Source organism: Echeneis naucrates, chromosome 9 (assembly GCF_900963305.1).
Source record: "Echeneis naucrates chromosome 9, fEcheNa1.1, whole genome shotgun sequence".
NCBI classification, from domain to species: Eukaryota; Metazoa; Chordata; class Actinopteri; order Carangiformes; family Echeneidae; genus Echeneis; species Echeneis naucrates.
Window position 1 is genome coordinate 18444499 of NC_042519.1, and position 60948 is coordinate 18505446.

The 60948-nt window shown below is 40.8% G+C and overlaps 4 protein-coding genes across 10 annotated transcripts in view; 1 reads left to right on the forward strand and 3 right to left on the reverse strand.

The window, feature by feature from the left end:
• Positions 1-6285, reverse strand: part of kcnip3b (Kv channel interacting protein 3b, calsenilin) — a 12451-nt gene extending 6166 nt beyond the window's left edge. For both annotated transcript variants that reach the window (XM_029510244.1, XM_029510240.1), the window contains exon 1: positions 4744-6285. In XM_029510244.1, coding sequence (XP_029366104.1) covers positions 4744-4849 — 106 coding nt within the window. In that variant the 5' untranslated portion in view covers positions 4850-6285. The remainder of the gene's footprint in view (positions 1-4743) is intronic.
• Positions 6286-42191: 35906 nt separating this feature from the next.
• pcna (proliferating cell nuclear antigen) lies at positions 42192-45288 on the reverse strand. The gene is made up of 6 exons (XM_029510400.1): positions 44870-45288; positions 43701-43798; positions 43556-43623; positions 43260-43454; positions 42830-42953; positions 42192-42746 (listed from the first exon to the last, which is right to left on the reverse strand). Exons 1-6 carry the CDS (start codon positions 45088-45090, stop codon positions 42670-42672), a joined length of 783 nt encoding a protein of 260 aa, XP_029366260.1. The 5' UTR covers positions 45091-45288; the 3' UTR covers positions 42192-42669.
• A 1157-nt stretch (positions 45289-46445) lies between these two features.
• LOC115049057 (putative aminopeptidase W07G4.4) lies at positions 46446-52569 on the reverse strand. Its single transcript, XM_029511002.1, has 16 exons — positions 52456-52569; positions 51275-51316; positions 51082-51172; positions 50775-50923; positions 50335-50443; positions 50056-50183; positions 49863-49962; positions 49649-49724; positions 49468-49553; positions 48919-49023; positions 48584-48659; positions 48362-48480; positions 47600-47683; positions 47408-47465; positions 47068-47249; positions 46446-46954 (listed from the first exon to the last, which is right to left on the reverse strand). Exons 1-16 carry the CDS (start codon positions 52464-52466, stop codon positions 46817-46819), a joined length of 1554 nt encoding a protein of 517 aa, XP_029366862.1. The 5' UTR covers positions 52467-52569; the 3' UTR covers positions 46446-46816.
• Positions 52570-53020: 451 nt separating this feature from the next.
• fahd2a (fumarylacetoacetate hydrolase domain containing 2A) lies at positions 53021-60180 on the forward strand. Of its 6 annotated transcripts, none has more exons than XM_029510682.1 (8): positions 53021-53264; positions 54953-55215; positions 55520-55736; positions 56485-56541; positions 56624-56786; positions 57753-57861; positions 58520-58607; positions 58744-60180. In XM_029510682.1, exons 2-8 carry the CDS (start codon positions 54953-54955, stop codon positions 58804-58806), a joined length of 960 nt encoding a protein of 319 aa, XP_029366542.1. In that variant the 5' UTR covers positions 53021-53264; the 3' UTR covers positions 58807-60180. The 6 variants fall into 6 exon arrangements, with proteins under 6 accessions (XP_029366542.1, XP_029366540.1, XP_029366541.1 ...); XM_029510680.1 differs by having other exon boundaries at positions 56482-56541; positions 58744-60179; XM_029510681.1 differs by having other exon boundaries at positions 53021-53202; positions 56482-56541; positions 58744-60179.
• The last annotated feature ends 768 nt before the right edge of the window (positions 60181-60948 follow it).

Below are 60948 nucleotides of genomic sequence, written 5' to 3' on the forward strand. Positions count from 1 at the left end.
ACATATGTAGGGGCTTTCTTCTGCGTAAAAGCAGCAGATTTGGGATTCCTCCAGTGTAAATTATTCCTCTGATGGATGACAAAACTCTCATCAACGACCCAATCGACATCTTGGATTTATCCACTGAGCACTGGCAAAGTGACTGAACTACTCTATATTCTGCATCCATCTCACATCCTAGTTTCTGATAATTAACCAGTGAACTCCTGAGGATCCAGAGTGGAGCTACAGTTTTCCTGTCTTCATCAAAATTACCACATAAGAGACATTAAATGCATCAAGTAACTGAGTGTTGCAACTTTCAGTGGATTTGACTGCAAAGAATTTTTCATGCTTTTTGCTAAATGTGACATACAGAAAACATTTTGCCTTTAAGAAATCACAGGTCACAGAGGTCAACAGGTGTCCTGAATCACATTTCCCCAGTCAGCTCTGTGATCCACTTTCTAATTGTTCCCCTGACTCTCCTGGGGTACGTAACACAGATTCAATGCTGCATTAATTCAGTGGATTCCTGTCACACGCTCATTCTCATGTAATAATGGGAGACAGCAGGCAGGATGCTCCCTCGGGTCCCGTGACACTTGTTCAAAACTCATTTCATTGTCTCTCTTTGGAAATTTTGAATTTTGTTTAGTGGGGGCTAAGGAAACAAGGGGAGAGGTAGTTGTGTTCAAGAAAACCCATTAAAATAAGATGTACAATGTGAGCATGTAGCCTAACTTCATTCCTGATGTAACATTTCCTTCTCGCTCAATTCTATGCAACATTTTGCACCACCAATGTTTTCTCTTTCTCATCTTTGATTTGTTAAATGCCAGTATGTCTTAGAACTATATATTTACATATTTATATTAAGACATGCAAAGGAGGTGAAGTCACTTTGTTTTCGGCCATGTTTTCTCAGCTAACTCCACCAATAAGGTGAGGTGGACAGTATGAACCTGAAACCAATGGCTGCTGGTTTTAAAAAATATTGTTCTAAGTGTTCATTAAGGGCAAGACAGAATTTGTTTAGATTCCACTGGTATCTAATAAATTAAATACTTTGTGGCATCAGATTAATAATGCAAAATCAATTACAGCAAATAAATGATGATGTACTATCACATTTAAAGATGGGGCTTTATTGATCATAACTGGTTAGCAAAAGGCTGTATGAAGTAAAAGGTACAGCATGAAAAAATAAGATCTTGAACAGTGAAGTTGGTTGCGTTGTGTTTCTGGCTTAGAGTTTGGAGTTTTTTTAATCATGGATAAGGAATCACTGCTGAGAGCATTTCAAAGTGCTGCTCCAGATATAGTAGGATGGCTGTTTCTATAATCCTGATAGCAATGAATTACCAAACCATTATCAGTACACCAGTGTGAAAACATGGAAATAACAGAAAAGATGTGAAAGAGCTATAGTTTTGCTCCAATCTCTCTACACTGATGTTTCATTCAAAAATATTATGTATGACAGTCAAATGTGGATTAAAAATATCGGATTTTGGTCTCAAAATATGGCTCATACATCTCTAACGACAAGGCTACTTCATGACATCGATACCTTCCCAAAATAGGACCAAGCTGGCCACAAACCAAAATCGACATCAGAAAGGAGAGTACCTGACCAAACAACAATCAAAGGCCAGTTTCTTGAGATCGGATCAATTAACTTATTTAAAAACCCAGACGTGTCACGGTGAGTGTTTCTGTGTCACAGTGAGTGAGCATTTCTTTTCTATAGGAAAATCTGTAGGATCCTTTGCTCACTGCTGATCATATAAATAATGCAACAAATAAACTCTTAGATCTTATTTGTTCGCTGACTGATAAAGGCCCTCTAATGTGCAGCAGCTACATATTCAATATCTACAAGCACACTATCAAAATGGGTTTTCAGGAAGTATTTTGAGAGTTAAAAACTCTGCTTTAATATTGATTTCTCTAATGATTATTTTGTATGACTTAAATTATTGTACTTCATTTTGTCTTCCCCTTTCTTATGAAAAAGAAAAAAAAAATCTGACTATTTGAATATGCAAATATTTAAAAAGTTTAATGGCTGGTTTAAGATGCCATAATGTCCACACTCAGTTTGCAGGCTTAATGTATAGAGATCTTTCTTATCACTGGAATATGATTCTCTTACAAATACTATGCCATGAATTTATATTAATGTGTAGTTTTAAGATGAGATCATAGAAACTTCAGCAGATAAATGCCAAAGTAAGCATCTAATGTCACGCTGCATAAATATCCAACAGATGAAAAAGATGTAAAGCATAAAAGATAAAGAAAGAGCATAACATAAAATAAGGAGGAGGGCCATGGGCATCTCCCAAAACCTGTTAGAGGTTCATCATCTTATCAGAGGTTTGAAAAAAAAAAAAAAAAAAGTAACCAACTGAGAGCTAACTGAGATCTGTTAATCATATACAATAAATAATAAAATACTTAAAAATATATATTGTCATTTTGAAACAGCACAAGCCTATTGTAATGCTCAAAGAATGAAATGAGAAGTTGAACCACAAGAGGTCAGCAAAAACATCATTTTCAAGGGCTGTTCTGTTATTTAACACACAGCAGTACAATTTCACAATAAGGCTTTTGGAGGATTACAAATAATTTTAGACTTGGATTAGCAACAACTGAAAATCTGGTATTTGCACAACTTTAGATAAAGCTGAAGCAATCAGCTGACTAACTACTGAATTTATGAACAGGACATTAAAAGATTTGTTGTTGGTGAAGAAAAATCACTTGAGCTACTTTAGCGTGAAATCCTGCTGATTTTCCTTGGATTTCTGATACTCAAGCAAGACCAGACCAGAACACATGATCTGATGAAACTGCTGTTATGTAGGCCACTACGTAACAGCAGCACTACAATAAGTAAGTCAGTAATGATTGTAATGCTGATATTTAAAGCAGTGCTGCTTAATGAAGTTCAAAAAGCATTCACATCTTTTACTTCATTAAAAGCTACACCTAAGGCAAAGTCCCACATTCATAATCGTACTCGAATACAGCAGAGTTAGCAGTGAAATGTAGCCAAAGAAAAGTAAAAGTCGTAGTTCATAGACTAAAAGCGAAAGGTGATGTTAGCGGAATTTTGTTGAATTTTATTCCTTTTGAGCTTTAATTTGTGCTTTTTATGCACATTTTGTCATGTAGATATCTTCACAGGTGTACAATTGTCTGTGACCTCACTGTAAGTCATATCTGATATGTGTGTTTATTAGTAAGAGCAACAAATATACCTGCATTTTTGTTTTAGTAAAAAAAAAAAAAACTTGAAATAAAATGAATATACTTCTTAAACAGCTCACATTTTGCTAAACACCTGCTGAGGCAAGTAGTTGAATAAAAAACATTTACGAAAGTGTAGAGCAGAAAAATAAGCATAAAAAATATGAAATTAAAATAACAAATTATGATTAAGTACAATACTTAAATGAATGTAAAGTTACTTTTGAACACTGCTTCAGTTTGAAATCTAATTCTGTCTAAAGAGATCCAGCAAAGAATATACATTTACCAACATGAAGACAGCTGGGAAAAAAACCCTTCAGCTCATAAGATGAACAGATGCTGAAGCAGATGCGTTAATGACACTGCAGTTGGTAAATTAGTCTCACAGGGAGATGATGGAGTAATGAAGTGGCAGCAATGACGATGAAGACACATGAGGAGAAATTTGAAGGCTACTGAGGGGATGGCCAGTGTCCTTCAAGGTCCTGGAGGAGTACTCCGGGCTCCATATTTAGGCGGCCTCACGGAAAGCCTGTTCGATACTGCATGTATAATTGATGTGAAGTAATGCTAAACCGAGGAGTAGGCCTTGCTACAGCACGAGGAGGAGGAGGGAGGGGGCGCTATTGGAAAAACTGAAGATTGGAGAGATTGAGAGGAATGATAAATTATGAAAGGGCATTATTGGTGTTTTTGTTGAATTTATTACTTCTGATGCTGAGCCATAAGAGAACCACTAATGTGCCGGCTGGAGCCTTCCTGCTGTAATTGTCTTGGCAAACTGACTACAGGCCACTCTGACTGGCTGGCCTTCAGCCCAAACCTTTAATCAAAGGGAACTGCATCATTCAAAGAGGATCTGATATCTCTTTTACAGTCCCAAATGCACACAGTCTATTGGCCCATCAACGTTTTATGGTATATCCCTTAGTAGGCAAAATAAAACAGCCCATTAACCTTTTTCCCACTCTGATGCCATACATAGACCTGCTGACAGTACGGAATAAAAATTGCATTTGCAAATATGAAAAATAAGCTAAAATTAATATTTTTTTTCTCATATTTATCTGATTAACTTAGAGGAGACATGGCAGTTAATGAGGCACAATAATAGTCAGTGGTTGGACTCAAACCAGGGGACTTGTTTCTACATGGTCAGCCTAGTGAATCATTTTTCCACAACTTATATCATCCCTTTATTTTTGCTGCAACAATATATGCTGATGACAATTCCTCCAACCTGAATGATCCTCAGGCTCTTAGTCCCATCTGTAATACTACCCATTCTCATTGGTCAGGACTTGTGTTTTTGGACCACAGTAGACCAAAAACGAACTGCTTTTCTTAGGACAAGTATTTAATAAACCATTTAAAAACATGTACATATTGCTAAAGTTGGGGTTAAAGCCCCTACCTCAGTAGTGAGTTATCAGAAGCACATGTAGATAGATAACTGCAGGTACTTGTAAGCCAGTAGAGGGGCCTCAAAGGGGCCCTTACCTTCGAACGAGGACATGGGCTCCAGGATGCCAAACTGCTTGAGAACGGCCATGAACAGGATGATGACCACTCCGATGGCAAACAGTTCCATTCCCTGAATCCCCATGACTGCAGGACAAGGGGAGCCCACTCAGGGCCAAGCCTACACCAGAAGGCCTGGCCTTGGGAAGAGATGAAAGGAAGCCCAGGCTGGCCTGAGTAATGACGGGCCAGGCTGGTCAACAACAAGTGTTTTCAATAGAAATTAACCGACATGCGGCAGGAACCAGTCTGGGTGGTGGGTGATTGCATGGGTTTGTTTCCAGGCCCAGGACAACAGCATGAGAACCAGACCAGCAAGTTGGATGAAGGCTGCTCCAATGTCAACACTGATGCTGAAGTGGAAAATATGTGGAAGTCGACATATATGGAAAACCTCCCTCTCTGGACCCATGAGGGAAAATGGGGGTTGTGTCATGAGTCATTTATTACAGTGCATTAAGGGAGACGTTTAGAGTCACTTTTCAGACTTAACTCCGGCACACACTGTGAGGAGCTCGGACTGGCAAAGACTCAAGTTACTGCTCATCCTTTTATGCAAACAGCTATTATCAGTCCTCACGTCATAGTTTACACTTTGAAATCACATCTTGGTTTCAGATGACAATGCTGTTTGTGAAAGGAAAGAATTTGGTGCAATCTTTGAGTTCATTTTCATAATTTTGCTCCCATCGAGTGGGAGTTGGGAAAGAGTCCGGGTGAATGAAACTGACTTATTGAAATACAGAGCGGAGAACAGAACATGACATTCTCAAGTTTTCTCATCCTTCCTGCCGCAAAATGGCCAAACAGCATTAGCAGTTCTAGATAATTTATCCCATTATTTACAAGCAACCACAAAAGCTATTGCTGAAACTTCAGTTCTAGCACGTACTTTAAACACTCAGTATCTACAAGCTGAGGGCAAGCCAACTATCAAGTGTCAGCCATATCTGCAATATTCATAACAACAATATTCAGGATGAGACAGACCTCCTGTCAACAGATCTGTCAGCACCCCCCCTTGAAAAAAAAAGAAAAAAAGAAAGACTTTCATGCAAAGTCAAAACTTGGTAGAATAAGGCAGTTCTTTCCAGAGAGTGAAAGAAAAAAATATAACAAATATTTACTTATGGGACTTGTGACGTTTTAAATCAGCCAAGTAGTTTTTCTGCTTTCTCCTGCTGTACTTCTCTGAGTACTCCTTTGGTCTGCTAAGGACCACTCAGCCACATAGATAATTAAATTCAGGTTGGGATTTGTTGTCCCGCTTGATCCACTTCACTGTTTGTCCAAATCCAGGTCCAGATATGGAAGAGTATGGCTCTGGAGAGAAGGCACTTAGATCTGCAGCAGCAGCAGCAGCAGCAGCAGCAACAACAGCAGCAGCAGCAGCAACAACAGCAGCAGCGTCCAGGGAGGGAAATCCTGAGAAACCGAGAGGAGCTGTGGAGAATGAAACCTCCTCCCCCGGTGCCTACCTCCTCAACACATACTTTTCCATCACTCCCTGGTCTCTGCCTCTTTCTGAATTCTAATGTGTTGCTGCTTCGAATTGCAACTTTTCCTCCCTCGACTCACTGTCAGCACTTGCTCCAGCTGACGTTTGAAACTCAAGTGCCCCGTCCCCCTTAAACCATCCACCCATAATGCCCTTGTGGTCTCTCTTTACTCCACTGCACTCCTCCTTTTCTTTGTCTGTTCAGCTGATTTGCCACCTCCTCCTCTTCCTCCTCCTCCCTCTGTCATTCCATAACTTTGGCCAACCGCAGACTTTCTCTCCTCCTCTGCTTGGTTTCTTCTTTCCTCTAAAAATTGTCCCATCTACCTCGACCACATCCAGCCCATCACCTCTCACTCTTCTTCTTCTACATCCAAGGTGGTTTTAGACATTTTTCTTTGAGTCTGCCCAGACTGAAGAACTAGTTTAAAGTCGTGGGACACATTTTTTCTGATAAATAACAACATGCTACAACTCACAGCTAAAGCCCTGCTTAGTGGCAAAATTTAAGTGCAAAGTAATGAATGCAAAATGAACAAATATGAAATAATAAACAAATAAATGTATGCCTAATATCCAACAGCCAGGGCTATATTATGGCTGATAGAGCACGTAGATGATGGGCCCCTGGACACAGACATGTACATAAAGTCCCTCCACTCATTCATACCCAAATAGTTTTTGTAATCTCCGCTCACTTTCTATTTCTATGTGGTCCTTTTGCAGGCTTTTATATACTTATTACATCCCATTATCTTGTGCTAGTAATTTTTTGTCTCTGCGACCTTGTTTTGTTTGCTGTTCACGTCAATTTTCACCCGAGCTTGCCTCAAAATTGGCTATTCATTTTATTTACTTTCCAACAAGAGAAGTTAGCAGCTCTTTCATAAAGAGGTTCTTGTCTAGGGTCCCTGAATCTGTACTCGAGAATCCATCTATGACATTAACAAGCCAACATCCCATCACCTCCTGATTCTGGTGGGGGGAGAGGGCAGCTAAAGTGATGCCACCCTTTAGACAAGCCTCGAGTGCCGTCTACATACTCGTGAGCTGCTGCAGTTCTCAGATGATGTGTGAAGCCAATTAGCCAACTATGTTCAGTGTGGCCATGCACACTTAGACAACGGGAAGTGTGTGACGATGAGCATGCGTGAGGTGATTGTATATTTAACAGGTCAAAAGAGAATAATTGATGACTCTGGACCTACTAATTCATTAAGATAAGATGTGCATGTTAATGACACAAGAGATGGGAGGCCACAGTTAGAGCGATCAATATTTTTTGTGGTGAGATGGTGGTGGCAGTGGAGCTCACCCGTTTCTGCTTTTCCTACGGTTCACTTGTCAAGCATTCATCATAAAATCATAAATCTATTTTGGTCTCCACTGGTACTAATCTTTAAGAAGTGTAGGTCTGTGGGGACCAACTTCACAGCAGAGAAATCAATCTGAAGGTCAAATTTTTCATTTCAGTCCTTATTTTGTTTAGAAGAGTGGATCATGTGACACTAATCATTCACACAATAAAGCTGCACAAGTCCTGCATTTAAATTTATTGTATGTGCAGTTGTCTTTGTTCTGTTGCATTTCAATGCTCGTGCAGTAAGGCTGTGTGGTCTGTTGTGTGCGTGTGTGTGTGTGTGTGTGTGTGTGTGTGTGTGCGTGTGTGTGTGCGTGTGTTGGTTCCTTCAGCCAGGCCATTAGGATACTAACAGGTTTTTAAATGGTGGGCTTTGTACTGCCTGCTGACACAACAGTCAGTAAATAGGGAGAGAGGATCCAGACTATTTCCCTGCAATCAGACAAGTCAGCAAAGATTATTGGTTTTCACCACAGTCAGAGGGGAAAACACTTATATAGAAGCCTTAGTAAGATCAAGACAAGAGCTCTATTCTTGAGTGTTTAAATGCAACAGCTCATCACAAAAGAATTATGTGCGCACATTTCAAAAAAGTCTGACTGATAGTGTCACTGCTGGATAAAGTTGTAGTAAAACAGCACAGCGTCTTGGATTATTAACATTATTTGTTGAGGTACAATTTATTTTTACAGCTTTACTACTAGATCATTTTAAGCTCCTAAATTAAGTTGTTTAATTCATAACAAGATAGACAACATCTATCCATAATAAGTAATGAAGCATATAAACTACTATACAATATAAAACCGCAGTGTAAAAATTTATTTGGCTAAATTACACCAAATATATTCTATGGTTTAAAAAAAATATTATATATATAATTACAATATAAAAACTATTGATTTGCTTTATGGGTACAGTTCATGGGAAAATGTATTATTATTATTACTGAACAGATGCACATCATCATTTATCAGGAAAATTGTAGCCACAGTCCACAAAAGCAAAACAGATAGATGATACATGATGCGCAACATGACTCATACTAATGACTGCAGAAGAAAATAATCAAAATAATGTGTAGGACAAATAAAAATTCCAAATAAAAATAATTAGCAGCTTTAATTTCAATTAATTACACCAACAATTTGGACTTTATTGCCCAGTCAAGTCAGTTAGTAATTTTGATCATGGAAGAAATGAGTGATAGACAGAGTGATGGAGTGGAAACAGGGAATGATGTGGATGTGAAACCTCATGAGTTCCTACCTGAGCGATGATATCTGGCTGCACTGTGGCCACAATGTGAGAGGCAGCTGGGCCGAGAAAGGCGCCTCCTGGCCTCCACGGAGAGAGCAGCCATCACAGCCCCCATAGTCCAGATGAACCACCACAGCAACAAGGATAATGCAAGAGACTCAAAGAGGTCTAAGAAGTCTAGATCAAAACTTTAAACGATCAAATGTGAAAGCTCGGTCATGGAAATCAATGCTAAGAGAATATTTTAAATTCCTGAGCTGCCAAGTTTGATTCCGAGCATGAAAAATCTCAGCTCAGTGTGAAAGATGGCAAATGAGGAAAGCTGGATAGTTTGAATCCCAAATACTGACAATGCAACAACCGAACACTGTGGGGATGGCATGAAGTGAGAGAGCGTGTGTGTGTGTGTGTGTGTGTGTGTGTGTGTACACACATGAGCTTTTGCCAGAGGCCACATTTGAAAATCTGTTTGAGTTTTGTGACACCACGACATAAAGACAGAGTTAAAAAAGAGGCAGGGATCAAACAGCTCTGCGAAGCTTCTGACCTTTCACATCACACACATCAAACCGCCACACTTTTTTTTCTGTCTGTCTCACACCCTTCCTTTCTTCTGATAGATTTCCACATAGAAACATAACTATATCTTCTACACACCATACCTCTGAGAGAATCTCTTAAAAATCCTATTACATGTGCATCTAGAAACCCAAGCGGCTGTCCATTAAGGTGTGAGCCAAGCAGCTCTATTGTAATTTCAGACATTTTATATTTAGAATTTTCTGAAAAATATGCAGCCTGCAGAGTCACTGTCATCACTTCTCTTTCACTGGAGACCTCTTTTCATTTCCTTTGGAAACATAACTGAAGTAAATCAGACAGTCCTGATCATAATCAAATACTAAAAACAAAAGGTTCCAAATATTCTCAAATTCATACAAACACTATGATTAGGATGTATGACCGAAGTTGTTACGTGATAGGAGGGTTGTTAGTGGCAAGACAGGAAGAAAAACTTTGTGGCAAAGAAGTGCACAGTAATGAACAAGTTAAATTTAATCTGGATCTAAATCAAATTATACTCACACCACCAACAGAGGAAAGCAATCGCAGTCAACAGCCTGCTTAACCTCTAACCTTATTTCTAATGAACAGATTAAATACTGGTATAATGAAAATGGGAATTGCAAGGCATATTTCCTGAAATGTTGGTTTCTTTATTGGCTGACATTTAATTATGAAACATTTTTGGTTGAGATGTTTGAATGCATTGACCAAACAGGAGAAATAAAATGTCGGGTTGTCGATCTAGACCTTACAATGTTTAGGTTGTTTTGGTTTTACATTACTATACATTTGTGGTTCTTTCCACAAATTTCCAAAGGTTTATCCACTGTTTTACTTCTGACAAGATAGTGAACCAGTGTACTCCCCAAAATGCTAAAATATTCCATTAAGAAACCACATCAGCTATTTCTTGCTTACCATGTTAATTGTGTTAATTGGCTTTTTGGCTCTTGGCTTTTACTGTGCTCAGTCTGTGATTTTCTGTTGTTTTTACTACTCATGAGGACTCACTGCTGCAGTTTATGTCAAATGGATGATAATTGAGTGTCTTAATATCTCTCATATGTTGTTGTTGTCTCTCAATTTAATAATTGTAATTACCACAGGTTGATTTGGAGCAATTTGTATTTACAGTAAATCCTTATGGTGTGAATGGATAATTAGGTTGACTTGATGGACTGGATGCAGCAGTTAGTTGGTGTTTTATTTATAGCTGAACGTGGTCTCTTGCTGGGAAAAGGTGGTGACAATCACTTGGCAAGAGCTTTGACCACAGTTGTGTTTACAAGATTAGAGGTTACAATCTGCCCTGTAGGCAGCATGATGTCATCTATGATCTGTTACCTCTAACTGATCAGTCATAAATCACTTAGTCATTTGGCAGAATGTTGGAATACTCAAGCATCTCAGACACTAATATTTCTGTTTTTCACCTTGAGCTATGCTAACTATGTCTCATTCTTTGTTGATGCTTTGACATTTAGAGGCCTTAATCCTGATGTTACGCAGAAATGTAATATCCCCCCTGGTCACTAGAGGACGCTGGACACTACGTTGTGCAGCAGAGCAGACAACAAGCCCAGAGTCATTCGCTAACACAATCAGAGAGATGAAATGAAATTTCAGGGATCAAATTTTATGCCAAGACTAACTATAAGCCTACTCAGCTGCAAACCAATAGGTGGATGCATGTTGTGTCATCATTTTGTGTGTTTCACAGATGAAAGATTGATTAGTAACGATTAATACACCAAAATAAACAATCTGCTAAGAAATATGAACTTGCAGAACCTGTCTTCTCTGTACATTGCACAGGCCATGTTATTTTAAACAGGTGAAAATTGGCATGCTGAATTTCTTAGTGTGTTCGTGCAAAGATAAAGATGGGCTGATTAAGAGAGAGAACTTCTTTTGATAGCTCACATCTTTCCTAACAACCTGCTCTGGGGACTGGAGATGAAAACATTTCTTCATGTACTGCACTTGGTATAGACATGAAATTCCCTTTCTAAAGTCAGTAAACAACACCTCAGATACTTTAATTAGCTGGGAGGCCTCTCCACCAAAACACCCTCTGGAAATCTAACATTGGTCATCGAGGGGGGAACGCAGCCTTTTCAGGTTTTTCCCAATCCTGCTATCTCTGCCTCGCATGTTCAGCTTCAGACTTTGTTCCAATTAAAATCCAACCCACTCTCACTTCCATAAGAGATAATCTCCTTTTTAGAAAACCATCTCAGCCAGGCAGTTTCAAAGCCAGCCTTAGCCGAGTAATTAAAACAGGGATTTCTTAATCAAAGCTCATTTCTTCCCACTCTCTCTGCCCTGGCAGATTTTTTTTTTTTTTTTCCAAATTTTCTCCTTTCTCAAACACCCAAATAGCTCTCTTTTTACGGTCGCTCTTCTGAGGCAGGATTAGGTTTTACTAATGGATCAGTGGAGACTTAAACTCCTACTTGAACAGGAGTCCATTATCGAGATTTGAACTGGGAGGTGTCAGAGTTTGACCCAGAGAGGCTAAACAAAGCAGGATTTTTTCCACTGCAGAGAACGTTTATCATTTAGTCTTGTGTCCTGTCAAAGAGGACAAGCGAACACCACACACAGACTGCACAAACTTTGGAACAATCTGAGGCAAACAGGAGAAAATTAAAAAGAGAAAGAGGAGAGATAAGTGCAGACTAAGAGGAAAACAGCAGCGGGAACAGCATAAGGGGGACGTGCTGTGCTGATTCAGCCAGCAGTGATGAAGCCATGTTGTTGTTGATGTTGATAAGAGGACAGGACACAAGAGGAGGACAGAGGATAGACTTGCATCCAATCAATGATCAACGGAAGGACACACACACTAACTGAAGGACACACTTGGGAAAAGATGAACAGATGAATTATAAAAACATAAATCCTGAATTGGAAAAAGTCAAAATTCACTTCAACAACAAAAAACGACGACTATGTTAAATTTCATCAATATTAGCACAGTATAAAAAAATGTAAATATTCAACATTAATGCATCAGCATGAATGCAGAAATTGATTGTAGTTGTTCAAAATTTTAACAACTTCATACACTTAATTTAGTTCGATGGTTCAATAATTGAACAACACAATTTTTGGTTCTAATATATTTTTGTTAATCTGTGGAACACACTTTTTTTTTTATTTGACTCTTCAGATCACAAAATATTTTAATTAAACCATGTGAGAAGCTTCTGGAGGTTAGCTTCTTGTGGAAATACTAAAATATCAAATCATAGATATCTGAAATGACTATTTTTTGCAAGAGCTTTCTATGTATCTTATATTTGAAATGTACGTAAATATTTAAGCTGTAGCTGACAGGATGAGTTGGTGCCTTGTGTTATCAATCGTAGGTATTAGTATGTATTAAAATATGGGAGCAGTAGTAAAGGTGGTATTTAATTGAGAGGATGTACTTGTTTGCTATCTACTGCATTATGTAATGAATGCACACTATGCTGCACACCATGATAAAATCCTCTTTCAACGTCCAGAAGCAGTAAATGCACATCCACCTCAGCAAAAACCAAAACACACAGTTTCCATTGATTACAACGATCCAACTCATCTGGAAAAACAGAAAAGCAGACAGAACAACCAGCAGCAGAGTGAAAGAGAAAATACCTTGAACTACTGTTCCAGTGATGAAGCCAAAGAAGCAGCGCAGCAGCTTAGTGATTTCCTTTTCACACTCCGCATTGCACTCCGCATTCATCCTCTAAACTTTGACCGCCAGGACTAGCAGCACCAAATGGAGTCAAAAACAGGAAAATGCAATCCAAACAGTCCACAAATGGGAAGAAAGTAGAATCTCTTCGCCGAAAAAGCCGAATAAGGTTAGCTGTTCCTTTTAGATCGAATCCCGGTGTTCCTTTTTAAACTGGTGTCCCAGGTTGGATACAGGTGATGTTCTCTCCTCCTCTTCCTTCTTCTCTACTCTTTCACTGGTTTCTCCCTCCTCTACCCTTGTTGCCTCAGAGGTGAACTGAATCAGTTGATGTTTGGACTGTCGTTTCAAATGACTGACCCTGACAAGCCACAACAGATTACAGTGTTACTTGTTAACAGCGCTCCTGTTTCACCCTTCATTAGGCCGTGGTGCTACATGGTCACCGGGACACGCTTGCCCTCTGAAGTTCATCTCACCTTCTCTGGCTGCCAAAAGATACACAAACACAACCTGGCGTCAGAATATTTCACAGTTCAGTGAAGAAATCTCAACACTCTGCTTCCCTCTGCTTCTTGGTCTCGCTTTCATATCTAATCCGACTCATATTACACTCGTTCATATCCCCCGTTTGTCTCTTATATGGCCTCACTATCTTACTCATCTGCCAGGGTGTTCCACTTCATTCTAAGATTAAACTCTGCTAAATGTAATTTCCTAATGGGGTAAAAAATATAAAAATAAATAAAAATCTTAGCCCTGTCACATGTAGCTCAGAGGACAGTATGTTTAACATCCTCTATATTTCTAATTAGATGGAAATCATCAACTAGTGCTGAAAAAAAAAAACCCAACAAATTTAGTAGTTTCAGTTTCTTAAACATAAAAACCAAAATTTTTACCAGTTGTGTCTCTTTGGGGTTTGGACTGTTGGATGTGACTATGGATTCTGAATAATAGCGATAATTAATAAACCAACTGCGGAGTAGATCCTGACATCACAACTGTTTTCAGCTTAGAGGGGCCACAGAAGCATGCGTGCAGGCACTCTGTAAAAAGCTTTAAAAAGTTAAAATTCAAAAGATTTAATGGAAGAGCTTCGACCCGATCCAAATTCCCACTGATTTGTATGAAAAAATAAGCGTGGCAGAGTTCATGCTTATATAATTCATAATCTAACACAACAGATTCCAGGATAAAACACATCTGTAACCTTACAGGCGGTGCTGATGATGAAGCTGCCACACAAAAATGGTTGAGAATACACCAACCAGATCACAGCAATATACACAATAAGATGTATGAAAATAGTATAAAATGTTCGGATTCTATGATTTACTTTACTTTTTCATTCCACTTAGAATTTATAGTATTTATATGTATGCATATGGTGCAGAAACTTCTTGATTCTAAGAACAGTTTGATGTTTGTTTGTTTTTTTCCGCAGTTGTTTCCTCAGAAACAACAGTACAGAAACGACTCTTCGATTAATTGTAAACATAAATGGCCGCTTTGTCAATAAAAAAAAAAGAACAGCAGGTGGAATAACACCCCTGTTGAGCCCGAAGCGTCTTCCCCATGTTAAGTTTTGCCTGCTGGCTTCACCAGCATCCCATTTCTCTGCTGAGTTTATCGTCCAAAAGCCCTCAGCTGTAATACTTCGTGCCCAACAGTCTATCAAACTAGGCTGTTATCCGGCTCATCCCTGTCTCAGCTACTCCACATCTACATTCAACCTCAGCAATTGCTTCAGCACCACCTCTAATATGCATCTCCATTTCTGTGCTGCTATTTTTAGTTGCTGGCCATTACAGAGGTGAGGGCTTGCCCACCGCTGATGCTGAACCTCTCTTCCCTCTGAGTGAAATAGATCCCATCACAGCCTTACTTTTCTTTCTCTCTTCTTAAATGTTTTTCATTCCCTGTGCTCCTATTCCCCCCCACACACAAAGTGTTCTTTCACCAATTTGGCTACCAAAGAGACAAAAAAAATTGATTATCTGAATCTGTGAAAGAGTAAATGCGTGTGTTAGTGTGCATCAGGGAACCTTAAAACGACACTTGCAGCTGAGAAAAGCCCCTGCAACTCACTAGCACTGGGTAGATGTAGGCAGCAAACAAGCAGAAGAATATACATCTGATGTGCTTCACAAACTTTGCATGCTTCAACATCTCGTGCAGTTCAGCACATTGGCTAAAAAATGAACTGGGGACTTCAAGGGATCCTTCTATGTAAAAGAATAAAGGAGGAGACGATACCAGAGCCTGCAACAACAAAAAAAGGAAAATCATATCATCTCCTCCACACATTCAGCTCAAATAAACTCTATCCAAGCAGTTTGCAGACAACAAAGGCCTTTTAATCTTTTGCAAATGCAAACAGTCGTCTGTTGTTGCTACTCGGGGCTGACAAATGAAAAGTTGTCTGGTTAAGCTGTAAGATAAGAAGATAACACTCTGACACTGCTGGAGCCGAGGGAGGAAGAGAAGGAGCCTACATAATTTACTGTGTGAGTGCGTGTAGGTTTGTGATAAACAGACTGTGTAATAAACTACAAGGGCGAGTCAAATACTCACTATTTCAGTAACCTGCTCCCAAAGGTCCAGAGCAGATGTTAAAAACAGCTCAGAATCACACAAACTGCTTCAAAATGTTTTGGCTTAAATGTAAGCCTCTGCAGGCTCATGAATATTGACTAGGTATCAGTTTGCGTGTTTTTTTTAAAGAGCTGCAGTGGCTAAATCTTAAAAAAATCTTAAAAAGATACATTGGCTTTCCCACCAACATCCAGACATTACTGGTCCTTTTCTGCTAAAAAGCCTTCAAGCAGGTTTCCACAGGGAGTTTTTTCTTTGTGTTATAACTCATCAGTGATACGACAAAATCCGTAAAAATATCAAATGAGGCAGAAATCAAAGTTTGGGTTGTGATAATGGTGACCGCAGCAGATTGAACTGCAACTCTAACTCAGGGGGCAACAATGCGAGCAGACAGCGTCGGTTTCCTTCAGACACACTTTGTGCTCTCTCCCTGCAGACGAAAGCTAAACTGTGCACCATCCCAGCTGGACCACTGGGTGGAGCACTGAGACCAACTCCACATTTACCAGCAGCCAAGGGGAGCTGCAGTTGGAGATATTGCAAGACTATAAAAACAAATGGTGTAACAGTTAAATAATTAAATAATCTACAGCAGTTTGAAGTATTTTGCATAGCTTCTATGAAGGACAGCACTGTTTAATTAGAGCTTAAAAATATTTCACCAATCAAACTTGATCCTACAGCCCATGAACCTTCTTCTTGGTTATTTAAAAACCAAGTTTCACTCAGTATCAATAAATATTGTGTTTAGGCGAAAATAGAATCTAGACGTTCTGTCTTCATGTTCAGCGTAGGTGTTCAAATAAAGAGATTCTGACAAACCAGCCTTCGTTCATCCACCTCTGCTGCAGCTTATAACTGACAAGCTTGAGTAGAAAAACAAACATACCTCTCTTAAAAGCTCAGATACAAAAGATTTTCATTTTCATTTGAGAGCGAAAAGCAAAAATTTTTTTAATACAATCATGTAATAATTTAAAATATAGCTGAAGGTTGATTTAATATAGCTAATCAATGTGCAAGTTGTTGCATAATCAGTGGCTCTTCTCCTGCTTTATACTTCATTTACATAGTAAACCAGGGGTGGACAATAAAGTAAATTTACTTGAGTACTGTACTTAACTACAGTTTTTGAGTATCTGTACTTTACTTGAGTATTATTTTGGGGGGGATACTTTTACTTTCACTTCACTAAACATTTGAAGGACAAATATTGTACTTTTTACTCCACTACATTTCTATTGATGCTCTCGTTACTTCCTACTTTTGCTCTAATCTAACATTGATTGTTCACTGTATTTATTTATTTTTTAACACACACACACACACACACACACACAGTGCGTGTTCAAGGTAAGAACATGGCCATGATGTATAATCCTCATCCTACCTGGATTATTTCTCCATAATGATCGGCTCATTCTACAGAATACATCGTGGCCGTATTATTACCTTGAACACACATTAGCTTGTAGCCAGAGTTTGGATGTCTTCTGTGGACATCACTCTCTTATAGACATTAGAGTTGTCCAGTTAGCTTACTTTACAAGCTAACCTCGCTGTTTCTTACCTCGCTATACGTCCCAGCTTCACCGTCACCACCTTTTTTTAAATATTTGTTTAGAAAATGTCTTAGCCCTTTATTTTTTTATTCTCCTTTCTGATCACCGGACTGATGCTGACCGGACATTTTCCTACCGAACTTCGGACAACAGAGAACAGCCTGTCATAGCAACAGTAGCCAAGGGGGGCGGGGCTTAGCAAAGGATCAGTGGCCAAACCATTTGTTGGGGTGTTTACAATTAGAAAGAAAACAAACAAAAAGCTTGTGTAACTCAAATATCATATAATCTTTTCCACAAATAGGCTTATTTTGAGAAATTTTTAAAACTATTCCATAATTTAATGAGGGCCCAGTTCTGGGTCCCCCTCTACTCTGGGCCCGGGACAGCAGACCCGTTTGTCCCCCCCCTTAGGTGGGGCTGGCCCCGCCCACTGACTTTGATGGGCGAGTTTGACAGATAACAGATAACAGATCTGTATTTTTCATTTACAGCCTGAACTGGGAAACAGAAATATTCTATTTCTTTTATTTATTTTTTATTAGAAATATTTTATATATATATGATAGATATCTACTTTATTTATCCTGAGGGAATTACATGCACGTACATGCATCACAGAGTCTCTCATTCACTTGTCCCATGGCCGCGGTGCAGTGTTTGTGCAGAGCATTCCTCTTTCAGCAGGTGGTCTTGTGGGTAATGTGTGACATAGTCAGCAGGTAACCATGTTGTGTTGTGTGTACGCTTACAGAGAAGTGTGTTTGTCCCTCTCTCCAGTGAATGGTGTTAGAAGTAACGCCAGCTGCAGCCGCTGTACGCTTTGTAGTCAGCGTGATGAAACTCAACTCTGCAGCCATAAAAGTACTGTGCTGTGATGTTGGAAGGAAGAAAAGGTGTGTTCAACTACTCCGCCTCTCCTCTTACCATGGTCACCAGCATCAACGAGCCAAGCTAAGGTGAGACGAGACTTAGCTTTATAGCTAGCTAAACTAGCATAAGCTGACCTAGCAAAAGTGCAGAGCCGCGACTCTAACTCACTAATTCTCGCCTCCATTTTTGCCGTCACCTTGAATCTATGACAAGAAGTAGTACAATAAAAGGAGGCAGAGGAGGAACTGGACATGGAGCACACAGGACAGTCTGTTAATCAGGGTGAAGAGCAGAGACAGCAACACGAGGTAACACACAGCACAACCAGCAGAGACCGGACCCACAGACCTCCCGGAGTTTGTGACTGTGTTCATTGTGTCCATATAAAATATGTTTTGTACACACTGGAGCCCTCCAGAGACTAGAGACTAGGCCAAAGGTCTCCAGATCCGGTCCTGGAAGTTTCCTGATTCAAATGACTCCTGCTCAGACTTCAGCAGAGCTTGATGACGGGCTGATCATTTGAATCAGGAAACATCTAAAACATGCAGGACAGTGGTCCTCCAGGCCCGGAGCTGGAGACCTCTGAACTGGACCGAACCCCTCCAGGACCAGAGCTGGAGACCTTTGAACTGGATCGAACCCCTCCAGGACCAGAGCTGGAGACCTCTGAACTGGACCGAACCCCTCCAGGACCAGAGCTGGAGACCTCTGAACTGGGCCGAACCCCTCCAGGACCAGAGCTGGAGACCTCTGAACTGGACCGAACCCCTCCAGGACCAGAGCTGGAGACCTTTGAACTGGATCGAACCCCTCCAGGACCAGAGCTGGAGACCTCTGAACTGGACCGAACCCCTCCAGGACCAGAGCTGGAGACCTCTGAACTGGGCCGAACCCCTCCAGGACCAGAGCTGGAGACCTCTGAACTGGACCGAACCCCTCCAGGACCGGAACTGGAGATCTCTGAACTGGACCGAACCCCTCCAGGACCAGAGCTGGAGACCTCTGAACTGGACCAAACCCCTCCAGAGACTAGAGACTAGACCGGATCCCTCCACAGACTGGTTCTTGTAGGGCCTCTTTAACTATACACTAAGTGTATTGTATAATGACAATGAAGCTACTTTAATTTATTGTATTTCCTGAGGTAGTTTTTTAAATACTTTTACTTGAGTAATATTTTACTCAATATTTGACAAGGAGTATCTGTACTTTTACTCAAGTAGTGAAGTTGTGTACTCTGTCCACCTCTGAAGTAAACTAAAGTTATTAATGTGTTTCCCCATCTTCAGTATTTTTCCCCGAGCTGAACTCTGCAGATAGCCAGTTTTAATAAAAATGTTAATATGCCCAGTTGACCTCTCCACAGTAAACCCTACCCCTGCCTCAGTGTCAGCTGTGATTGGCTCCAGCCCTCATGTGACCCTGCATGGATAGGCAGTGCAGATTAAGGGTGGATGGGTGAAAGAGAGAAATGGTCAGATGAAGGAAATAGTCTATCGGAGTATTTCAGAGCTTTGTAGGGAATATTGATCGACCAACGGCGTAGACAGATTTGATAAATGAGCACATACAACTAAATGATCTCTGGACACTTGACCCTGAGATCAACTGTTTGGCAAAGTGAGTGAGTCGTGTCCAGAGGGACCTCTGGAGGCCTGGAGGGGTCGAGACAGTGGATTTGACAATCAATTCAAATGCATTTAGCCACACTGGTTGTATGTTCCCCCCGTTGTTAGTCTCACTTACAAATCACTCTCATTCCACATCAGATTCTCCCCCCTCTTTCACCTTTGTCCTGTGGCTTTGTGCTGGCAATGATCCATTTGACCAGGCAGCATTTCATCAGAGCTTTGCGAGAGAACCGCGGCTTCTGCCACTTCCCAGAGTCCTTCACTCTGCCCGGCGCAGGATCCACACCGTTGGCATCTCCGAGCAGGCTGCCATCGATCACCTTGCCATCCACCTTTGAGGGAAGAGGGAACGAGAGACGAGACATTCAGCTTGACATGAAAATTAAATAAAATATTTGAGATTGTTAAATGCAGGGTTCAATTTAGCAGATGTGTGCAATTTTAATCATAGTTTGTAAGGTTTTGAGGACGGTGCCCATGTCATTTATAATGTGTCCTTTCATTATCCATCCATGCAGTTAATCACCACAGTAATAAAGTAGCAGAACAGCTTTTAGACCTGAGAAGTTTTATCAACCAATCATATAGCTGGATCACCCACCATAATGTGGTCTTATAACTTATAACAAATATGCTGGAGCACAGCAATCTTCTGCCACCGAGTGGATGAATAAACCCACTAAGAGTGAGCTACAGACACTAAGATAATTCCCACTTCATCCATAAATGGTCAAATTAGTGCTGGTTGCTTGGACTTTTTCAGGTTAAGGACATAAACCTGAATATATTCTTCATAGAAAGCAGAGGGTGAGATTACTTTAATATTTAGAGTTATGCACTGTTAGATCTTGAAATTTCTTCCCTAAAGGTTGAATCTCCTATTAATTAAAAAGTAGTTTCTGCACATTTTCATATTCAGCTAGAAATTCATCATGGTGAGTCTCACTATGCCAAGCCATTCCCTTCAAGCTCATTCATATTCACAATTTATCCTCTAATCGGTTTAGATGAATTTGACAAGTTTTTTGCTCTAATGTATTTTTTCTTTTCTTTTACAGCAAACATCTGTTGGATCTGATCTAGTCTGATTTAGCAAGAATGTCTTCCTTTAAATTCTCAAGAAGCTCCATTAAGCCGATCCTGCCGGGTGCATGCAAAACAAACACTAATGCATAAAAAAACACACACACACACACACCCAATGAGTGTGGGGAAGAAAGATGAAAGAGGTGAACATAGAACAAACAGAAGCTCTGTTTGCTCTGTAGGGAGGACAGGAGAGCAAAAGGATGACAGAGGGGAAGACGGAGGAGAAATGGAGGAGGGGAGCACAGAGAGAGAGAGAGGATTTTAAACGGCTATTTGATCCCAGGGGAGTCTGACTATGCAAATGCTGCACACTTTAAGATAGCGAGAGAGAGCGAGAAAAGAAAAAAATAGGGAGAGAGAGAGAGAGACAGCAATGTGAAGGGAACAAGGTCTGCTCATGTTCTTGGAAGAACTGAAGTCAATTAGTATAATGAACTATCTGAGAAGAAGGGCAAAGGACGGCCAGAGGAAGGAGCAAGGGAGGATGGGAGGATGAGGAGATGAAGATATGAAAGCACTTTGCTGGGGAATACAACTGCAAGGCTATTTCTGTGCATCTTCCACATGAAGAGACGGATAAAATGTGTGTAAATAAGAAAGGAAAAGGCGGGAAGGAAGGAGGACTATAGCAAGGCTGCTATACACAGAGAGGATCTGCATAGATTACACTCGCACAAACACACAGGCCTGACTATGATGGCAACACATTGAAAAGGAAAGAGATGACGGAAACAATTACACTATGTATTTATCCACAGATCAACAGTGGTGGAGCACAGAGGAGTAATTGGAGGAGAGGTCTGGAAACAGAAGAGTGGTGACTTACTCCTCTGGAGAAGTAAATTAGAAAAGCCGAATTGTTTTCAGTGGAAGTCACAAATTGGAAAAAGAAGGCTGCAAGCCAAACAGATACAGACAGACAGTGTAAACATTGTTACATTCATTTTTTTTTTTCTTTCCACGGACTGCTGGGCACACAGGCATTCACAATCATAACACACACAGACGCACGCAATTTCAAATACTATTTTATCTTCTTTTCCTTCTTAACGCTTCAGCTAGCTTTGTCCTGGGGCAGCACTTCCCTCTTGTAATGTGTGTCTCTGAACCACACATACACCAATACAAACGCACAAACGCACACAAACGTCAGGCAGAGCATATAGCCATAATGCTCAAAGCAAACAAAAGGCAGCGACAAGGCAGCATCGCTATGCTCGGACATGAATTATTAAATATCAGTCGCCATGTTGTTGGTTCAATGAATGTTGGTCTTCATGAGGCGTTCACTTTGGCCTCATTACGTGACATTTTTCTACTTATAATCCACCACCGACAGAAACTGGACCGTCTCAGATGTTGTCAGAGAAAAAAAAAACTATAATAATAAAGAAGAAAATTTACTTATTTTATCATTTCTACTTTAATTGTATTTACAAAAATCTTTAATGTACATGTTAGACTTATTACAAAAGTATGTACAAGAGGACGCAAACTATGAAAGCAGAAACTTCCATTTTGGGGCCACATATTTTTGACAGAGGGCCAGGTTTTGCCCACAAGCCACTACTGCCTCCCACTGGTGTAAAACCTGTGTAAACCTCTTACAGTAGTTTGATCTTTTAAAACTTGTACAGCCTCCATTTGTTTTTCCTATCTGTGGCAATGTCAATAAAGAAACAGAGACAGAATTAGAGCAGCTGAACCATTATGCATGAAATCTGACAACGTGGGATGGAGATGGAATCTGTTGGAAAAGTGCAGTGATGGAGGAAGGAGCGAGAGACATAGTTGTGTAATTTCCTATTAGTGGATTGGAGTGTACATTAATAACTTATGTGATTATCATTCTACCAGGCTGCTGTGGAGCTACAGTCGCTCTCTCATGTTCTATCATGTCCCAGATCACATGTTCACAGACTTTTTAAGTGTGACCCAGACTCACGTCTCTAAGGCTCCTTTGTTCTGCCTGACTGCTGCTTCAAGGTCAAAATGTACTTAAACTTGCCACTTCAGGGAAAACCCTCAAGTCACACAACTTGTTTTTCTGTAGAATAAGAAACCTCTCAGAACCGGTTTTATTAACCATCCACTCTCATGTCCTGTTCTCATCATATATATTGAATTTAAAGATATAAACAACAACTTAACATCCAAAAACTTGTTGTTTCTGCCATCAGTGCGAGATAAATCTGTGACTGATTGTCTTGATATCTGTGTTTGAGGTCGGTGAATACAACATGGTCATCATTTCACACATCACATTCAAAGACTCAATTCATTATTGTTTTAATTAGAGTTTCTGAAATCTACTCAAAAAAACTACAAAACTTTCTCTATTGCTCTTATAATTAATACATACAATGAGATTTATTTCCAATTTAAAGCTAAATACTTACCATACAATATTTTTTGTCAATTCTTAAGAGAAATCGTCAAAACATGCTCTGAAAATAAGGTAGGAAAAAAAAAATCGATTATGGTACAGAAAAAAAAAAATTATGTCCACTTTTTTGCTTTCACTTTTAAAACAGAATATTTATTGTTGTGCTTTGGTAACATCTCAACCCAAAAACTAATCTGATGACTTTACAATCACTATAAAGTCCTGGCAGTCGGTTGTTTTCTATGAATTCAGAAAGCTTGTTACTGTTTTATTACAGTCTATTGCAGCTACAGTCTACGGACTTTATGTTTGCGAGAACAGCTGATGTGCAGACATTCAAAAATAATCCCACAGATTTGTGTAAAACCACACAGATGCATCAGCAGCACATACATAGACAAAGGCAGACTAAACACACGAGGATCCAAATGCACACAGAGGAGCGCTTACATAAACACGCACAAGCTGTAGTTCACTGACACCTTATGCATATATTCAAACAATCTCAAAACTGGCAACCCTTCAAACCTATTCAATCTGTTTTAATCACAGTTTAGCAAATTTAACTAAGCACTGCAGATGTGCCCAGCTAATAAAAGGTAATCAAAATTTAAGTTTTCTCCTGTCTCTTTTTATCCAACAAACCAAAACAAAATGCCTTCATTTCTTTCTGCGCTTTTCTATTTCAACATCTCTTCATTTTTCAGTGCTCCTAAATCTCTGGAGGAGCTCTAATTGATCCATCGAGCTACATCTCACCTAATTTCAGTTGAAATGGAAAAAGTACTCACACAACACTAACACACACACATGCATACAATGGAGGACGTGGACAACAGTCATTTCATTAGCTGTTAATAGGATCTCTCTTCACCCTGGATCTGGGTGCAAATTTGTCACCTCTCCCTCCATCGCCTCCTCTGTTCATTCCCTTCAATTTACTTCACTATCAATCACTGCTCCATCTCTTTCTCCTCTCCACCCACACACACACACACACACCATAGGTTTAGTTTAAATTCCTGCTCCACAGCCTGGTGACAGGTAATATTATGGTAACAGAAGTGCATGTGCGTGCATGCGCCTGCGTGTGTGCAGCATCTGCTTGCATTTGGAGAGAAATGAGACAAGCACGCAAGAGGATGAGCCCAGTGATGAGGCCCAACAGCACAAAGGGAGATAATATGAATACTTGATAAAACCCTAACGTGAATTTGACCACCTGGGATTTTCTTCACAGGAGGCGAGCTCAGTGCAAAATCAGCGTGGACAAATCTTTCTTTCATTTTATGCAGAAACAGAAAACTTGTAAGTAAATTGCATATAATTGAGAAAATAGTACTTTAAGTGAAAACCTACTAAAATAAAATCAAAGTAAATCATATTAAACCTGCAGTGAACGATTTTTCATTCCTTTAAACTGAAATGTCTCACTTTTTAGTTTAGTTTGCACATCCAGCAGTTACAAAGCACTATTATCTATTTGAAATTCACTCTTTCCGCTCTCTTTTTGGTCTCCACCAGGTCCTCAGGGAAAATATATGGTTCTTTATAATTGCACCAGCTGCTAACAGTCCATTCCTTTCTGCTGTTTGGCCTTGATTACCAAACTGGGTGCGGAATTTGAAAGACTGGCTTCAATGGCAAAGGTTTAATAAAGATGCTGCATCATGGGAAATGCAGGATCTGGCACTTTTGGAGCCGAACACATAATATGAATTAGAAGTCAGGATATATTTGCTATCTTTTGTTCATGTTCTTTCTTAATTTTTCTGTGAGAGAGGGAGCTTGCTTTTCCAACCATAAAGATATGTTCATGTTCCACTAATTTGCCTTGAAAAATAATACTGTTAACTTAATTATCTTTTTTTTTTTTAAGATCAACATAATTAAGAAATGTTTTGATGAAGCTACGGTGTTCATCTGCACAAAACGCAAATTGCAAATCAGGGAAAACTCAATTAAATAATGAAATAAGTCATTACTGACTGGAAACACAAAGGAGGGACATGTTTACTTTTCCATTTCTTTACATCAAAATCATGTGCTCTGTTCACTCACAATCCTCTATCACTTCTATATGGTTCAATATAACCACAGTGTCTGGGAGACAAACTGGACTTAAAAGGACATGGAATAACTCTTTTCCTCCTCTTCCTATTAATAGTTAATGCTGGTGTGTTTTAAGTATGACCACAGTCTCCTGACCAAGGATGCAGTTGAATGTGTATGAAATTATTATAGAAAGAACTCGGACAACATAACTTATCAGTTTAAAAGACTTTTCTGATGACGTTCCTTTCACTTCTTGCTGCTTTGAGCCCTGTTTCCTAAACAACCATATAGATTATAGACTGTTTCCTGAATAATGCCCTGACTAGTCCCTCTCCTAATTAACCTTTTTACAATGAGGGTAAGCAGCTCCATTAAGGTTACAGGACAATACTGATGATGGTGACAATAGAAACACACGGTTAAGTTTATAGAACAAGTGTTGTTCAATTATAAAAAATTGTGTTGAAATGAGAAACTCCCTTTGTGGAGTTAATCCCTCTGTTACATCGTGGGCTGAATTCCTCCTTCTTCATGTAAACTTATCATTCTGGGACAAATAGTCCAGCTGTAGAAAGAAAAGAAAGTCTACCTGCTTGTTGACAGAAAAAAGCCTCACAAATACTGAATTCTTATGTTTTCAGTTTGATGCCTGAAATAAGAAACTGAACTGTAATCTTCATAGAAAGTACAGATTAAAGTACAAACACGTCTTTTAGATAAGGTTGTGTTTGCGCAGCTCCATACGTGAAGTCTGCTGCATCCTGATGGTTGAGAGCTGATACTATTTGTGTCCTGACTGCTTGAGCCTCTCAGTATGGCTGTCAGTGCGAATCAGTGTGTCTGTGGGAGGATGGCACCTCCATATGGACTGCATGCTGTCTGTGTGTGTGTGCGTGTGTGTGTGTGTGTGTGAGAGAGAGAAAGAGTATTATATTGATGTGTGAGCGTTCATGTGGAGAAAGAATTAATACTCCAGGGAGGCTGCAAGCAACAGAGGAGCCATGTTTCAATTATCAGCCCTTCTCCTCTCTCCAACACACAAACACACACACTTACAGCCCCTCACCCTAAACACACATAAATGCCTAAATGTCAAAATACCAAACCCACCTGATCCTGATGCTAACCCCAAACCTAAAACCAGGTCTGAACCAACAGGCTCTGAAAGCAAAATGTCCTCGCAATGCAGGATAGACATTTACGCACGCACGCACACACACACACACACACACACACACTTTAAGCATTTTACAGATAGTAAAGATACCATGTATAAACATCACAATATTAATTGATCAGCGACTGATATTTTATGGCAGCTTCTCCTCACTACACTGCATTTTTAGCCTTGTAAGTCGATAAGTGTGCCTCTCTCAGCGCAATCGTGTGCTGAGTGTGTGTGTTCTTTATGCACCTAATCTCACATTATGCTGAAAAAAAAAAGACTCTTCATTTCAACCAATTTAGTGTATCAGAGCTAATTTACGATGATAAATATGCCCCACTTTCAAACCCAGATCCTAAAAGGAAATTAAACTACTGAAAGAGAAAATGAAGATTTCAGCAAAATGGAAAGTTTTGGCTAAATCCACAAAGTCTTCTAAAGCTCTGTGTTCCCGGCGGTACTGTGGAGAGAAGCTCTCCTCTGAGTTCAGTGCTGATGTTGGATCAGAAGAGTGCAGTGCCCAATCCTGTTCCTGCTTTAAAGGATTCAGTTACTACCCCTGTTCAATTATTTAATGTGTCTAAATCTATCAAATCACTCCACCCATTGAACAGGTGGGCCGTGCAGACACTGTATCAGGTGAAGCACAATGCAGTGTGTGTGTGTGTGTGTGTGTGTTTTGCCGTCAGCCTGTCTGGTAAAGCGTCACTGATCTGTGCAGGTCGACCATGTGTGACTGCTTTGATTGACATGCTGCTCTTTGGAAAACTACAGCATCAGGCTGAGTCCCTTAAAGGGAAAGTCAACTCTGAAATATTTTTCAGTCCACATTTTGACCGCAGTGAGAGGCTTTTTATCGTCCGGGGACGATAAAAGGACGGGGTTCGGTTCAAATCCTTCAGAACAAGAGGAGGACTGCTCTGATTTGGAGGCTTTCAGCACCATCAAGGAACCACAAATGAGAAAAAGCTGGAGAGTGATGGTCTTCAGGATGTGCAGCATGGTAATGCCAGATGACACCCTTCAGAGAAAAGTAGTGGCTGGAAAAGATCACATGGCTGTATGAATGAATTCAGGTAGGTGGGAGCAGTCTCAAAAATCACTATCTAGGCATGCAATACTGACTTGAATTTGATTTGTGCATCAATAGGGAGCCGGTGGAGGCAAATGAGCTGCAGGACAACATGACAGAACCACCAGAGAAGCAGATTCATTGACAGAGAGTCAGGTGACGTCCCAGTGGAAACAAAATCCAGTTGAGGTGGAGTGTTGGACATAGTGAAGGGTAACGACGTGTCAGAGTTGGTTTGTTCTACTGTTCCCTGACCTAAACCAGGCCAGTGCTCCAGTAACTCTGAGGGAGAAAAGATCCCTGAACATGACATTTCATTAACCCTTTCTGCCGAAACCAAACCAAATGACGCAGATTCTTGTCTGCAGAAGTTACGGACAAATCAGAGACTTTTTTTTAATAGAAAAAAAAACAACAACAACAACATAAAAGCAGTTTTCACGCACAATTTTGTTGCTCTCTAAGGATTGCTGAACAAAATTCTGAAATCATGAGAGGTCAAAGGAGGAAGAGGGAGCAAACGATGAGATTCTACTTTTTTTTTTAATTATTATTATAGTCAACAAATCCAATCAAATGACCTGAACCGTCAACATAGTAATCCTCTTTATATCGGATGCAAGCAGTTACTGAGAGCAGGTCTCATCAGGTTTCCACCATCTATATTACAACTGCATCATTTAACAGATATATTGTAAATTCATTATTCATATTCATTTCCTCTTATTGTTGATTTGACAGCCACAATGCTCCATATATATTCTACCAGACAAGCAGAAACTAAAAGCTAATTTTCCTCTCTGCTCTCTGGACAGCAGCCACCAGCGACTTACAGAAAGACAAAAAAAAAAAAAGAAAAAGGAAGGGGAGCTAATAGTTTTGAATTCCAATATCACTCTGAAAAACAGATCAAAAAACAACACCAGTTCCCAAACATCAGTATTCACAACGTCTGATATTTCATCAGTAAAAGAAAGATTCAAAATTATTAAAGGCACCACATAGTTCCTGTCCTTAATCACAACTGCTTCACTTCACTTATGTTAGAGCCTCATCAAAAATGTCCTGTCTCTCTTTACCACAATTTAATATTTGTGTCATCAGCATCAGTACTTTGCAGAGTGCACACTTCGCTGCAGCTCACATGAGGCTCTACATTTGTTAGCTTTGCCATACGGCTCAAGCTTTCAGTTCAAAATGATCATTTGTTGACAACGACATTAAAAAAAAGGAGGAAACAAAAGCAGATAAAGGCAGATTGAGGAATGGGATCATTAAATCCAGTCAATTCAGTCAATCTGGAAACATATCTGAATAAATGAAGACTGACAAATGATGATTTACAGTGTTAGAGAATCTGTCAGGACTCTCTCTGGCAGTCAGACTACTTTCGCTGAAAATGACTCAGAATGTATGAACTGCAACCCCCATTGCTCAAACGGTCTTTTTTCAACGAAAAATAAATTCAAGTGAGTCACACAAAAACATCAGACACACCGTTGCCTCACAGCGTGATTCAATTCAAACACCTGCATGTAAAAAGCCAGAAAGACCAAGGGGGGGGGAATTCAACATTCATACATTTGGAGGAGGGGAGGCCAACAGTGGTTGATTAGTTCTTTGTCACAAAAATGACAAAAAACTTTCCGTTTTAGGTTCTCGAATGTAAAACTTTGCTGATTTTTCAGATTTTTAATTGAATATAATTAAAAACTGTAAAATAATGATGTCACCTTGGACCTTGCACTTCATCTCTATATTATACTTGTAACAATTAACTGATCAGTAAAGAAAATAAACTGTAGATTCTAATTAACCTGTGAGTCACTGATGTAAAGTTCAGTTGCAACTCATGCTGATAATTAATGATTTGTGGATTTTTATATCCTTGACTTGCCAACTGCTGGTGAGATGAAACAAGACACTTAAAGGCTCTGGGCCATTTTTTACATTTATATTTGACAGTCTATTGATCTATCAGTCTGTACATTTATTTACTAGTAAAACGTTTTGTTGCAGCCATAATAAAAAACATTACAACCAATCCATGACCAACAAACATATCATGATGAATTGAAAGTGTAACCAAAAAAATAAATAAATAAAAACTAGAGGAAGCAACAGCACATAAAAGCCAACAGACCTGAACTCTTTGTCTCATTATGTTTGTGGGCTTGATTAATCGACTGCTGTCACTCATTGGATGATCGATGAGGACTTATCACTCAGAGAATCTCTGGCTCATCCACCTCCTGCTTCTGGTCCGACCTCCGACCACAAACTCATCACTGCAACCCATTTTTGCTCGTGCAGGTGAGTGCATGTGGGAAGACACTATCTGACTATATGTGCTCTTGTGGAGCAGCACCATAAATATCAATAATTCGCCTGTCAGCCCTTTTGTTTGTTTCTGTGCACAAGAAAAGAGTGAGATGAAATGAAGTACATGCTGCCTTGTGGACCATGTGAATACACGAGCTGCCATTATCTCAGCAGACTGCTTTTGCTTTGGCTCTAACAGGTTCCACTTGTTTCTACAGTTGCATGAGAAACATTCATAGGGAGTGAAGGTGAGACGGATGACTGTGGGGCCTTTAATGGGAAGGTTCTGGGAGTCACTTCAGGGAGGCTGCGCATTCAACTCAACAGTCTATTATCTCCAATTTAGACTCTCAGGCTGCTTGTTGCTGAGGACTGAACTGGCAAATTGATTCATCATCCAGTAGAAGAAGAAGAAGAAAAAAAAAAAAACAAGCACAGGCTGATTTACAAACACAATCTCCCTCTTTCTCAGAGACTGGAGGATTTTAACAGACTACGGATTTTAAACCAGAAGATAAAGTCAGGCGTAAACCGCTCGGAGCCGTACGAGGTGGCGTCTCCGTTGACACGCACACAGACACACACAGACACACACACACACACTAAAAGCTGACGGAGGGAGGAAAAGTCACGGTGGAAGACGTGATGTTAAGTGACACTTGCTGGAAGCCGTCTGCAGGATTTGAGCTGCGCGCTGAGCCGAGCGTCTCCTCCAGCAAGCTGCAATTACATAACTTCACTGGGAAACTCGGGTTTTCGGGCAAAACAAGTGGAAGCAAACGATCTGCTGAGGGTCACGGAGGGATTTCTAAAATGGCCATTTGGCCAACAAGTATCCTGCCGAGCAGATCCAGGTTGGTAGTTTAACTTCAACGCATTTCTTCTTCTTCTTTTTTTGCCCATCCCTGAAGGTAGAGAGGATTGTTTTAAACCTCGTCTCACCTGCATGTTTTCCTGTGTAGTCACGGACACACCGATGGCCGCCTCCTGCCGTCTGTGTCCTCTCTGGACGGACCTTCAGCCTCAGACTGCCGCTCCTGGATGCGAAGGAATTCGTGCGCGCACCTCCAGGCATGGCCCGTGTGCGCGCGCGCAAACGGAGCGGGGTGGAGCCGGTGGGGGGGGGGGGGGGGGGGGGGGGGGGGGGTCAGCCGGAGAGAGGAAACAAGCGTACCTCCACCTACTAATGTGAAAACAGAGTCAGCAGGCGGGGCAGCATTTCATTCAGTACCTGAACGCACCAAACACCTGGACAGGTGGTGAAACATCTGGAACTGATCAGGAGACATTTAGAATGATTGGCCATGATCAGCGATCAATGAGTCACTTCCTGATGTTTTTTAGAGCTCAGTTATGATCCAATATTAAGACCTTAACCCCCCTTCAGCTCGACACCTTGGTCTTTAGTCCGAGTCTGCAGTGATTTGTTTGACCAGGTTCCGTAAAACTGATGGTCATGACATGTCCCATGATCAATGACACTGGCTTTGTGTTTTATAGCTCTTTATTTGCAATAATTTGTTATTAATCAAATTATTGATGGACAAAAATTTGCTGATCTGTTTTAGTGTTGTTGACCAAATGTTTGCTGGATCTTCTCGCTGCTGGGATGTTTCTGACTACTTATTAATAACTTACTTTACGCCCACCTGATGATAAAATTAGTAATTAATATTTACAGATGGACCCTTGATTAAATGTTTTAAGAAGTACTAAAAAGAAAAAAAAACTTAGCATTTACTACTGCTCATTACTTGCTATCTTTTGGTTTAATAGAAAGTGAGAGACCCAATGATATTAAGACCAACCTGGCAACCCAGAATTATTGCTCCATCTGGTCAATAAAACATTTCTAAACTATTTAATTATCATCACTTCTTGATAATCATCAGTATTGACCTGGGCACTAAGCTTTATCTTGTCCTAGATTCCATTCAGACCAAGAGCCCTGAATTAAATTAAAGCCATTTCTACTTCATTGACATTTAGAGCAGCACTCAAGGCAACATCTTAAAAAAGAGACACATTCTTCGATGTTTCAACCTTTTTCCTTTTTCATTCCAATTTCAGAATGTCAAGTAAAGAGGGAGAGGCTCTTCATGCATGTCTATGTATGTGTGCTGCATGAGATTATGCAATGTGATTGTCACATGAGTGATTGGTACCGACATGCAATTAAAGCCCTGCTGGAGAGTCGGTGTGTGCTCGGCGAGGAACTGAATCGATTCAGGCGACCTTGGTTTTCTGAAGCTGCCCAGAGGAGGAAGAGAAGGAGAGAGAGACTAAATGGCAATCAAGCCAGGTCAGAAATCCTCACACCTCTTGATTGCATGATGAACAGCCAAGAAAATGTAAATAGCCGGCAGGATGAATGATGAAAGGCCATCTGTCAGATAAAAACACTTCCAAAAGCCACAAAAGCTTCTGACTAGTTTCCTCAGAGTCCCACACCATACAGAGGTCGTTTTGAGCAAATACACTGTACGCAGAGTTAAATGGTGCATTAACCTACAGTGGAGCGACGATTAGAGGAAGAATTAGAGCTGCTCTTACTTAAAATGAAACTGGAAGAGGAAAACAGAAATGGAGAATCATCAGTGGGGCATACTGACAACACAAACAAATCAATTGCTGCGGCTTAATGTACACAGATTTATGCTTAAAAACAACATCCTCACATCTCTTCAGCTTGCTCACCCAGCTTGAAATTTACATCCTGCCGACTGGGATTCTTCCAAACAAACCCCTTCTGCTATATGTAACGATTCATCAGCAGTGGAGGGAATATGGAAAGCATTCAACACAAAGTCCTTTGTATTTGTTAAAATGGTTTCACACAGGTGAAACAAAATAATAGTCCCACATTGAGGGAGCCAACTAAAAAGAAATATATGCAGATATTATTTTTAGAAAATCTTCTTAAAATTTTTAAAGTAAAAATATGAAAATCAGGAAAATGTCATTGTCACGTGCTTAGTTTGCTGTTTGGCTTCTAAAATGAAAGATTCTGCAAACACATTTGGTGATTTCGCAGATGAAAGCAGTAACGTATAAGTGACGGACAACACAAAGGCCTGACTTCAGTCAGACAGCAGCGTCGTAGCGTCAGTACCACATCTGCTCAATTCGATCGGCCAGGGAACCTGTAGAGATGTTCTGTCTTGTAAACAAAGTAAGAGATACTACCTCATTTAACCAGAGTCCAAAGTTTAGAGTCCATTTCACAGGTCCCAGGAGACCAAACAAACACACAGGCCCAAAACGACAAAGCTGACAATTAAAAAAACCACACCGGACACAAAAGGACAAGGTCATTACCTTTACCTGTCTGTGTTCAGGGGCCCATTTGCATATAATCTGCATGTGCACTTTGGCTTGAGGGCCAGGGCCAATTTTCTACCAAGTAATGCTGCTTTCAGGGGACCAATACGGAGCTTTCAGCAGACCATTGTCTAGTTAAGAATTTATGAAGCCCCACATTACAAAGAATCCATTAACAGACTGCTGAAGGGCTGATAAAGCCCTTTTCATTGACATATCCCAAAACTCCTTTAACCGTTTCCCAGTTTAATTTTGACAGTTTTAAGATGAGCACTGTTGTCTTCCTGACTGACAAAGAGATAGTCCGAATGTATTGATGTGTGTGTACTATGGGACACTTTTGAGGTTGTTTTAACATCATTCAAGTTAAATTAAAGAGTTAATGAATATCGCCATCAGACAGGCAGAGCTCTGAGTACATGTCCACTCAAAGACATCTCAGAGGCAGGCTCATTGTAAATATTTCAAAGAATATGCACACAGTAGCTAAAATGAAAGGAATGCGGTCGGCTGACAAAGTCAGGAGAAAGTTCATTTGTTCTTGGAGTCCTTAACTCTAGAGAGACTTTAAACAAAGTGGACTTTTATAATTTCATATCAGTCATAATCTTCATCCTCGTCTCTTGCTATCTCCATCTCAATCACCACTTCTCCACCAGTGACTTGTTCTCCATTTTATCGCTGTTTGTGTTCCACACCAACACACACTTCAACCATTTGAAACTTCTTTTCCCTGGGGAGGTGCTAATATGCAGCCCCTCACCTTAATGCCTTAATACCAAGCCTGCCTGATCCTGATGCCAACCTCAAAGCTAAAACCAGGTCTGAACCACCAACAGGCTCTGAAAGCAAAATGTCCTCACTATTTCTTTGTTTCACTTATTATAGGTTTGATATCACTTTCTTTTAACCTCTATTTTATCCATGCACAACGCATACGTACATAGACACACAGACACACACACACACGCACACATATATAAATATATTCATCATGCGTTTTATCTCACTCACCATGGAGAAGGACACCTCTTATCAGGAAGAAGGGTTGAGGGGGACAAACAATCAGTGCAGGGGTCAGCTCCACCAGAACCTGCAGCTGAAAGGACAAACACAGTGGAAGCAGCTCTGCTTGGAGATTGACAGTGACTCTCTGATCCCTGGAGGATATCAGATGGTTGAGATGGGCCATTTGAATCAGCCACTGGTCCACATAATCTTTCAAGGACATCCATAGTCTCTGCTGAAGAGGAGAGATGCATTAGGCAAACACAGTTTTGCACAGTGTCATGTGGCGGCATTTGCCAGCATTTCTCTGCAGAAAATACACAGAAGGACAACATATACTGAGGAACACATGAAACAACAGATAATATGATAATTTAATCTGTGACAAATGTGAGGTTCACAGAGGTGGGTGAGAAGTAAAAGGCAATAAAAAGCAACATTTGTTTCTTACCCACCTCTGTGACTGTTTCATTTGTCTTTTGATTTATGTGACTTGTCAAGAAATATTTTCTACTGGAACTAATAAAAAAAACTTTATCATCATCAGTCTAAAGTATACATCTGTGATTTGAATAAAAAGTGCAGTATCAAGGATTGGTCTGTTTGCTTCATTTAATCTTCCAGTTAAATTCATTCCTGGCTGATGGCTGAGCTGGAATCAAAGGCCAAATAAAAATAATGACTGTGCTTAAAAACGAACATCAGACAGGCAAATTAGTGCGTCTGAATTCACCGTTAGGAAGTGCTGCAGTAGGGGATGAAAACAAAGCTTTGGGCCTCACCATACTATAGAGCTGAAGTGCCAAAACGTCCTTTCCTAGCAGCAGAGAAATCCATGAAAACCTTGAAATGACTAAACGAAAGCTTATGACTGCAACTTGGTTTCTCCTCTTTTGACCCCTTACTGTGCAGATGGAGGAAAGTGAGTGATGGAAGTTTAAATGCTCATGCTATCAACTGGACAATATCTTCCCACACCAGATGAGCCACAGATTCACTAACTTCCCCCTTTTGCATCTGGAAACTAAAAGACCCGTCACAGCGAGTGCAGGCAGAGGTACTGGAGGGGGCGGATCATCAAAGCACTGTAAAATCCTGTCTGCTGCAGACTCTGAGGGGGAGTGGAGGTTCCCAGAGAAAGCGCCTCACGGCTGGGATAATACAGTTGGTAATTTGCTTTCACCTTTGGAAGACACACACACACACACACACACACACACACACTCACAAATTCACCCCAGAGAGGGATTTCATGTTTCTATGGAGAAGGCTGTCTATTTTTAGGTGCGATATAAATAGATCTTTCTGTAGCACCAATGCTTGCATTCATGTCTGAACATCGCCAGCAGCCATTGCTGTACGTTATTATTATTTTTTTTTTATCTTCATGCGTCTCTGTAGACCTGTTCTTCAAAAATCACACCGACAAAGATCTATCTGCTCTCTTCTTGAGTGTGTATGTGTGTGTGTGTGTGTGTGTGTATGAAAATAACAGCATCAGAACAGTTTACTGAGAAAGTGTGGACAAAGAAGTGCAATTTGTCTCTGTGGCATTAGTGCTGACGTGCTTGGTCCCAGAGCACAATGACACTCAGCCCACGAGGACAACACTCGGGAAAAGTGGAGGTCCCTGAGTGTAATTGGAGAAAGGTTGTCACATTCATCAATACACTTTCTACAGCCTGCGCGGATCAATAAAAGCAGCGAAAGCACCAGGATAACAGCCGTCTCTGCACACAGAGGAACACTGTAGCTGGATAATGTCCTCTCCTGAGTGCGAGACAAACAGTGCTGAAGCTGCTGTGAAGCCCAGACACTTCAGTTCCCTGATGTTTTAAAGTAGGAGACAACACTCGCTCCATCACCAGGCTGGAGGGAGTGGACACAAAGGAGCAGAGGGGCAGTGGCTACTTAATGTGGAGGCGGGTTACGGGTGAAACGGGGAACAACTTTGTATCCGTGGAAACAGTTGCTAAGTAGCAAACTGAAGCATCCCTGGACAGAAAAGGGGCAGAGATGTGATTGTGACGAGAGGAAAACTGCAGCAAAACAGAAGAGGAAGAAAAAAAAAAGCTGTGTGTCACTTGCTGAACATTGGTGCAGAAATCTGTTGTCTGATTCTGTTTCCTTCGTGATCGATGGGAGGAAAACAGTACTTTCATCCTATATCATTAAATCCAACAAGGGACCTCAGAAAGTCGCACAATGTCACTGCCTCATCACTGTCCAGCACAAGCCATGCATCTCAAACACAGATTTCATCATCATGTTTGTGTCATCCATGAACAGACACCCCTAAAAGTGAAAATGGTTCATTTATAAAGAAATAAGAGTTAGGAAATGTTAAGGTTGTTTTTTCTTTTTTACTGTTTCACCTCTAAACTTTTGACTCGTGGTTAAAGTGTATGGTTCAGAAGGTGCTATGGTAAATGAACTACTGACAACATAGTTTTCCTGTTTAATGAAAACCTATTCACTAATACAGGTACAAAGCCTTGTTAGTCATCTGGGCAAATAAAAGGAGTTATTGAGCATTATAGATTCAGTATGATAATCAAAAACTTGGATTTCATTCATCAAATCAATTCAAAATAAGCTGCATTCTGTCTTTATGTTTAAAATTCACTCCTCAGGCTTGTGAATGGCCACCTGGTTCAGGATCATCTTGAAACGGCCATTTTCTCTGCTGCTCCTTCACAAATCCTTTCATTTGTGAAGTGGCAGCAGAAATGATTGTGAAAAAGAAACAAAACAAGCACAGGTTTGTTAAATTTATACCATTTTACATCCCTCATTTGGAGCGAGGGGTGATGAGGGAGAGTAACCTGACAAACAGGAATCGCAGAGGAGTCAGCTAGCAGGAGCTGGTGCTTTATTTTCAACATCCACTGAACTGTTAAACAAAGTAGTCAAATGTGGGGCAGGAACAGGGCCAAGGTGGTGTGCCAAAGAAATTAAATCAATGTAACAAAATGAGGCCTCAGCTACCTGCCGTTCTGGAAATGAAACACAAAAGAGAAACCTGACAACTTTGTCTAACAAAAGAGCCTCCAAACAGCCACCCATGGTGCTGCAGTGTACAGGGTTCCCCAACTTACCAACAAATTCCTCCACAACAGTGCAAACTAACAAGAACACAGCCTGAGCTGGCCTGTTCAGATCATGGCACTAAAAGAGGAACGCCCCCTTCAGGCTCGGCTGATATGGAGGACTCCATCAGGTGATTGGTCACCTGGTCAGTCAGCAGTCAGTCGGCTCAGGTGGAGCCCAGCCCCCCCCGAGAGAAGACAGGTGCGGGAGAAAGACAACACACTGCCCTGCCTGGAATCTGCCAGCACTTTGTGATGTTTGGGTTTCCGAATAAAAGTCAGTCTTAATTACAAATATGACTCAAGTTAAAGAATGCAGGTGATTTTTTTTCATTTTGTTTTATTTTACATCGCCTTTGTGTTTTTACACTTAGAGGGTTGAAGCAGGAGTTCAAAAAATTCTAAAACTGGTTGGATGCAAAAAACAAATGGCTGCCACTTTGTTTATTCCTCCCACCTGTACCCGGGCTACAGCATGCTCCTCCATCTCTGGACTTTCCTCCCCTCTTCCTCCCTATCTGCACCGCCTCGTCCCCTCCCTCGCTGCTGTGAAACTTGAGTGACAGCAAACAGGGACAAAGAGGACGTACCATTAATATGCTAATCCACGCAGGGATGACTTTGACACATGCAGCGTAGTCAGAAATGCATGTGTGTCAACTGTGAGGCGTACAGTGTAAAATCCAAGCTCAGGGAGAAGGCGGAAGATGGGGGGAGGGCGCTGAGAGAGAGCTGTGGTGGAACACATGAAAAGTTAAGTGATGGTTATTCTGAGAGGGAAGTCCCACGTCCACACACAAACACATCACGCTGCAATAGAAAGAATAAAAATCTCAACCGGGCTGGGCTGCAGCATGTGTGACTGCGTGCCCTCGCCATGTGTGGCTTTGGCTTCGCTCATGCTCCGTTGGCATCAATAATCCATGTGACCAGCAGAGAGCTTATCTAACACAGTGTCAGGTCTGAGAGTATAGTTGGGATCGATCTTCCAGGACCCGACTGATGCGACAAGAGGAGAGGAAACCACAGGAGCACCAACATTTACAGAGGAGAAGCAGAGAAACTTTCATTCACGTCCACTCAGAAGAGAATCTACTGTGTGCTTTGGCATCTTTCATCTCCAGGCTGTTTGTATGGCTGTTGATTGGGCTGATGGCAGTTTGAATAATGTCTCCAACATCTCTTCAGCCTCACTGGCCTGAGGGATGAGCGAATGCAGCCCTCCCTCCGCTCTGTCTCTGTAAATGTACAGTGCTCAGTGGACAGAGATAGACAGCCGGCGAGTGTTTCATCCCATTCCCCTTATCTCCCTGGCCAAAATCCTCTGCCTCCAGAAAGCAATTTAAAGACCAGACCGAGACAGAAGCGAGAGAGAGGGAGAGTCAGAGAGATGTAGGAATCCAGCCTCTTGATAACACTGCAGAGATCAGCTTCACTTGAATACAACAGATACATCCAAGCCAGTGAAATATGGAAGAAATCTCATAATGTTGGGTCTTAAATTGTATGTTGGTTTTTCATAGTTTATCAAATCCTGCCATGCCTGGCAGAATTATTGTCTTCCTGGGTCCAGTTTGGCTGGAAGTCAGGGAAACACATGACATTGTAAAATAAATAAAAAAATAAAAACGTTTTCCAACTTGTCACTTTCTTGATGTATCTGCAGTTTGGGGACGGTGTATTTGTCAACATTGTCTTATGTTGATAAATGACATCCAAGCCAACATGAATAAAATTTGTAGTAGCATAGAAGTAAGAATAACTTTGGTAAATATTATTGGAGCCCTTTTGCATGACACATGCACATTATTTTTATAGATGAAATGATCTGATCATATTTATGTGTGTCAACTGATTTACTGTGAAAGGGAGCTCTGCTTTGCTCTTATTTTTATCTTGTTGTGGTCATGAAAAAGAATGAATGCCACAGATAATATGCAGTTGATGGAAGACTAGAAGGTAGAATTTACAACATTTTGGAATAGTTGTGTGAACCATGTCACCATTCAAAATTTACAGAAAAACAAAGTTAAACTTCATATCAGTAATCCAGATAAATCTAAATGTATGTGATTCAGCCGTGTAAATGTCCAACTGGACAAGTTCCTCTGACAGTAAGACATGAACTGGTTTGTTGAAAATATGATGTAACTCAAAACTGCAGCTCTGATATTCTTCATCTTTATGAAGTATGTCTGCTGTTGCAGTCTGAAATTGCAGTCAATTTGAAAGCTTTGCTCTGTTCCAGGAAGTAATTAATCTTAACCTGGGTGGCAGTGGTTAATTAAATATGGAGGGAGCTTAAACGCCGGCACCATCGCTTTGCTTTATTGGTCATTTCCTAAAATGACAGTCCCATCTTTTTTCTGTGGTCTGTATCTGAAGACGCACACTTGTTCCCTCATTAGCTCGTCAGCTGTGGAACATTGTGTTTTCAGAAAGTAAAATCCTGAAAGTGCAGCTCTCGTTTGATGAACACTTCTATCCAGAGAGGGAAGATGGTGATAGCTGCTGCACACTGAGACATACATCAAAATTATTCTAAAAATGCATTTGTCATAAATAAAATCCCTTTTTCCAGCTGCGTGTGCGGAAGCTGATTAGTTTCACTGCCCTTTCATCAGATGAGTTTTGACATTCCATAAAAATCCAGGATTACACTGTCAGGAGATCTGCCGTGGTTATAATCTGCTCCACTCTCTCTACCTCAGACTTCTTTTATTCCCCAATCAACACGGTCAACACTTCCATTTTACAGGTATCACAGGTATCACAGGTAGGTTTTTTTAATACACAGGTAGGTATCACAGCCAGACATGAAATTACCCCCAAGCAACAACTGTTGTGAAACTGATGTCAATCGTACAGATAAACCTTTGTGTGGTTGAATAACAAACACACAGAAGAATCAAATGAAATGCTTTGACAGTGAACAAGTCACATAGGTATAAAGGGATTATCAATTTGAAGAGTCATTGATGCACATTTTTCTTCCAGCAGCATAAAATATAATGTTCTTATGTTAGAACTGCCCGCAACCCCCCCAAAAAAAAGAAGGACGTCTTAGAAATGAATGGAAAAAAATGATCCAAAACCAAATGTGAATAAAAGTGTTGGATTACATTACATTTGTTTAAGAAGTTAACTTCTGTTCAATAGTGTTACTTTTAATTTCATTTATGGATTCAATGGAGTCCCATAAAAATATGAATGAGCATGAATGGGGAACTAGAAAGTAAAATACATTTAAAAAATAACTAATGTTGAGATATAAAAACAGATAATGAACCGTAGAATTGTTATAAGATTTCAGTTTAATGGGTTTCTGAAGATATTTATTTATCATAGTTCTTTTCCCCAAATGCTTGTGCTTCTCGCTGAGCTGCCAAGCTGTCAGTCAGAGGCTTTGGGCAGGTCTCCCTTCCCAGGCGGAGAGCTCGAACCCTTCACACATGATTGCTGCTCTGCCTGGAGCGGATAGTATAGTCAGGACGTTTAATCTGTACCAAAGCATCATATTTTTAAACTCTTCATGTTGCTACCACAGAAATAGTCTAATACTCTACTAATGTATCGTATAGTAGAGGTGGAGAGCAGCACTAAAAGAAAACATTCAAATGGAGCACAATTGGTGTGAACTGGTACACGAGCAGACACGTGGATCTAGAATACTGTAGCAGTGATCCTGCTCGTGTTACACATCGGTGTACAGTAGACAACTTCAATTCAGATTGGGGACAGATGTGGCTGCCAGACAGATTAAAGCACTGAGGATTAAAGCTGTCTGACTGCTGTCAGCACAATAAACCAAAGTTTAACCATAACTTTCTGAAAACAAAGAAAGAAATGAGTCTTTCATTTACTTTGGTGAGATTGTTTGCTGATTTGTTTAATCGTTCTAAGATAATGTTGGCCATGAAAGCTAAAAGTGAGAGGTGCAATGTGATGTGAATAAGCCTCACGGCATTTTAATTCAGCATATTGTCACGTTAAGTGTTTTTTTTAATACACAAATAGGTATCACAGCCAGACATGAAATTACCCCCAAGCAACAACTGTTGTGAAACTGATGTCAATCGTACAGATAAACCTTTGTGTGGTTGAATAACAAACACACAGAAGAATCAAATGAAATGCTTTGACAGTGAACAAGTCACATAGGTATAAAGGGATTATCAATTTGAAGAGTCATTGATGCACATTTTTCTTCCAGCAGCATAAAATATGTTCTTATGTTAGAACTGCCCGCACCCCCCCCTAAAAAAAAAAAAAAAAAAAAAAAGCAGCTGTGGGTTTCTACCAGATTGGACTTCATTCGGACTATCAGGTGATCTGTGATCATCCTTAGAGCGCCACCTGCTGACTGTGGCTGGTTACTGCTGCTAAAAATATCCTCCGTATACTGAACAAAACATTTTATTCATGTCTCTGTACTTTCACCTAAATGGAAGTTTTATTTTACTTCTGGATTATGAATGTTGGTTGAGCTTGCCATCTTAATAAAAAATTAACATTTGTTTATGACACGCCAAACTGCTGTAAAAAACACTTGTTCCATTACCTTCAGAGTTCACTGGCAGATTTGATCCAACTCAAGACAGCAAGGTCAAATCTAAAACAGCAGCAGAGCAAGAAGGAAAAAAAAACAAACAAACAAACAAAAAAAAAAACACAACCCAAAAACCCAACTTGAATTTGACCTGAAATCTGAACTCTGTGCTAAAAGCTAAGTGAGACCATTGACCAGGCTTCGGGTTTCACTTATCAGGCTATAAAAGTGCAGGATGTTGGCTGAAATTTAAGCCAGCAAGTATGCTTCATGTCTTAAAATAGTGTATGTGCAGTTTTTGTCCGTACACAGAAACACAAACTGAATATTGGAAAGAATTTTTATCATTTATTTTGAAATGAATTTCAGTGAATACAAAAACATTTGAGGTCGACCTGACAGTGCGAAAACTATAGAATGTATTTACACATGAGTTATCTACAAGAAGGAATGGGATATCTGAAACCTGCTGTCCCAAAAATGGGGGGAAAAAAGTAGAGAGTGGGATAAAAGAGGGGTGAACAAGTGCTGAATTTCCACGGGACTGTCTGGAGCACAACCTGCTGCTCAGTCAAAGGCTGAAGCTTCATTACGTCACACAGATGGCATCATGTCTATAGCTGACAGCTGACCGTTTATTATACACCGACTCGTCACCTCCTGCTGTGAATGTCTTGTTAGAAAGAAGACAGGAAACCTCAGTGATGATCCACCAACATGAGGTCACTTCAGCCCTTCAACCACTCAGGACAAGTCCCAGTCACCTGCTTCTCTCTATTCTTCCTTTTTGGGATTTTACAAGCAACTTAGGAAGCCTCTTCATCAATCTTAGGCGCCAAGTAGTATTTGACGTGTCCCATGTCAGCGATCTTGTACTCAACAACTTTAAGAAAGAGAAACAACACTTAAGGGCCACAACTCCATCTGTGATATGTTGAGAATTCAGAAGGAAGGAAAGAAACCTACCGAGGGGGATGTCAGCAGACATGCTGAGGGTGACAGTCTTGGAAAGCGGAGTGGCCTTGGTGAAGTAGTTCAGGTAGTTGAGGGCAAAGATTAGCTGGACAGGCTCATTCATCTCAATAGTAACCTGAGAAGGAACAGGCATGATCACTTAATGTGAGCTCAATGACTGCTCCGTGAATAAACCAAATAAGAAATACAATTTTTTTGTCAAATTATTTTTCTTATCCTGCAACAGAAAACAGAAATCTGAAAATGGTAAAAGTGCAAGTCCTTAGAACTGGAGACATCTGAGCTACTGCAAAGCCTTATTGTAATTCATTAATGATACAAATAAGAGAATAATAATAATATATATAAAAAAAAAAAAACATCTGACACTTTGTTATCACTATGGTTTCTTATATGAACTCAGTCAAATATCGATGCTCACCGCCTCGTCCTCTTTGTCTACGTTGCTGGTCTGCGACAGCTTGATGTTTCCTGTCCCCAGCTCTCCTGAGGCAGAGAACTTGACTCCGTCCTTGGCGCAGGAGATCATGACGGCGTCTCCGATCTGGGACAGGTCACGGCAGATACGAGCAAACTCACCAGAGGGCATTTTGACCACACAGCTGTACTCTTGCTCCTGGGGGGACAAAACATCAGGGGACAGGAAGTCAGGAACTGTTTGCATTAAAAAAAAAAAAAAAAAAAAAGTTGAACACAAAGGGACAACAGATGACTTACTGGGATACCAAGCTGCTCCACATCCAGGTCCATCAGCTTCATCTCATAGTCCGAGACTTTCTCCTGGTCTGTAAGAGTGAAGGGAAGATGTATAAACAAAACACCAGCGATGAAGAAACAGAATAAAGTCAAATCAAAACCTTACTGAGTGTCTCAAACACAAGGGCTAGTGTGTCTGCGTTGTCTTCTGCTCTGAGGGTGATGATGTCTTCGTTCCCTGCACACTTCAGGATTTTTGACATACTGGATGGGATTGACAAGAAAAAAGATAATTCAAAGATAAATAAATAAATAAAAAAACAACAACAACAAGAGAACCTAAGAAATGTTAAATGCTAAAGAAAAAAAATAAAAATTACATTCCATTTTTGATTAATTGTATGTGTATTTTATTAAAAACAGGAGCGTTAATGTGTTAAACATGACCTGACTAATAAGTAAACCGAATCTTCTGAAAAGTTGTACATTTTTAGTGGACTCAAGTAAAACATTCATATGCGATGTGGCAGAATTTCATTTCTGTGAATCAAAAGTGTGTTTGTCCAGCAGCCCAACTATTGAAAACAGTTTCAATAGTACTGAATTTAACATCAGACCAAAAAGACGCAAATGTGTTTCTATCACAGAATAAAGTCAGTTACTTCATCTCGACCCATTTAATGTAAAATGTGATGGGAGCCAAAATATGTCAACAATTAGAGACAAACTTTATAGTGTAATATTACAGACAAAACCGGAAGTTCTAGGCAGCAGGCGGAAGTGGAAGTTCCCGGGTTAAAAAACGATTCCCGCCAACCCTCAGGTCAAGAATTTGGCGCTCAAATGACGTCATCACAGTGTAGTCGGTGACTGCCCGCCGTTAAACCGGGGCACCGTTTGCATGCTGCAGTCATTAAAGCTGCTCGTTAGACAGCCGTCGGTACAGAGTTAACACCGAGCTGAAGCGGAACAGGCCGACGTCCACTCAGACAAGCCCGGGCAAGTCCGCCGCCAAGATGGCCGCTTCTTTGTGAGGCGCAGAAATAAAACTACCGTCAGACTGAGTTTAACTGCAGTCATTTGAATTGGGCACAAAAAAAAAAAAAAAAAAAAAAAATCACAAAATCACAAAAATCAGCTATTAAAACCGATCTAATGAAGCACACGTCCATTTTTTTGTGGTGGCCACAGTTTAACAACTCGGTCTGTCAAAGTTTATATTCGTCAGCTCGTTGTGGGCCTAAAAGCTAAAACAGAAGACAACAGCGCTTTGTGTTATTATCATTATTGTTGTTGTTGTTGTTGTGATCGCGGTGGTGTAACCTTTGCTCTAACCTGCTGAGGTTCACTCCCATGGCCAGGTTTCTGTCGCAGCGGTAGGAGTCGAAGCCGTCGTGCCGCAGGGTGAGCTGGACCAGGGACACATGGGACGAGTCCATGCTCTGCAGGGAGATGCCGGACGAGCTGACATCCCAGCAGGCCTCGGTGATCAGGTCCTTCAGAGCCTCCAGAACCTTCTTCAGGATGGATCCCTGGACCAGACGAGCCTCGAACATGGTGGAGCTGTTGTTGTTTTCGTCTTGTGTGCAGATTTAAAAGGAAAGCGGTGCTCCGGTGAAATGGAGGCTGTGGGTTTCCTCCTGGAGCTGTCTTTGTGTGGTTCTGATGGAGGTTCTGACGGATGAGCTGATGGAGCAGCTGGCGGACAAACTCTGACGGCAGCGACCCGGTTTGAGCTGCAAGCGCGCGCTAAACTCAGCTTTTAATGACTCGGCGTCATTGCGTCATTTCCGCCTCACACTTCCGGTGAGCGGACGCTGACTTCAGCCATGTTGGAGAGGGCAACTGAGTAAACTGGAGCGTCAATACCTCAGCTTCATCACTGTAGGCATATTGATGATCCTTATGGTTTATCTGTATTTATATTTTCACAGCTCCCTCCACATGTAGATTTTCTGCCTTGTTTGACAAATTAAATCTAAAGCACCTTCATCTCACAGACTACAGTTTCACACATTTAATGGCCACATTTACTTAAAAAAAAACAAGCCCAAATTGGTTGATGTTTCTGTCATATATCTGTTTATAACAAAAATCCTAATAATACAGACTCGGTTGGTTGGTTATTAGAAATACCTGGTTAAACGAACAGGTTACAACAAATACAGCTTTAAGAACTGTTTTTCCTGAGAACCAAATCACCTGGTGCTTTACAAAAAAACAGGAAAAAAGATAAATACTAATACTGTTAATTCTAAACTTTCTTTTTAAATCAGCTGCAAAGCTATTCCAGAATGAGACTATTATTCACTATCGTGTCTGACAAACAGTGGTGGAGGATATTCACACACGACAAAGCTGTGATAATCTCGTGTTCTAAAAAGCAGACAGTCTCCAGCAGTTCACGAGGTGAACCAGTGTCACAGTAATTCCTTCAAAGGAACCTCGTCTGACAATTTGTCACAACACCGTTCCGTGTCTCCCCTCCCACCTGATCATTCTCACATGCGCTTACCAAATTATCATGTCTTATCCTTGACCAGAACTGGATTCAGAGTGTATCCTCTGTGTATACCTATTGTTATATCTTTGTTAGCAACTAAGAATAAAACCATCTCCTTATGACCAACATCCATCGGTGAACCATTGTCTAACCGCGAAGGCCTTCATAACATGAAGTTTTAAATGTGAGTGAGGTCTGTAAAATAGAAAAATTCCAGGAAACAAATTGCAGATTTGAACTCTGAACCATTAAAACGGCTGTTTAAGGTCAAGTTATTTCTTACTGCTTAATATATTGATGCTAGCTGTTAGGTAAATGGAGTGCAGCAAAAGTACAAGTTGGCATTAATCTGAAATTCTTAATTAAAGTACTTGAAATATGTAAAAGAATGACACACAAAGAACACAATATGCTCCAATTTGTTTTACTGATTTGTGATTAATATTAGATCAGTGTGGTACACAATCACACAACTACGTCCCCTGTTTGTTACACACATACAGACAGAAGCATATAAAAAGGATGACGATATACAGCCTTTTAACCCCTGAGGAAATAGATTCAGGCCACTTTAGACCGGAGTCATTCGACACTTGGTAGAAACAGGTCAAAGGTCTGACAAAACAGAGAACGTTCTTGAAGAAAGAAAAAAATGGGGGTATTGGGGAAAGTCAGACATGAAAAAGTACTGGCAGAGATTTGATATATATGAGGACGGATACAAATTTGTGTCAGTATTGAGTGCAGAGGGGTAGCCTTTCTATACTTGTGGCATCTGCTTAGAGACTACCGGGCAGGATGTAGTTGGTTGCCATTGCAAGGACTGGGGCTCCTGTTGGGACACCGGGGAAAGGACCACTGGACCCAGCGATGTCAATGTGGGAGTACGGCAGGGGTGTGGTGGAGTCTACGCCATGCTGTGTTGGAAATTCAGAAGAACAAGTTAATCACTGCACTTCTTCTGTATCATATTTAGCATATTTACAGATATAATGCTGATATAAAACTTAATTTGACAACGTGAATGCACCTTGTCGAGCCCTGAGGCCATGATGAGGAAAGCTGCAGGGGTCTGATGTCCTCGAGGTGTAGCTGAGGACGGCAGATTGTTGCACTGCAGAATGTCCTCATATTCAGACTTGCCCTTGTGGAACTCGTAGTCCTCTCGTCTGATGCTGGACACCTCGAACACGTCACCCAGCACCTCTCCAGCTGCACCAGTGTCGGGCAAAAAGCAGGTTTTGGTGAGGGGAAAATACAGAATACCTTTAACTGACCTCATGCACAGGAATAGTAAAAGGATGCTGACTCCTTTAAATATTACTTAGTTACATTTCTGAGGTCAAAGTTTCAAACCGTTTCACTTTTACCTTTCTGCCACTGAGCAGCATTCCCACTGCGATGAGCTGGTCCATTATCCATGATGATCTACAAGGAAAAATTTTAAACTGAACTCAGTGAAAGCAAAGGTTTCCTCAGCAGTGAATTATTAGAGTTTTCCTGATGCCTAAATATCAACACCGGTCAGTAAATGGCAGTATTGATGTTTGAACCGTACTCACAGAGTAGTTGGGTCCCATAGCTCTAATGGCGTGTCCAGTTAGAGTCGCGATAGTAAACAGCTCAGGAGAAGTCTCACGTACCGCCTGCACAAACAGGCGACAGTATTATGATGAAGTTAAGATGAAACAAAACTGGTTATGGCAGTTTCTGGAGAGATTTTACGGATGATCAAATCAAAGTTTGATAAAAATTCATTAAAACATCAAATGGAAGTAGAAGTTAGTAGATGTGTATGTATGAAGTATGATTTCACATTTTGGTATTTACAGGAATGACTACAATAATGATCCTTTTGTGTTATAATTTGTATGAACATTTTTCATTTTTATTTTTGTCTTATTTGCAAAGTTTCTGTCATTTATGAGTATGCACAGTTAGCTTTGACATTACATGTTGTGTGTGTGTGTGTGGGGGGGGGGGGGGGGGGGGGGGGGGGGGGACTATTGCGTGTGTGACCGCGGAACATGCTTTTTTTTTTTTGCTGTACTAGAATAAAGTGTAATTCACCTCCACTACAGTAGGTGGCAGCGCTCTGCACAGGGAGTATGAGTCGGGTTTTTATGCACCGAGCATGCGCACACAGAATTTTATAGACAAATGATACTATTTATAGTTGCGGGGGGGGGGGGGGGCTGTCTGTGTTTATGGGCTGAAAAGCATAAAAAAAACAAACAAAAAAAAAAAAACAAAGAGGAGAGGCGTTCAAAAGAGGGTTAGCATGCTGGGACGAGTTAAGAAGTATCTGTCAGAGATGTTCTCACCTTTTCTTTCATTTCACAGAGCAGGTCAACCATCACCATGCGTCCCTCTGCATCAGTATTTCCCACCCTCACTCTGCGACCCGCACGGGACAGAACCAGCTCATCAGCCACATAGCAGTCTGAGAAAATGCACACAGACAGTGATGTGAGGAGGAGAAAGGTAAACCACAGAAGTAAAAACCAGCTGGAACTTAAATATTACGAAAAGTGGATCAAACTGACCTGCACCCACACTGTTCCTCACCATGGCCATCGAGCCAATAACCTTCAGATGTTGTGGCTTCAGCTTGGCTAAAATCTAGACAGTAAAGAGGACACGACTTAACTGGCTGAGTTGTAAACAAAGCTCCGGTATCTATGTGCAGATTTCTTACTCCTACCAAAGTTATTTATGAACATGAAACTCAATACAACGGACACAATGTAAAGTCGAAGTGGAATTGAACATGAGGGCTTAAATGAAGAAAAGAACTCAGTGATGACAGATTTTAGATTTTATTTCAAATTCACTCTGTAGTTTCTTTACCTACACTGACTGCTTGATGGAGGCCACTCACCTGGAAGAAGCCGGCTACAGCAGCAGCTCCACACTTGTCCCGGTGCATCCCAGCCATGACGCCCCCGGCCTTGATGTCAGCTCCTCCAGTGTCGTAGGTGATGCCCTGGAAACACCACAACAGAACCGGCCTTTAACCAACTGAACAGTGGTCCTTCTCTTCAATTTTTACCCTATTGGGATCTTTCAAAATAAAATATAGACCATTAACAAATGAAACACAAATTAATTCAATATATTGTCACAGATTATAAAACAATTTTTTTAAATCTCCACATTTACAGAAACTGGAACTACTGAAAGTTAATTTTAGCAATTCTTATTTCTTTGTAGGTTTTACACCACAATAAATATCTGCATCTTAAGGCTTTGATATGTGACTAGATTTTCATAACCTTTGCTCACTTTGGTATATATTTAAACTTAAATTAACAAATCACAACCGTCCCAGGTCACCCATGTGGCGATGTGTTTTAGAGGGACGGGGCCTTCTGTGAATATATGGTCTGAAGGTTAAGCTTTGCTTTAATGTCTGAAGGTCCTCCCTCACCTTTCCCACCAACATGAGTGTCTTCTGGATGGGTCCAGCTCCACAGTACTCCAGCTTGATAACTCTGGCCTGATGACGGGGCACGCCTGCACGAGGAGAGAACGATGAGTGAAGCTGCAACATCTTTTAAAAGTTGGAAAATCTGTCACTGTGTGATTGAAAACAACATGTTTTTCCGTACAGTTGGCACAGCGGTTGACTGCAGCCAGACAGGGGTACTCTTTCTCCAGAGTTTTCACGTCGCTCACCACTTTCACCTGCAGATCAATAAAAACAAATATAGATTTTGCAGTAATGACTTTAATCATTGCTCCACAGTTTGATCAGTAACAACTAATAAAATATAGACTATCAGGCCATTCTTTTAGCACACAGGGTTTAACACTTCTTACTACCTGCACAGGGCTGTCCTTGAAGAGGGCCTGGACATAATCAGCCACGCGGGGAGCAGCCATACGCTCAGGGTCAGAGCCGCCAATATCACGACACGCCAGTCTGAAGAGGAGAAAACCAGACAGCTGCAGAGTGAGCGAAGATCACAACGTCATTGAATCTGTGCAGGAAATGAGATCCTGCATTCTGGCTTACCTCCCGCTCTCCAGAGCATCAGCAAGCTTCGCCAGGCTCTTTCCCTCGGCCTCCTGAGCAGCCCACAGCCCCAGAACGCACACTTTGTAGTTGGAGGGTTTCACATTCCCCTCCCTCACCTCAAGGGGCTTTTATGGAGACAGAATATAGAAAGTGAGCATATTGTGTCAGATCCAGATACTTCTTATCCAATATTAAACACACTCAGGCTGAAGGTGGTTTCACTTGGATCATCCAAGACACATAGAGTACCCAGTGTGAGCAGCAGTCTTTTCTCACCATGTAGAGCGCGTGCAGCGCCCCGAGGGCAGCCACCAGGGTGCTGTTCTTATAGTCCTTGTGTGGAGGGCAGACAAGCAGGGGGCGCTGCATACCGGCTTTCAAGGCCCTGGAAGGACAAACAGATGGGATACATGCAGGCACACCTTATTCAATGGAAAATTGGATTTTATTTCTGCATTAAGAAATGTGCTGCAAGCAGAGAGGACCTTCAACAGCACAGGGAAACAGCCCAGCATGTCGGTGTACGAGAGAAGCTTGATAAATGAATGATTTGATTTATTTAGGTTTATTACTCCCAGATTTAATATTATGTTTGACTCACAGAGTCTTTGGGTTCAAACGTGAACAACAAATTTTGATGCAGTGAATGCATGAATGCCGTTAAAATATCAGAACCATAGAAACAACAACGTGAGCCACTAGGACCAAAAACTGACCGTTTGATGCCGTTGACCGCTGCATCACTGAAGCGTCTGACGTCATCGTAGTCACGGTTTACAGGCCCGGTGGAGGCAAAAACCAGACGGTTGCCAGAGAGGCCAGGGACCTTGATGACGACCACTTCGTCCCCCAAACCGCTGTCCACCTGGAAGTAACAGAAAACTCAATCAGTGGAGAAGCTGTTACACCACCTCTGGTTCTTGTTTTTTTTAATGTGTGTGAGTGTAACATAGACAAAGACAGAGAAAACAAATCTGTTGTAGGTTTTGAGTTTGACAGGTTGGTAATGGGAGAACTACTAACAGAGCTGTAGTCCTGCAGAGGAGCCTTCAGGCACTCGAGCTCTGAGGGCAATGTGTCATGGCTTTGGGTCACCAAGACGACACCATCAAAGCTGGAGAAGAAAGGAAAAATAGTCACTGAATGCAACAGTCTGATGAGATGAACAAACAAACATTGTTCCTATTTTGAAAACAGCATTTCTGCTGATACTCACTTCTGATTTTTGAGGTCAGAAGTCCATTCAACAGGCTGGACGCTGGAGAGCGGAAAACACATTAAACAGTTATTTCCTCTAGTGCGACTTGTAATGTCAGCACTGCCTGACATGGATAAGCTATCTCAGACACAGTGAAGCAACCAAACACTAGTCTCACTCTTTATAATGCAGGTTAATGATCGCAGAGTGGATTGAATGTGGAATCTCTGCAGACCTTTGAGATCTGCTTTGATTTCAGCCGAGTGCAGTTATACTTTTGTCTCGCTGCAACAGAAGTGAAGACTTTGAACTGTGTCCACTTTATGGGGAGAAACCACCACAGTTAGCAGAGGCTGCCAAAGTTACAGCTATATGTTACGTTAATTTGGTTTATTGAAGTGAAAAGAAGCAACTCCCCACAGCAAATAGCCTTTTTTTCCCCAAATGTCAATACACAGTTCCTGTTTATTTCATGAACAAAAAGAATAGATCAACTTTAAAACTCTAACTCTGTAATCATGATCTGCTTTCTGTTGTCGATTTTGGATTTTTTTTCCTTCATTTTTTTGCTACTCATGCAAAACACTTCCAGTTCTGATTGTTCTGGGACTGCTTTGCACATTCAGCATGCATGACTCCAGACTTTAAGTTCAGATTTTGAGGTTTATGTTTGGGATCATTGCTCTTTCCTCTAAACTGACTGTAGGACATTTTCATCTAGAATCGGTATCAAGTCTTCATCCAAATTTACAAAACTATCAGAAAATGTCACATTGACTGTTTCCCCCTTACTTCTCGGTTCATGAGATAAAAAGTAAGAATGCATCATCATTTGAAGAGCAGCTAAAACTTGAATGTGTATCTGCTACACGGTTTGTAGATGGCCTTCATTAAAAGAGTTGAAAGCTGCTTTTCTAACACTCGTCAGATATTTCTGGCATCATATGACATCTGTTGGAAATATAAGGAAGTGGAGTAATACTGAAAGTGAATGTCAGCATGAGATGATTTTGTGATTGTATCTCCTTTCAGAAGAAAATGTATCCACCTCTGTTGCAACATGTCAAGATCAGATGTTTCATTTACTGAATGAGTAAACAAAGGAATGGTTGATATCATGAAAACAGCTGAGGTTCGCACGGTTAAAGCAGAACTCGCCTCGGATGTTATTCCATGAAAACATAGAAAGCTGCTCTCACCTGGTGCACATTGTTGCCCTCCTCCTCGGTGTCTCCGGCTGAAAGGCAGCTCAGAGCCGCTGAGTCCGCATCCGGACCCGGCCTGCGGCTGATCACATGACCCGCTGATCCACTCCTGCTACCTTCGCGGCCTCCTCCGAGCTCGTAAATATGAAAACTCTGCCGTAAAACACGACGTTGTTTGCGTCAAATAATACAAATGAATGTAATCTAATATATCAATGTGAATTAGGTGCTTATGTATTGCCATCATTCATAAATCCTCCTGGATCATCTTAACAAATAAGCTGCAGAATGTAGAATATAATTATTAATCAAGCGAGGATAATTATTCTAATAAAGGTACACGTTGCTGATAATACCTTTGAATATATATGTTTTACTTTTACATAACTTATTTTATATTTTGTTGTTTATACTTTGAGATCTTCTTGTGATTCACTGAACTTTTAAAACATGATATAGACATAGCTGTGGAGGTTGCAAAACTCCTACCGTACTTGAAGGCGCCATAAACAATGCACAGGGGAATTGTAGTTTTTTGAAAAGTGGTGAAACTCGTAAAACCAGCATTAAGCGGAACATATTCACGGTGTATTACTCGTTGTTGAATAACCTTTTCACCTTTCACCTTTTCACTGATGTCCGGTGATCCATTTGTGTCTCCTGTCGGATCCGACCTCTGAGAACTACAAACACAAACCGGAAGTAGTTAGAAGTGCTCTCTTTTTCTGCAGAAGCGAAGAGGTGAGTCTGAAACAGAGAAGATCCAAAGATCAGAAAGTCACAGACTAAAGCTGCAGCTGCAGGTAGGAACTTTAACCAGAGACAGGAGCTTTAACCAGAGACAGCTACTTTAACCAGAGACAGGAACTTTAACCAGAGACAGGAGCTTTAACCAGAGACAGCTACTTTAACCAGAGACAGGAGCTTTAACCAGAGACAGGAGCTTTAACCAGAGACAGCTACTTTAACCAGAGACAGGAACTTTAACCAGAGACAGGAGCTTTAACCAGAGACAGCTACTTTAACCAGAGACAGGAGCTTTAACCAGAGACAGCTACTTTAACCAGAGACAGGAGCTTTAACCAGAGACAGCTACTTTAACCAGAGACAGGAGCTTTAACCAGAGACAGCTACTTTAACCAGAGACAGGAGCTTTAACCAGAGACAGCTACTTTAACCAGAGACAGGAGCTTTAACCAGAGACAGCTACTTTAACCAGAGACAGGAGCTTTAACCAGAGACAGCTACTTTAACCAGAGACAGGAGCTTTAACCAGAGACAGGAGCTTTAACCAGAGACAGGAGCTTTAACCAGAGACAGGAGCTTTAACCAGAGACAGGAACTTTAACCAGAGACAGGAGCTTTAACCAGAGACAGGAACTTTAACCAGAGACAGGAGCTTTAACCAGAGACAGCAGCTTTAACCAGAGACAGCAGCTTTAACCAGAGACAGCTACTTTAACCAGAGACAGGAGCTTTAACCAGAGACAGGAGCTTTAACCAGAGACAGGAGCTTTAACCAGAGACAGGAGCTTTAACCAGAGACAGGAGCTTTAACCAGAGACAGGAGCTTTAACCAGAGACAGGAACTTTAACCAGAGACAGGAGCTTTAACCAGAGACAGCTACTTTAACCAGAGACAGCTACTTTAACCAGAGACAGGAACTTTAACCAGAGACAGGAACTTCCTTCCGGCTTTTCTGTACAGCTCCATTATGGACTGACAGGCGATGATCACTCAACACTGTGACACTGACAGACATGCTGAGTGGTTTTATAGCTTCTGCTCAACAAACCAAGTGAACAAATGAAGAAGTGTGCAGTTCACTGCACTCCAGTTACAGGATTCCAGTACTGAGCAGCACAGTGGATAAAAACACGAATGATTTAACATGAGACACAGACTGACCGGCTCCCGCAGGTCTTCAGGCTTATTTACTTTTCACAAATGTATTTAGTGTCCAGCTCAGATCAGTCAGAAAGTTTGAATTTAGTGCTGTATCCAACTGGAAATCACTGCAAACACATGAGGACTGTAGTGACTTTCTCTCTTCTTAGTTTTAGTCTGCATTAGTTGTATTCTTTGAAATCATTTTGTTTGGTTCCCGGGGAAAAGGGAATTCTGTGAAATATAAGGCATGAATATGTCTTGATTAGACAGAAGGTCTCTGACCAAAGGTCCCAACCTTCTGGTTTTGTTCCCAAACAGAATTATTTTACTGCAATCATTCACTTTTTTAAGGCATACAAAGAATGTGTGAATATGAAACAATGAAAGCTGCTTTAGGAAACTGTAGTTGGCACTTTGCATTAGTTGACGTCTGGCAAACTTGTAATTAATTGATTAATGTCATAGTAAAGTTAAATAAACAGACATCTTCATAAATTAAATAAATCTATGTAATTAGCATTTTGATTGCTTTCTGTTTTGTCTCAGTTATTCTGCCACCTCTGACCACTTTATTATTATCATTTATTTTCTACACAACAGATGAGACTTCCTCTTCGCTCTTATTGTATCTTCAGGAGTTTAGTCGGTCTGAACCAAACGACTGCGCAGAGCCGAGGCTTGAGTGGTGCAGCTATGCGTCTGGTGCAGTTTCGTCGCCATGGTGATGGAGAGGGCATCAGAGTGGGAGTGGAGCGAGGCGAGGGGCTTGGCGTGGTGGATTTGAAGGCGTTTGACCCCTCCATGCCCTCAACAATGAGAGAGCTGCTGGGGCTTGGAGATGAGGGTCTGGAGTGTGCACAGAGGTATCGTACGTCAGTCGGTTTCCTCCTAAATGAGCCTCATCGGTCATCACCATCTTCCCTAATTATGTTTTTCTTGCTTTCAAATAATTTTCCTTCCTCCTTAATATAATTTCTGTAGTAAATCATCTTCACAGTTAGAACAATCTTCTTAAATCACTAAAACTAATCTAAGTCTCCAATGTTCTTCCTACATCCTTTTTATTAACCATTATTTTTGTCGGATTATCATATTAAATTTACATTTACTTTTCACCAGGAGCTTTCTAACGTATTTCTAACACATGTTCACCCTTTTTCTCCTTAGAGCCTTGGCGTCCAGTCAGCATGTGTTGGAGCGATCGGAGATCCATCTGCTGTCTCCTGTGTTGGCCCCAGAGAAGGTGGTGTGTGTGGGTATGAACTACCGTGACCACTGCCTGGAGCAGAACGCCCCGATTCCCAAAGAACCGATCATTTTCAGCAAGTTCCCCAGCGCCATCACAGGTCCCTACGATGACATCACACTACCTACAGAGAGCCAGGTGGGAACAAAGACACAACTTTCAAAAAAAAAAAAAAAAAAAAGGAAATTATTTTTGTAACTCTCAAATTATTTTGAATCCTTTTTAAAAGTCTCAATATGAGAGGTGGTGAAGCCAATAAAAAAAATTTGATCGATAAAAGCGATTCTGAGATGAGATTGGTAAGACAGATAAACAAAGTGTTAAATAAAATACGTTATTTACTAAAAACATAGATTACTCACTTTTAACATCTTAAAGTTGAAGTAATCACCTGTTTGCCTAATAGTCCTTTGTTTTAAAAAAAAAGGGACTCAATCAGAGATTCCACACTGTTAAATCTCAATTGGATTAGAAGAGTGTAATTATTAAAAGAACAAGTGTGTTTATAGAAATGTGATGGAAAATATTTGATTTGACAAACATTTAATTTAAAACATTGTTCCAGTCAATTCATGAGAATTCATAAAATGAATCTGCATGATAAATAATACACCACAGAAAAGGATGATTGCAGTGAGACACTATTATTATGTGTTAGTGTTTAAGAGACTAAAACCTGCAATGTCTAAAGATGTTATACTGTTCTGTATCTACAGACTTATTTTTATAGCATACTTGTTTTTCCAGTTGCAGTTCCACTTAGCGTGAACAATATATTTTATACTAATAGAACAACCTGCTTAGACTCGGTGTGTAGTGAGGACACAGCTCTAGTTCTTTTGATGTTGTATCTGTTTCATCTTGGTCTTTTGTCTGCCTCGAGGAGGTGGACTGGGAGGTGGAGCTGGCCTTTGTGATTGGGCGAAGAGGAAAACACATTAAGGTGGGAAAAACAGCATCACCTCTGATGTCTGTGACGCTTTGATATCTCCTCAGACTGTGTTTCCATTATTCTCGCCGTCCAGGAGGAAGATGCTCTCTCCTATGTGGCTGGATTCACTGTGGCCAATGATGTCAGTGCGCGTGACTGGCAGATGAAGCGCAACGGGAAGCAGTGGCTGCTGGGAAAAACGTTTGACAGCTTTTGTCCTCTCGGTCCCGCCTTGGTAACCACTGATGCTGTGAACGGTGAGAAAATGAGAAACCAGACAAAGAGGGGAAATTAAAGGCAGTCTGGTGAATCATGCAGTTATCTGTTTATCTGTCAGAAGATTCGGAGTTCACAAGCTGCATCTCAGGGAAACATGTCCACAGCACAATTATGACAGAGACCAGTCCAAATGGATTTTTATGGTTGAAAGCATTCTGAAAGTCTCAGCTTGATATTTGGGGCAAATTCCTGGAGATACGGGCAGCACGGCAGCACAGTGGTTGGTGCTGTTGCTGCACAACAAGAAGGTGGCGGGTTTGGTTCCCGGGCCTGGGGCCTTTATTGTGTAGAGTTTATATGTTCTCCCCATGCCTGTGTGGGTTTCCTCCCACCGTCCAAAGACATGTTTAGGTTAATTACTGACTCTAAATTGTCTGTCAGTCTGAGTGTGAGTGTGAGTGGTTGTTGGTCTCTGTGTGTTGACCCTGTGATGGACTGGTGACCTGTCCAGGGTGTACCCAACCCCCTCGCCCAATGTGAGCTGGGATTGGCTCCAGCAACCCCCCAAGACTCGCAAATGGATAAGAGGTAGACGATAGATGGATGAATGAATGAATATCCTGGATATGTCACTTAAAAATCCTTCATGTTAACCACAGGAACAATGAAAAAACGGAGACAATATTAGGACAAGGACTTGAAAATGTCCTTCCACTAAGTGAAAACTGACCATTTGAATGATGCAACATTAATCCACTCTAAAATTTTAAACTTTACAACACAGTTTACTTAAAATAACAACATTTGCCAAGTGTGTTAATGTAATTTAGTTTATTGGCATAGCTCATTCTCATTTTGCTCTTGATTGTATTTGCACATTACATGGTGATGCTGTCTTTTCTTTCCGTTTGTTTGGTGTGAACATGTCCACTGACCCTGATGAGTGGTTTAGGTTTATATTCACAAACACAGCAGCTCCTGATTGTTGCATCCCTCCTCTTCAGACCCTCACAGCCTGGGTATCCGCTGCCTCGTCAACGGGGACACAGTCCAGAGCAGCAACACTGATCAGATGATCTTCAAGACCGCAGCACTGGTCTCCTGGGTGTCAAAGTAAGCACATTTACTGTTACTGCTCGTGAACTTTACATAAGAAATACAGAACTTTTACATTTATTTGATTTTATTTATTTAATCAATAAAGGACAATGTGCAGTGACATTAATCAACCACAAAAAATAAAAAGATGGCTGCACTTGATTTAGCGAAATGCTAATTTCCATCTGTAGTCTATTTCTCCACCTCAGTAACTTGAACTGAGCATGCAGTATTTTTTTAAAGCAATAACTTTGACAAATGAACTCACAAAAGGAAGCACTGAGTAAGCAAATGGAGTCTGATCGACACTGGTTGGAAGATAAAGTTACATGATTCACCAGACTTCTCCACCATGGCTGCCACTCTTCAGCACTAAATCTTCCTGACCAACTACAGGGTTGTTTGGACTGATTTGAGATCCTTGAAAGAAAAAGCCCTTTGGTTGTCTGGCCTAACTTACTGGCCACAGTGCCAGTGTCACTCCTGGCCCCTTTCACAAGAGCTTCAGATCAACTAGGATAATTTGGCAGTTACTTTCTACCCAGTTCTCCAGAAGACAGTCTCCACCTGCTAACGACACAACAAAGCTAACTTGAAATGCAAGTCCTGTTGTTGTATAGCTCATTGTCCTGATTGTTATCTGAGCTGTGCATTTTCTTTGTTCCTCTGTCAGATTTGTGACATTAATTCCAGGAGATGTGTTCCTGACAGGCACTCCCCCGGGCGTGGGTGTGTTCAAAAAGCCACCTGTCTTTCTCAAGGTAATTTCATGTATGGAATAAAAATTTAATCATTAGGGTTTAGCAAACCTGTAGCTTGAGTGTTATTAGGATATTTCAGTAGACATCATATCATAAATATCCCTTTTAACTAAGTATTTGCTCATTTTTCTTTCAGAAAGGAGATGTGGTGGAGTGCCAGATAGACCAGATAGGTTCAATAATCAACAAAGTGGTCTAAAGCCCAAGATTAACTGCTGAAGACCAAAACAATCCACAAAAAAATGACCTGAGTCAAACTGCACTGCTGATGCTGCTTCACGTAATGAAGGACTTCCATTTAATGTCTCAAATCTGTCCCAGCTTGATTGTATGAAGATGTGTACAAAAGTATGTTTTATTCATACCACTTTTATTGTGAGGGAGGAAAACATGGTATTTTCACTATCTGGATGTCTACAGTGTAATTACGTGACTCAACGTGGTGTGTGCCGCTCCACCATAGTTAAATGAGTCACACAGTCATCAGCAACTGAAAAAATACCTGCAATCAACAGCCTCCCACTCATGCTACAAAGCAGAAAACTGTGAACCTCTTGACTTATTTCAGTGTGAAAAATAAAATGTATGTAATTATGTTGGATAGTCATGATGATAAATTGTGAGCCAAACATTTCTACTAACTTTCAAAAAGTAAACAGCAAAAGTAATAAAAAATGTCCCACTTCATTATTTGCTGCTTGCATTGCCTGTGAGAAAATTCGTCATAATTACTCTGATCTTGGATTTGACTGTGTTGCTCCATTTTGGCTCAAATGAAGCTGGATATTTTCACAGCCAGCAATTAGCTTTGGGGATATGCTTGTTCTTTCAAGACTGTGTCACAGTTAAGTTTGATATCTGAGTCACTTAATAATGAGAAAATTAGTATTTTTTTGAAACAGATCATGTACATTGGAGTAATTCAAGGTTCAGTATATCATTCAAGAACGATTTCAAAATGCGGACATGGGGAGTTCTGCCTCACACCTAAAGGCTGAGCCGGCTGACCTTCTGAACTCCAGCCAGCACCATGTCCATACACCATGCAGCATGTTAACTGTGAACATGAAGTAATATGAGGAAATCTTCACAGCCTGTTTCAAGCTTTGTTTGAAACGTTGTTGTCTCTAGCTTTTCTCGATCCGTCGGTTTTTATTATTGTGTTGGCGTTAGACTGTTTTTAAATGTATTTTTCTTTTGTCTTTTGGGCTTGCTGTGGTTTTTCAGAGGCTTCACCGGAGCCTCCAGCAGGTTTCATCGGACTGGCTCCCCCAGTCTTTCCCAGGTGACTGGTGCAGGGGCGGGCAGGAAAGAAGTTCCTTTACCGGAGTGCTGTATTAAAGTACAGTTTTTGAGTATCTGTATTTTACTTGAGTACTTTTACTTTCACTTCACTACATTTGCAGGACAAATATTGTACTTTTTACTCCACTACATTTCTATATTCTCTCGTTACTTCCTACTTTTGCTCTAATCTGAATCAGAAAACGAAATGGAACAAGCCGATGTGTAGGTTACTAGCATGTTTATTCTATAAAGAATAAATTGAGAATGCATTTGTTTTCATTTTGTGTAAATTGATGCCTATGTTAAGTAAACCTCACTGCCGGATCACTTACACTAGTAAGTCACTTCGAAATGGACTGCTAGCTAACTGGTTAGCATGCTCGACTGACGATTGATGACATTATTTTTGACTTATAACGTTACTATAGTTTGCCGTTCATTTGGAAAACGGGCGGAGCGCCTGCGAATGACACATAGGCCGAACCAGACCAGACCGGTGACGGCACCCCTCCAGGAACGGACCGAGACTAGACCGGGGACGGGACCACAGACTAGACCAGTAAAAGAATCACCCACTGGGACGATTTGTTTATGGAGGAAGATTATGTAATATTTGAGTTAAATTGGCTTCTTACTTGTTTTCTTCCTAATTGTAACCCCCCCCCCCCACCCCCAACAAATGGTTTGGCCAAAGATCCTTTGGTCTAAGCCCCGCCCCCCTCGGTTACTGTTGCTATGCTTTGCAGACAGATCTGTATTCTGTGATGAGTTTTTTTTGTCAGTGATGTCCACAGAAGACATCCAAACTCTGGCTACAAGCTAATGTGTGTTCAAGGTAATAATACGGCCACGATGTATAATGTAGAAGGAGTCGATCGTTATGGAGAAATAATCCAGGTGGCCATATTCTTAACTGGAACACATACAGACATGGCCAGGATGTATAATCCTCATCCTACCTGGATTATTTCTCCATAACGATCGGCTCATTCTACAGAATACATCTTGGTCGTATTATTACCTGGTGTGTATCACCCAGCTGTGTTTCTATTTG

Excerpts from the sequence above, each read along its gene's own strand:
- LOC115049057 (XM_029511002.1), bottom strand. Across the intron at positions 50,924-51,081 it reads CTCTGCAGGACTACAGCTCT|GTGGACAGCGGTTTGGGGGA; the intron begins GTTAGTAGTTCT and ends TGTTACTTCCAG. Across the intron at positions 47,250-47,407 it reads TGCTGCTCAGTGGCAGAAAG|CTGGAGAGGTGCTGGGTGAC; the intron begins GTAAAAGTGAAA and ends ACACTGGTGCAG.
- fahd2a (XM_029510680.1), top strand. The coding sequence starts at position 54,953 with ATGAGACTTCCTCTTCGCTCTTATTGTATCTTCAGGAGTTTAGTCGGT. Across the intron at positions 56,542-56,623 it reads GAAGAGGAAAACACATTAAG|GAGGAAGATGCTCTCTCCTA; the intron begins GTGGGAAAAACA and ends CTCGCCGTCCAG. Across the intron at positions 58,608-58,743 it reads AGCCACCTGTCTTTCTCAAG|AAAGGAGATGTGGTGGAGTG; the intron begins GTAATTTCATGT and ends TTTTTCTTTCAG.
- pcna (XM_029510400.1), bottom strand. The coding sequence starts at position 45,090 with ATGTTCGAGGCTCGTCTGGTCCAGGGATCCATCCTGAAGAAGGTTCTG. Across the intron at positions 42,954-43,259 it reads TAGACAAAGAGGACGAGGCG|GTTACTATTGAGATGAATGA; the intron begins GTGAGCATCGAT and ends GTTCCTTCTCAG. Across the intron at positions 42,747-42,829 it reads GTCTGCTGACATCCCCCTCG|TTGTTGAGTACAAGATCGCT; the intron begins GTAGGTTTCTTT and ends TCTTTCTTAAAG.